Source organism: Leuresthes tenuis, unplaced genomic scaffold (genome assembly GCF_036924035.1).
Source record: "Leuresthes tenuis unplaced genomic scaffold, fLeuTen1.0.hap1 SCAF_2, whole genome shotgun sequence".
NCBI lineage: Eukaryota > Metazoa > Chordata > Actinopteri > Atheriniformes > Atherinopsidae > Leuresthes > Leuresthes tenuis.
This window is the reverse complement of record NW_027325356.1, coordinates 38,245,344-38,305,821: the sequence shown is the minus strand read 5'-3', so window position 1 is coordinate 38,305,821 and position 60,478 is coordinate 38,245,344. Positions and strand designations below refer to the sequence as shown.

Below are 60,478 nucleotides of genomic sequence, written 5' to 3'. Positions count from 1 at the left end.
TTTGAAGAGCAAGTTTCTAAATATTTGTCTGAATTTTAGAAATAAAGTATAGTTTGATTACTTGAAACAAGCTAAGCCATCTTGGATGACCAATGACCGAGGTCCCAAATGTGAGCCCAGCCACTCTTCAGAACTTCAAGTCATCCCCTGTAATGGGCAATCCACCCTGTTTCCGATTAAAGGGGAACTCTGGTATTTTTAAACCTAGACCTTATTTCTGATATGAAATAAGTTTATCTACTCACCAAGAGCAGTTTGGCGATATAGTCATCCCAGTAGAGGTGTGTGTAGAATTCCCTCCGTTAACTCTCCTATAGCTGCAAGTAGCCACATAACAGTAGCTATGTGCTAACAGAACAATAGTACGCGTTCGTTCAGTCATTTGTCTTAAAGTATTGGTGAAATAAAGACAGATAATGCCTTATTTAGAGGCTGCATCGTCTAAGCCCCGTTCAATCATTATACAGATATACGCCGATCTCGAGGAATCTAAATATCTTCCTAAGGACGCTGACTTTCGCCAAACTGTTCTCGGTGAGTAGATAAACGTATTTCATGCTAGAAATTAGGTCTAGGTTTAAAAATATCAGAGTTCCCCTTTAAGGACCATGGTTTCAGGCTTGTGGGTTCTAATTCTCATCTAGGCTCCTTCATGCTCAGCCTGCAAAAGTATTCACCCCCCTTGGCATTTTTCATGTTTGTTGCCTCACAACATTGAATTAAAATGGATTGTTTGAGAGTTTGCACCATTTCATATACAGAACATGCCTACAACTTTGATGTTGTACTATTTTTGTATTGTGAAGCAAACAACAAATAGGACAAAAATAACAAAAAACTATAACTGTTCACCCCCCCTAAAGTCAGTACTTTGTAGAGCCACCTTTTACTGCAATTACGGCTGCATGTTGCTTTGGATAAATGTCTCTATGAGCTTGCCACATCTGCAAAACTGCTTCAGCTCCTTCATGTTGGATGGTTTTCACTTGTGAACAGCAATCTTCAAGTCTAACCATAGATTCTCAATTGGATTAAAGTCTGGACTTTGACTAGGCCATTCCAACACATTTAAATGTTTCCCCATAAACCACTCAAGTGCTGCTTTAGCAGTATGCTTCGCCATAGTTCTGCTGGAAGGTGAACCTCTGTCCCACTCTCAAGTTACAGGCAGACTGACACAGGTTTTGCTTAAGAATATACCTGTATTTGGCACCATCCATCTTTCCTTTGACACAGACCAGGATGGTGTTCTTGGGGTAATGGGATGTGTTGGGTTTGCACCAGACATAGTGTTTTCCTTGGTGGCCGGAAATTTCAATTTTAGTCTCATCTGACAAGAGCACCTTTCTCGATATATTTGGAGAGTCGCCCATATGCCTTTTGGCAAACTCAAAACGTGCCCTCTTATTTTTAACATTAAGTAATGTTTTTTTTCTGGCCACTCCTCCATAAAGACCAGCTCTGTGGGTGTACAGCTTATTGTGGTCCTATGGACAGATACTCCAGTCTCTGTTGTGGAACTCTGCAACTCCTTCAGAGTTACCTTTGGTCTCTGTGCTGCCTCTGATTAACGCCTGTGAGTTTTGGTGGGTGGCCCTCTCTTAGCAGGTTTGTTATGGTACCATGTTCTTTCCATTTGGAGATGATGGATTTGATGGTGCTGGTTGGGAAAACTCCCATCAAGCCCTCAATATCCTTGCAGGCATAAAGAACTGCTCCAATGTTGTGCAACCAGGAAGAAAAGTGGTCTGCTAGTCCAGAGGTAGTGTCCCCAACCTCTACACAATGTTGCACCGGCAAGTCAATCTAGACAGCCCAATGATATTCTCAGCCTTACTGAACAGATCCTTGAACTTTTGCTTCTCATCCACACCTGGGGCCACTGCAGAGCTGTTTAACTAGCTTAGCAAGTTTAGCCCTGGTGATTGGCTTGTTACCCCCTTCAAGGTAAACCAAAAGTAATCTTTCATATCTTCATCAAACTCCTCCCACACCTGAGTTTTCGTATCCGCAACTTCCCGAGGGCCCTCTCCAGGAGACCAGAGAAAGATGTAGACAGTGAACATAGTGAAATATGGAGCCATGATCTATGAACACAGCAGACAGGCTGCACATATATGTAAAACAACAAAAAGAGAGCTATAAAACTGTGGAGGAGGCTCTCACACCAAGCTGAATGAAAGGAGTGCACCCAGATACTGTTTAATGAGCCTTAATCTAGACCATGTCAGCGACACATTAATAGGTAATAACATTATTAACATTATTAGGTAATACTGTGTTGCTAAATGCCAACTTTATGTAAACTTTTGTTATCTATTGCCAGACCTGACACGTGAGTAGTTCCTTGGATTTGTTATGTATGAAACCAGTCCATGATTCTATCATTGTCAATGGTAAAATGCAGTTTCAAAACTGAGTTGCTTAGCCATAGTGTAGACTGCTTGTTTCCTTTATTCACATATCTATTAGCTTATTAAATACATGTTAAAGGACTATTTAATTTGTTTTTTTAAGCGGGGGTTGTGTGTAGTAGTTATGAGTTTATCAGTGTCTTACCTGCAGTAGACAAAAGTTACTGCACTCTCAGTCATAGGAATCACATAGTTTAAAGAGAGGCATACTAAAAGCTACTCAGAATGGGGACACCTGAGGATCAAATCTTTCGCCATCTAAAACAGCTCAAGTCTTAAATGTTTTATGGCAGTTCGATCAAATGCTGTATTGTGGACCCGGATACTTCTGCATCAGACAGTTACACTTAATGGGGCCATGTAAGATAATCCATGTTGTTACACATTGTTGCAGCCTGGACTGTTTGAACATGCACGGTGGAACATGTTGCTATACTGATGTTCTGTGGTTATGACAGAGTAGTGACAAAGCCAACAACTCTCTGAAGAAGTGATGTGGTGTTAAGATCCAAGGAGATCTTCTGCTTCTCTGACTGTTGTCTAATGCAGGTAAGCCACTTACGTAAAAAAATCAACCTGTTCCTACTTCACACAACCCAACTGAGATTTCCTTTTAAGAAGATTAAAAACCCGGAGGAAGCCCCTGAACAAATACTTTGCTTCTATGTCTACTACGAAATGTTTCCAGGCCATAGCTGCCATTTTTAATCATTCTAATTGATTTGAAAATTTCTCCTGATATGGAGCTTGTGTGCTCTTATAACTCCGATATAAGAGTGAACTACTGGCCTTGGTGGAGGTCCTTGTGCCACTCTAATTTTCTGTTTTATGTCTTCCACAGTATTTTCTTCTTCTTTCATTCTAGCATGCAGAATATCATTTTGAAAAGTCAAGAGCAAAGCCAAGACAAATAGATGTCGACTGATGTTTCAATATTTAAGAGATCTATGAGGCCCGCGAAAGCTATTAAACAGAAATCACAGTCAAATGTGAGGAATTAAGCAGAAGAACATTCATGGGCAATGATATGAAGTAACATCAAATACGTCTCCATGCAAATGAAGTGATAATAATCATAATTACTGAGTAGATTATTTGCACGTGCCTTTGCTTATAGCGTGGAGCTGCTCTAACAAAGATGGAGAGACTTTGATTTCCTTCTCAGTACTTCTTAATCATATCTGATCATTCATGGGTCACAGGAATATTGTCCGTGTGCTGTGACCTTTCCCCTCTTGATATCCTGACTACTGGCTGTGTGTAATCTTGTCGATCTGGGAAATTGGATGACAGCAAATAAGTACCTGAAATCCTGAGTGAAATTCCGAATTCACTTCTAAATTCAGGTGAACTAGTTTGTCTTAACCAAAAGGTCATCCAACACAACGTATAGCTTCGAATGTTGGCAGTCAGATCCTGCCCAGTCTGCAATGTGAATAAAATGAAAGACTAAAAGCAGTAATTCTCCTCATCTGTATGCTTTGTATCATGTATGCTTTGAGTCTCGGAATCTTGAAGCCTTAGATGAGCTGACTGCTTCTGTTGTAGTTTGTAATTTTTTGGACAACATCACTCACACACTGCAGCTCTTAAAGTAAATGTCTCTATTTTAATCTAAAAAGGTGTGTATAATGAGTTGTATGTGTTGTGAGCGTGTATCCAAAGCATAAGGAAGAATAAAGGTGCCATTTCCCTTTAAATTTAGAGGCCACGCCTGGTTGGACCTCGATAAGTTATTAACTTTAACATATCTATCTAAGAATTAGCATTGGTTTCTTGTTCTCTTCTGGGAAAGGACAAGTGAGTGATGGAGACAGATCAGCTCGAAATTCAAACTTCTTCCCAGTATTTTTTAAAACATAAGCTAAACATTAATTATATTACATGGTTGAAACACATTACATTTGTTTTGCTGGGCCTAATTACAGTGCTGTAATGATCAGAATTATTGTATGATGTTTTTCGATGGTTCCAGTGCATATGTGTGCATATAGTGGTAAATGAGTTCATTCGTAATATCTTTACAATAGATAAAGCAAAGATGTTCATAATATTGTCAGAGCAATGATATATAGTATACAACTTAATTAGGTTTTAGGTTTTTTTGGTTCTCCAACACAAAGTTGTATGTTCTACTATAAGAAGTCAAACAATTTAGAAAAGTTCAACTTATGCAGTTTAAAACTATAACAGAAGATGTAGAGGGACATCTGAGACGGTGTGGCTGTGCTTTATTTTGACAAAAGTCTGGTAATGTGATTGAAATAAAAAAAAAAGATTACTAGTTTTATTCTGAGCCAGAAATATCATTTTTCATTCCATCAGCGCTCCACACACATGTCCAGAGCTTCACAAGCATGTGTTTAAGAGAAAACAATAGACTATAAAAACAGTATATAACACGGCCGGTCCAGTACATTCAATGCAGTTTAGGAAAAGGGTTCGGATATGAGAATGTAAATGTGATGCTTTTAAAAAGACTGAAAAACCTGTAAAAACAAATGCAGCATTTCCAGTAGACCAGAAATGTTCCATTGCAGTTCTGTGTGTGTACACTAAAAAAATGAAATTACATTTATTTTACTCAAATACAGGGCTAAAACAGTTTTAATTACCTGCCAGTTTATTCTGTTAAAGGTGACGTGCCTGCAAAAGGTGACATCTCCAAATTGGTTGTTTCGCCAACCAGAAGTCAAAAGTTCCCAAAATTCTTTTCATACATGAGAAAACTCACAGCAGAGGTTTTTTTAATTAAAAGATTATTCAGTTTTCTGTTCAATGTTTGTAAAAAACTAAAAACCTTTCAGGTACAAGCTGTAACTTCAGTCAAATTTTAAAAAGCACAGAAGGTCAGCAAACTTTCATATTAAAGAAAGAGAAGCATATCCAAAAAACCACCCATTCACCAACTGAAAGACAGCCATGATTTCACACAGGAACGTAAACTGGGTGAGAAGACATTCAGAAGATCTCAGACTGCAGATGGTCTGTCAGCGCTATTCAAACTGCGCATTGCAAACCAGCATTCCTCCATCACCTGCATTCTGCCCTCATGGTGATATCTTGACTTCATCATAAAGAGAAACTTCATAGATAAATATTTCTGTTCACACACACTGACTGAGCAAGGAAAAAAATCATTTCATCTTCGTGGAATTGAGTCACTCTCTGTCAGAAATGGTTTGAACTGTTTGCCGTCTGTGTGGAGGATATTTTTGGCTCCAAACACACAGATGCACACAGAGAGTGGGGAAAAAGAGAGAGGCTCACAGAACTCCCCCGGCAGGCAGCGTGTGAGATCTGGGGCCCCGGGACCTTTTGGATAGCTCACGCTGAATGAGTGCCCCGTAGAGGTGGCCGTGCTCATTGAGAACAGGTTACGAGGGGAAGGGAATGCTTTTGCTCTGCGTTTGGCCCCCTGACCCACTGTCCAACGTCTGTCTTGGCAGCTTTGAAACCCAACATATTTATTTGCAACGCTCTGAAGAGAGAGGGCGGAGCGGCTGTCAGAATAAAGTCATCGTCCTGCTGACAGCTTCATCTGCTGTTGAAGGGCAGCTATGACAGGCACACAATGTCGCTGCATCAGCCAGCGCTGAGCAAAAGACTGTCATATGCGAACATGCTGGGAACCTCCCTACTTTCCCGTCTCCAAAGCTCGCTTGATATGCCAGAATTATTTCTTTGGCTCAGTTTGGAACGTTTTTCATCTTGGTGCAGAATACAAAGATGTCAGCTGGGTAACATGTGGGAACCCTCCATTGCTTAACTTTAGTGCTCTTTTGTTCTTCCAATAATATGAGACATGTATTTCTAAGCAATGGCTACATATATTAGTGTAATTGAATCTATCAGTGTTCCCTTTCAGCTGGTATGGTCTTTATTGGTCTTATCTATAGCCTTCTTTCTGTAGTTGAGTTGCTTCTTAATCTGGCTGCAAATAGAAGTTACAATATATTTTAAAGTAATTAGTATCTCTAAAGACAATTTAAGAAAATTAACTATTAATCTGACCGACACATTACACAGCCTGACTAGTTGCACTGCAAAAATACGTACAAAATTACCCTTGTATGTAGGTAAATGCTATCTCAACACCCTGGGTGGTGAAAGTTGCAGCACCGAGACCAGCTTGTGTGGCGCTAACATTCCCAAGGCACCTGGCATCCTTCCCTTTCAATAAGTCCTTATCTGAGCCATTCTGCTTATTGGCATCCAGCAACCTTCCCTGCAGCTCATACAAAGAGGGTGCAGGGGGCATGAGCAGGTTTCGGCGCTGGATTGTTGCCCATGTACGAGGCACGACTCGTGCCAAAAACAGCAACACCACTGCTTCCTTAAGGAAAAAGTTTGTAGTATGGAGAAGAAGATTCTTCTTATTTCATCCTTACACAAGATTCAGTTTAATTCACTCAGTAAGGTCCCTCAAAACATTGTCACTACAGTCAGGAAGGGTCCTAATTTATCGAAAGGTTGAAAAACCCGAAAAACAAAACTTAATAATTGTCAATGAGGCTTTAAAAGTAGAAGCAAGTTTTTCCCCCCCTTTTTAACTGAATATGAGCTCCCAAGTAACATACACACTTATCTAAAGGTACAGGTAGTTGTGTATCAGCAGAGGTGGAGCCTGAATTTGGATCTCATTTTTAACAAATGTATTCACACCATGCTTTAAGGGTCCTAATTCAAAGTGATTCATTTATTTAAGTCTGTATTCCAGTTGTATTCCACTCTTCTGAAGTCATCTCAAGTCACCTGGATCCAACAACCTGCGCAGATTGCTTGCGCAAAGACAAACTCACACATCTGTGGGGGACCTCAGATGACTTCAGATTGAGTGATGCATCAGATAATTTTAGCAATACATTTGATCAGTTAAGCAGCCACAATTGGAAAGACCTGCAAAACTATAATAATGTCCTGTGAATTAATAGTGTAGCTAATTAATTTAAAATGAATTAATATAATATACCTAAAAAAGGAAAACTTAATTTTCATATCTTGCATCAACAAAAAAAAAGGTTTAGCTTTGTTTGTTTAGTTTTTTTTTTTCAAGAAACAACAAGTCCAGTCGCCCTTATTCAAACTTTTAGAATTACCATGAGCTGGGTGATTGAGAATCTACACCAACAATCTGTCTAGTTCTTGCTTGAACCACTGTGAAGTTTTGGGAGTTGAGCCGCTTTAGATGTGCTCTTCTTATGCCCCCCCTCTGAGTAGTCTCTAGCCAATCAGAATTCCTTTCAAGTTTCCAAACTGAGAGTGCCCTGAACACACAGATTACTTAAAAAAAGGTTTTAAACTTCAAATTCCTGGTAATTGGGCAAATATTTCTCACCAAGCCATGTATCCCTGACTCTAAACATGTGTTTAATGTCCTTATGTTAAAAATGCTTTTAATTTTTAATTCTTTAATTTTTTTTATTTGGTTAAGTTTAGGAAAAACCAAATAGCTTTGACTTGAAAAAAAGAAAAGAGGTTAAGAAAAAAAGCTTAACCTCTTCCACAAGCTGATACATGAGAAGTGTCATATTATTGACTGAATGTAAGCTGTAGGTTGTCATTTTTGGGTGTCAAACTTTAGTCCTATGATTGAAAGTGCTTCTCCGAATCAAACCACATATCCCTTACCTTTCTTTATGACATTGTGGTTTGTTAACGAAAACACTTGATGAAGGCAGTTCAAATAAGTCGTATTTTTCTCCTCATCTTTACAGGGAGGTTGCCTGTAAACTACCACAGTTCTATGGGTTGAATTAAAGTGGAGGATTAATCAGCATATTTGGTCATTTTGTTTAGAGTAATGATTGTGCTTTAGACCAATACACCACCTCTGTTTGCCACATGATAAGCGCCCGTTTGTTGGATTACACATAGACCCAAAGCTGTTTGACCCAGAAAATGTAAAAATAAAGGAAAAATAACATTGGTTCATTAGGCCCATAGATACATAGAAAGGAAACATTAAAAAAAAATCTTTGGCGTGTCAACATTGAATACATTTGTAAATTAAAAATGGCGACAAATGTTCCTAATAATTTCATGACAATTTACAAAATTCATGAGAATATATTTCAAGATTATTTTTATGACTACATGCATGGAAAAAAAGAGAAATTTATATCCCAGGATGCAAATCCAAGTTCTCCAGTCAAAATTGATATTGATAACGTGTGTTGAAGACCAACATATGACAACTGTTTTTCACTTCTGAGTTACATTCAGTTCAAAACTACAGTCCGTGGTTGGTTTTCAACAGGATCATTATTTGGTTAGAGTCAGAAAGCAAATTTTGTTGGGGCTAAAATACACTCTTTTTACAACGCAACTATTCACATGCGGCTCCTTCCATGACCACTAGAGGCAGCAAATTCTTCAAACGTAGTCTGGGTCATTCTGGACTGAAAGAAATGATGCCCCGTTGGGATAGTTTTTTTGTTTGTTTGTTTGTTTTTTGCGAGAACAGTCTCTGTAAATCATTACATTACATTTGGTGACAGTTTCACACACTTCTGAGAAATTATGGAGCACGTTAAAACAGTGCCTTCGAAGTTCTCGTTTGAGTGGACAAGTGCAGCACATCAAAAGCATAGAAGCACTGAGATAGTGCAGTAACTCTGATTGCAACCTAGACAGGGACAATATATAGAGCAATGTTGCTGCACTCCACATGCCACCACTAAATAGTTGAACAAAAGCTGGATTTACAGCATTAATTCCCCCCTACGCCCACAACGTCAGCTCTAAATCTCTCAGCACCGTCTCCTCCATCAACTCAAATTACCATCCACCCCTAATTGAGCTGAACAATAACAGAAGAAAGCTTGTTAATGGTGAACATAATTGTCCCAGACAAAAGGCCAAACACCGCAAATCACACTTCACTGCAGGAGCGAGCAGAAGGCGACGTCTGGGCTGCAGCCAGTGAGCACGGAGAGATATTTCACTACAGATATCCATCTAGCACCTGAATCACATTTCATTACTAGGTCACCCACTGAGCAGAAGGCCGAACTCCAGAAGCTCCACTTACAGCTAAAAAACACGAAACAGCGTGGTTTCTACCGGTAGATCTAATGTTTGAGCTCAACAAACGTAGCAAAAGCGACTGAACAGGTAAAAGTAAGACGAGTTGGGTGGGTAGCAAATGGAAGCATAAAGGTTTCTGTTTGGTTATTTTTAAAATCGTCAGAAAACCTATACACATTTCTTTTCCCATCCTCCAGCTGCTTGTCTTCTTATGTATTTAACTGAGTTGGGCAACTGCAGCCTGTTAGAGATGTTAAATGAAGAAGCTGAAATCCTTCAGTGTGCTAATAATTACCTCACTACCCCAACACGTAGCTGTGAGAAGGACAGTTAACTATCAGCTATAATGTGTAACTCAGGATTCAACCCCCCCAGCTTTACTCCGCACAGCCTCCCCCCACCCACCCAGCATCCCCCGCTGCTGTGGTTGGGGTGGTCTCTGCCTCTGCTGTCATCGCGCTGCTGGTCTTTCAGCTGTCCTGCGTTTTCTCCTTACCGCTCTCTTAAGGCGTCACAAGATTACTGAAGCAGTGCTGACATCTCTATCATCCTGACCTAACACTCTGCCCTTTTCCTCCTCCTCCTCCTCCTCCTCCTCCTCCTCCTCCTCCTCCTCCTCCTCCTCCTCCTCCTCCTCCTCCTCCTCCTCCTCCTCCTCCTCCTCCATCATCACACTCCATCGCGAGGTACTCACCACGCAAAAAAGAAACTGAAACAGAAAATTGATTTAAAAAAAAAAAAAAAGAAACTGCACAGAACGAGACACAAAATGAACAGTTTTCTTCCTGCTGCTCTTAAAAACAATTTAGATAAGACCCTTTCCCATCTCGAAATACATTTCCAAGAAGTGCTGCCTGGAGTGGGATTAGGTCTGCATGGTCTTCAGACGCCATTTGTTCAAATATCATATCATTCTCTGCAACGCTGCCATCTATTGATTCTGAGCTGTGCGAGAGAAGAGTGTGTTTTTAAAGGATAATTCTAAAGAAATCAAAATGTTTGAAACCAGTTTTGTACAGATTTATGAAATGCGCATTCATCAAAATATATGTGAATATGAAATAGGCAAACTTGAAATACGGTTTGTCATTATTGGTCAAAAAGCGCAGTACACTTTACCAAGTTAATATTAAATTAATGGCTGGATTAATGAGATACACCATGCTTTCCTTTTATTTCCCCATTAACAACAATAACAGTTAACTGTTAATCATTACCAAGTACTAAGACAAAGATAATTGTTGACTTGTAAAGTACCTTGAAAGGCCTTGTTGTTGTTTCAAATAGCGCTTCATAAATAAAATTTAATTCAACTGATGTATTTCTGTTTATTATGCTAACATATGTATCCAACCACCAGTTTAACAAAAGAAAGTTGGAAATCCAAATAATAATTGATCACTAATCTCTTTAGATGAGAGGTAATTATCTGTTAACTTTGTTTAACTGATGTAGGCTACATCTATTGAGTATAAAGTAATGTCAAGGTCAAAGTGACTTTTGCTAAAGATGAGAGGATGTGAAACCCAGGATACATCCTGAGTTAAGTTATACATTGAATCCAAGTGTTTTACGCTTTAGTGAGGCATTCCATATGCACAACACCAATTTCAAAAGAAGTTGGGATGCTGTGTAAAATGTTTAGAAAAATAGAATCCAATGATCTGCAGATCTCATAAAATGTATATTTTATTTAAAAGGTGAAAGGTTCTCTTTCATGAAAAGCTCATCTGGAATTCGATGGCAGCAAAACTCCTCAAAAGTTGGAACAGGACCATGTTGAAGAACGGTCTATGAACATCTCAGAGACCAGTTGCTGGACTCTTGGGAGAGGAATGTTGTCCCATTCTTGTTCAATATAGAATTCCAAAGAGTCTTCTTTGCTTTATTTTGTAATCGAGCTCCTGGACTCTTCTACTAGGAAGTCATGCTGTTGTAATAGATGCAACATGCGGTTTAGCGTTGTCCTGCTGAACTATGCAAGGCCTTCCCTGAAAAAAGACGTCAGCTGGATGGGAGCATAATGTTGCTCTTAAACCTGTATACCTTTCAGCATTGATGGTGCAAACCCATTCCATCAGAGACGCAGGCAATGGCAGCATTTTCTCTTTGCAAGACAGAGCTTTAACCTGCATTTTGTAGAGGCCACAGTGAACTGTGTTCACAGACAATGATTTCTGAAGGTGTTCCTGAGTCCGTGCAATGACAGAATCAGGTCTGTTTTTAATGCAGGGCTGCTTGAGAGCTCAAAGGATCATAGGCATCCAGTGTCTTTTTTTTAGATCGCTGAACCTCTGCCCATCTTTACCTCTGAGGGACTCTCCCTCTCTGAGGTGCTCATTTTTACCCAGTCATGTGTCTGACCTGTTGCCAATTACAAAAACTAGTTGCAAAATGTTCCACCAGTTGTTACTTTATAGTAACACCTTTCCTGCCTTTCGTTTAACCTTATTAACCTTTTTAAAGATGTGTTGCTGCCTGTTTTGTCGTGAATAAAAAAATAGTTTTCTCAGATTTGGAAATTATTACATTTTGTTGTAATTCACATTTTGCACAGCATGCATGATTTGTACTGATATCATGAAAAAATACTGTTAATGGAACAACAAAGTTTCAAAATAATCGTGTCGATGCAGAAGCAACTTTCAGACAATCAATGTAGCAACGAATAACATCCATAGAACACATGACTTTGTTTTTGATCACGCATTTGCCATTTAAATTGTTATGAGTCCTTTTGGAACAAAGGGCTTGTGTACTCATGATAAGCAGTCATGTTGTTGTCCTTGGATCAAACAATCCAGGGAAAACTACAGTGTCCGCACCTCTGTTTGCACCCCTCCCAGTGGCTTCAATAGTATTAAAAAAGTTGACAGTATTCTAGCTTGTGAAAAAACGGCTATTTGAAACAAATATGTGTACTGTATTTAGCAAAAGTACATTTACTTTGTTGGGTTTACATGTAATTATATTAATTCAGCCATGAGATGACTGATCTAACAAGAGTTTGATTCCTACCAAACACAAGATGGATATTTAAACAGTTAAATGTGCTACATTTAGCTGTGGAAGGATTTGTGTTGTATTTTATTCCTGATGTTGGGTATTGTCTGGCTGCTTAACTGAAAAATTTTGAAAATGTTAATTTTTTTCAAAAAGCCAACATTAAATCAGAGTAGTTTTATTGTTTCTACTGAATAAGGTGATCTCTCATTCTCTTTATGCCGTCTTTGCTCACTGTCTGCACCCTCCCTCCTACACACACACACACACCCACCCACACCCACACACACACACACACAATGTGTTATGTGTTAGCTTTTGAGATTTGTGAGGGGAATGATTCTCATCTGCAAACAAACTGCTGTTCTTGATAGAATTCCTCCATCGGTTGAGAGTCGAGACTGAGTAGCGTTATTAAGAAACTTCAAATGTCACAGTCTGCAGGGGGCCTGCCAGTGGAAAGCTGCTGTCCATTAGCTGTCAACAATGACCACTGGGTCTACCCTCCCATGGGACTGGCAAGCAAGGCATCGTCTCATCCTGAGCCTGGCTAAGAGATCACACAGGCCCCATTGTCTCAAGCAGCCTGGAGTCTTATTGTAGCAGTGCCTCTGGGAAAAGACGAGCCATCACGTCCGTGGTCTGTCAAAGAATGGGCTTTCTGCTGGCCAAGGCCACGAAAACTGTAAGGGCTGAATTTAGAGGAACATAGAGAGGCTACCGAGTAGATTTGGAATGGGGGCACCCCTCCTCAGACTTGTTTGGACTCCCCTTCCAGAGCTCCCTCTCCCTCTTGCAGTGCTGACCTCCCTTCTCCACCTCTGTTTAATAATGCCTGGGCCTTGGTCATTATTTTGGGCAGATGGAGACGGGGGCAGGCAGTGAAAAGAGTTGGTGTCACTCCTGAGGAGAGGATGGTAGGGATGACAGAGAAGAAAAAGCAAATCAGAGAAAAGATCAAAAGCAGAAGCTCGCCTTTCACTCGCCTGAAAGCGCTAAAGAGGATAAGGAACGATCAGGCCTGGGGTCTCCTGTCCTCTCTGGCAATTAGACTCAGCTGATGGAGAGAAAGGCATGAATGGCAGGGTTCAAGGCCCTCTCTAGGACTCACACAACGGGAAGGAGTTTTTTCCCCGACGCCTCCTTTATCTTCCTCTCCTTTCAGAGTGTCAGAAATGCAGCTGAAATATCTCTCCGAAAAGACAGCACAATCCCCAATGCCAAACCTTAATCATGGTGGCTGACGAGATTGAGAAGGGGGAGGCATTTCAGAAAAAAACATTCTTTTCACAATTCATCTTTACACTTTATATGAGCCCAAGATTCAAGGGCGGCATGGTAGATTTATACGTGCTAATTAAATAGAACAAATTAGGATCCATATTTTCGTGACACAATAGTACACATTATATCCTGGATATGTTAAATGCCAGGAAATAACTATATCTCATTGTGCTTAAAGAAACATTCAGGGCCGACGACGTGAAGTAACACTAAAACCTATTTGACATTCCTCACTTCTTAAAGGCACCAAAGTTTAAACACAGATGCATCAGACTGACAGATGATTAAATCTTTAAGAACATGCATTAAATTAGCATACACACATCACTAAACAAATATAACTGGAGTTCCTGATGGAGGGGCAGACATTATAGGTTTTGTAAAATGATATGGACTTATTCAAAGAATTTAGTATTCCTTTTTTAGGGCCAGAGCCACAGCAACATATCCCATAGGAACCTATTACCATCTTCTACATATGCAAGAGTTTCAATAGGACGTCGATCATCCTCACTGAGGGACACACAGCTTTTGCTACAACTTTAACAGCTTGTCATAAAAGGCTCACAGGGGATATCAATTACACAGGTCATCAGAGAGGAAAAAGCACTATTTAGGTCACACAAATTGTATTTGAGGAAGCCAGTTTTATATCAAAGTAAGATTAAAAAAACTAAAGTAAGAACAGCAATGGAATACCAAAACAAGACAAAATGGACAAAAAAAACCTTTCACGGATTAGATGGTATGTTTAAAAAGTAGGTTTGTCTGTGGAATCCTCCCATCAGAGGTTTATTCTAGGCCTTGCAGAGTGGACCCCAACCCATAATCCTCCTGCTGACACACCTGCACAGGAGAGTATAAAGACCCTGGACTCACTGAGACAGGCATCAAACTTCAAGGATTCTCTCCAAAGAAGTTCCGCACTGAGCCTGAAGATGATTCCCTCTGCCAGCCTGCTGCTGCTGCTCCTGCTCGGCCTCTCTAAGGCTCAACCTCTCGAGGAAGAAATTGGCCAATATGAAGACCAAGACGAAGACCAATACGAAGACCAAGAAGAAGACCAATATGAAGACCAAGACCAAGAAGAAGACCAAGAAGAAGACCAAGACGATGTCGACATCACTGACGGGATTCTGACAACCAATAACGGCACTGACGGGTTCCTGTGGGAAGGCGACATGGTGGCTCCCACCACACGAAATGCCATGACTTGCTTTTCCAACAGCTGCCTGTGGAAAAAAGCCTCCAACCGCAAGGTGATGATCGCCTACGTGGTGAGCCGTCAGTTCCCCAAACACGAGAAGAAGAAGATCCAGAAAGCCATGAAGGCCTTCGAAGGTCGTACCTGCATCCGCTTCACCCCTCGTAGGAAAGAGAACGACTTCATCAGCATTGTGAACAAACAAGGATGTTACTCTGCTTTGGGCAGACAGGGAGGCAGACAGGAGCTATCTTTGAACAGGGGAGGCTGCATGTACAGCGGAATCATCCAGCACGAGCTCATCCACGCTCTGGGCTTCCAGCACGAGCAGACCAGGAGCGACCGCGACAAACACGTCAGGATCAACTGGGGGAACATCATCCAGCAAAGTGCCTACAACTTCAAAAAGCATAAAACCAACAATCTGAACACCCCCTACGACTATTCCTCCATCATGCACTATGGAAAAACGGCCTTCTCCACTGGGTACGGAAAGGACACCATCACCCCCATCCCCAACCGCAATGTCCCCATCGGCCAAAGGCGAGGTATGTCCAGTTGGGACATCAAAAGGATCAACCTGCTCTACAAATGCTAACAACACCACTTCTCATGAGCTGTCCCTGAGGAGATCACCAACCAATGAGCTCAACGCCATGTGCAGTTTCTGTGATTGTTAAGTATTCTGAAGAACCTAAAATTAACTTAGAGAATCTCTAACATGAAATGCTAAACAATAACAGTCCTAATAAAATGATAGCAAGAGCTGAAGTTTGCTGGGTTTTCTTTTATTCCTTACTGCTTATTGAGAATGATACCGATACTGTTATTACAAACCACTGACACATTCAAGTGAACACGTGGTGCTGATGATTGGGAAATGAGTGTTTTTACCCAGCTGACCAATGTCCCCAAAAAGTGTATATTATATTAAAATATATAAAATAATATTTACATAGGGGCAGTTTTCTTTTTTTAAAAAAAGAACAAAAAAATGTCCTCAAATGAAACATAGTTGACAGACAATCCTCTGGCTCCAAAATATTCAGGAAGAATCAACATCTCTCATGAAATACAAAGAAAGTGAACAATAACTTGGACTTTTTGATCGATCTGCTGGTGGTCATTTTAAAAATAATTTCACAGCTATGTAGATAATAGGCCTCAAAGAGAGGAATGTTTAGGGGTATGACTAATTTGACTGACAGACAGTCTATGTGTCTGACAGCCATTGTGTGAGACAGACCAGAAGGTTCATTAACAGGTGAACTTGAGCAGTGGGCACATTGCTTGGATTCATTACTCATTTTATCATGGATTATTGGTGCAACACTTTTTCAAGATAATTCTGCTGTTTATTAGTTTTGTTTAATAACTGTTAGGTTCACTGTGATTCAGGCTACCCTAGTTCATTAGACTACAAAAAGACTTAAGGGATTCTGATGTCCTGTTTTTTTGCTAAATTGATCTTTTAGATTTAAATGCACTTAAGTGAGTATTTTAGCGTTTTGCAGAATGTCTACAATGCACTACAAAAACAAAAATAATTAGCTTTTACCTTACTTAACAGTTTTGGCTACCAGAGTGACGTCCCACCACCTCCTCTTGTGAAAACAATGAAGATTTTACATACAATGCACTTCACATAACCCAAAAACACTAAGCAATATTTTTGTTTTTCAGGTGAGCTTTGTCAACTAAAAGCCAGACAGAAACAGAAGTAATAACCGATGCAAAACATATGGGTATAAACCAGTTTCTTGATAATTCGATTGCACACCCACCATCCCTTCCTGTGTCCAACTGGACGTTTAGCTGGTTCCTAGTTACCCATAAAGTTGAAAACCAGGGCTGAGAATGACGTCAAACACGAGTTTAATGTGTTCCACTCGGAAGTGCCAATCGACCAGGCTTCTTCATGTCAGCAAGTTCCACTAATAACAACACATTATACTGTATTTTGTGCATGAAGACATTACAGAAATATGTTTACAGACTGAAATCAGACTAAAATATATGAGTAACTGATTTACTGACAAAAGAAATGCAAAAGAAGCAACCATTAGCACTTTTTATGCACAGGGCAGCCGTGGGGTTTTGACATCAGGGTTGGTGAGGTTTTTCCAACCTTCACTATGAGAATCTAACCAGTGAGGGGTATTCGATGTAAACATGCTGACTGCAGACCCAGAAATTCCAACTTGAATGTTCAACTGGAATGCACCATTTTAGCTCCCATGACTGAAAACGGGGAATTCATGTCCACAAAAAAAAAAAAAAAGAAGCATGCAAACTTACTTTCTGTTAGCAGTGTTTCTATGGGGATTGCACATAATTTAAACACATTACTGCTACAATGAAATGCAGAGTTAACAGGGTCATTGAGTCAATAGAAAAAATTCTGAAACCAGGTAGTAAAAGTATCAGAAAATATGACTTACAGATGCAACTTGCTAAGCAAGCAAACTAGCAAAGTATTAGCTAATAATTTAGCACTTTTTTCTTGTCTAAATACAATGACTCTGCATTCATAAGCTCAAAAACAAAAGCCCAAAAATATTCTAATTTCTAATTTTCAGCAGGAGCAAAAACATTTAGGGTTGAATTAGGTAGAATGGGAAGACCACAATGATGGAGAGACTGCTTTTGTGGGACTTGCTGACAATAACCATGATGCTTAAAGATAAACCAAGATCTCAATGTCATTTCTTAGGAGTTTGGGTTGCTGAAAATCTATTTTTGAGACTAAAATATACAGATGCTGATGTATTGATGTGATTAAACTACTTTAATTAACTACTTCGCAGAATGGGGGCAGCACACACATCCTGAACATCAAGGGATTTTGCCCGTTAACGATGGCAAAAGCTATAGACAAAAATGCCTCTGGTTGTATCAGATCTGCTGCCTCGTACAGAGGTTCCCTATGTAGGTCAGTATGCCCAGTATATCTTTTTTATCATATTCACAACGGAATCAAGCAGAATTTTCAAAGGATCTCTAATATTTGTGTCTGATGCAAAACAAAAGCAAAAACAGACAGAAGGCCGATCAGAGAATGTTAGGTTGGTCTCATGAAATCACTTTACATCTGTCAATCAGAGTTGTCGACTGTTCATTGCCTCGGGCTCCTCTGGATAAAGAACTTTGATGTTGGCATGCTCCGGGACAGCAGTCCCTCTACAGGCTCTGAGCAGCTGCCCAGCTAGTACACACTTTGGCTCTGATTTACTTGGATCCAGATTCCTTGTGGGATTTTTGACACTAAAGGTGGGAGGTAAGGGACACATGGGGTTTCCACATGATCAAAAAATAAAGCTCATTATCAAATACAAGTAATGACTGTTGAGTTTATAAAAGACCTCTGAGAAATAAAAGGTTTTTGAAGAATCGGAAGCTACTGTAAAATTTTAGATTTTTACCTCTGCCAAACAGTCAAATTTCAGTGAACATCCATGTGTGCCTAGATTCACATGTGTAGTGAAGACTTGGAATAAATTGAATAAAAGTGCATTTATTTGTGAAACTGATGTTGATAAAAGCTTTTGTCATAAAAGGTAAACAGTGTTGAAAAAGTAGATATGGCTACAGTAAAGATTAAAAAAGTCTAAAGATGCTCTACACACATCTTCAACCTGGCACACAGAAGATCAATTGAGAAATCACATGCACAGAAATGGGACAGAACACCTAAAGACATGAAGCCTGTAGCCGTGTTTGTCATCAGGCACAGAGGCATAAAACTGACACCTTATAGTTTTTTAAAGACGTTAGTGAGAGGAAGCTGTCTGCAAACAAGATTGTGAACAGTGTGGGAACCATTCAAGCAGACACCACTGGAGTTGACATTAAATCTGTTATTGTTCAAGCTCAAGCTGATCTTTTTTCTGTCGTTTTTGAATTTGAACATGTTAAGTGGTTCTAGTTGCTGAAAGACATGGGAGCATTTTATAAATGCCTTAGAAACTTAAATGAAACATGATCTTAAATAGGTTACGGTTGAGTTAAACCGTTTTATTCACATTACATTAGCTTGCGAACACATAGCAGGAGCTGCTTGGATGCCCTGGCTCTCTAATGTCTGAACGTTGTAGAGCAGGAATTTGTATAAGCTAAATTGAATCAGTCGTGTGCCTGCTGGCTTAATAATTGTGGGGTAACCAGCTCACTGCATAGGCTATGAGTTTCTACAAACCACTCACTAAAAGGTTTTTAGATTGGAATGGCAAAGAGCAAATTTCACCCGAGCCAGAGGGAATGAGTTACTGAGGCGCAATTTTCTCTATAAGTTGTGGTAATTTATCCAAGATCTCTCATTTTCACTTATTGCCAGCCAACCTCAAGCATGATTGTAACTTGATTTTATATTACTTCACTTGAACAGACTTTTGATAAAACAGCTGTTTTACATCATTTTCAGGATCAAGAACTTCTATTCTTAGTCTTATGTTAAGCAGCTGCATGTGTCTTCGTATCAGAAGCACTGCAACCAATCTGACTGTAGTTAGCAAAATGTCACTTCACTGTTGTGTAGAGTTTCTGTTAGACTCATAACTAACTTTACAAGGCTTCAGATTAAAAGAAGAAGTTAAAAATGTTTTATCAAATAAATTCAATTTCGTATGTCTCCTCGTGTCTTTGATTCTCAACTATGCATGTGAAAAGTGCAGGTAACATGATCAGTGCCACAACTACCACATTAATCAGAAATACACAATTAAACCAGAAATATTTTTAAGGGACAAACAGTAACTTCAGCATTCCTGTGTCAAGCGGCGAAGCATATTTCCCAAAATGTTTGAAAAAGATTAAAAACTATTAAATCTTAATGTAGTATTTTCTTGAAAAAAACGTTTGAACTTGTTTGCCTAATAAAAACCCGGGAGTTTTGATGCTCTGAACTGCTCAGGGTCATATTAAGTGGCTGATTCCAACCCAGCCCAGTCTGAAAAGCCCCTCTTTAACAAAACACATTAGCAGTTCCATGGCGGCCGCCAAGAGGTCAACAGCTGTGATGATGATAATGATTTTTATTATCAGGGCTATTTTTGGAATAATTATACATCTCTTGTGATGAGTGCCAATATTAGGAAACAGGAAGGCACTGCACAAGTGGACAGATGTGATCCTATTATTCACAACCTGAGCTGTGTTTTGGTTGGAACCATTTTCCATGTGAAAGTTAATATGTATGATATCCCTTTTTTGTAAAAAAAAAAAATTACTATCTAATCATAGCTATGTCCCCACAGTTTAAACAAGCAAATCAGAGGCTGAAGGTGAAGTGTATTTTGAGAGACAAATCAAGTCAGAAGCCAACCAGCCAGACGTGCCATCAGCGTGGACACAGCTTCCTGCTGCTCAGCACTTCGCTCCACGGCAGTATCTTGATGTTGGGGACTATTTAAACACCACAAGTCTCCACCTCTCATCACCACACTGCATGTAGTTATTAATGAGTTAATAAAGACTGTTAATGGATAGTAATAGACATTCACAGGCTCTACAGGGCTTTGTTTGCAGCACCGCTCTCTGCCCCCAGACACAGCTGACTGTTCTCTTGTCTGATCTGGAGTTATAACAAGTCTTTTGAGACCAATCAGCCGCTGTATTTGTGGCTCATCATAATGCATGTGCCACATCACATTAGTCCCCACGTGTGAACCATGATTTCACTTGGTAATTTTGAAGCATCTCACTGCCTATACATATTCATGCTGAACCTATAAGTGGCAGATTGAGATGTCCTTCCAGTGTCCGTGACAGCAGGTTATTAATATTGAATACCTAAGTCAACACTATAACTAGATGAAGAGACATGCAGGTCATTACCTGCCACATTCTTCACACCCTCTGTCCTCCAGACAATTGGACAAATCATCAAATTTTTGCATGGACTGCTTAGCACTGTGTTGCATGTCGTTTGTATATTACACTGTACAGTATCCACTGTTAATAGGAATTTAGTAGATAAAAATCCTGATGTCTTAATCATCTGAGCCAGTCATGGAATACATGCATATATAATTTGATACTAAAACTGGAGATTCTTTTTAATGAGAGCCGTTTGCCTCTGATTTTATTCACTTCTCATTCAAGAGGCTGTTCACTAAGAGCCCACGCACTCAGACTTAAAAGCCAGAAATCCCAGGGTATAACTCAGAACAACAACATCTTTACTATTCTAAGTCTCCAATCCATAAATTAGTGTAGCTTTTGTTCCTTGTGGCTGGTTTTAAGGTCCCCCTCCTGAGCGCTCGGCAGCCCGTTACCGGAGGTTCATCAGGCCAAGGTGTTTGATAGGATGCTGGCTGCAGGCATCTCGTCACAGCAGCTGAGAGGAGGTCGCAGAGGTCCTCCTGCTCCTGGCGCTGCCCAAGGGCCATCAACACAGCGGGGAGCCCGGGTGCCGGGGAGGTCTCGCACAGCCTCGCTTGGCTTCATGAAAGCCTAATGAAGAGTGGGGGCTCGGAAACTGTGCTGTTAGACGCCCACAATCCTGCAGCAGGGAGAGAATAAAGACTGCGCGCAGGAGGATTCACAGAGATGCAGCACAGACAGCGGCAGATGAGACATACTACACAGCCATGGTGGGTGCATTTATTGCTGTTAGACATGAACGACACAGAGCCTTCGTTAGCAATTGTCATTAATAAATAAGTGTTTACAGGTTTGACCCCAACCAATACATAAACAAAGAGAAAAATCCTCTGTAAAACAAAAACTAAATGCAGGCACTTATTTTTTTGCATATAAAAATAAGTTTACATTTACATGATGAAATAAAACTTCTGCTTTAACTGTTAGAAATAAAATAATGTGAGGCATATTCTCATATTAATGGACATATAAAGGGAAAAATTTATCAGTCAGCTCCCTAAAATCATCATTTACAACCAGAACTACATACATGACAGCAACTCTTTAAGCGGTGCATAATGGATATATAAATTCATCCTCCCACTAATTCAGCATTATTCAAATGGAAGGAAATCCATTTTGGAATAAAAGTCTTACTCTGGAGTGTCATTATGTGCCAAAAAATATAAAATACAGCAGCTTCTGATTGATCATTTTAAAGAGTTAACTGTACATTCGATAATAAACTGACATTCTTTTTCAGTAATTTTACAAACAACTCCAGAAATACACACAGACAGTTTGGATAAAGTGATGAAATAATCTTGGCCGATTCCTCAGACAGGATTTCTTTGGTTGAGCGGTGCTGGCTGATATGAGAACGGAGCTGAGGATCAGCACAGGAAATGAAGGTTCATGCCTACTTGATACTCTAAAATCAAGAGCTCAGCCAGTTGCCATCCTCCACAAGGTGTTCTTAGGTGACCGCATGCAGCAGCATCAGGCCGGGCATGCAAGAGAATGTCCCTTCTGTATTTTCTACAAGGCTTTCTTCTTCTTGGTGCCTCTCAGCTCGCTGTACTGAACCTGGAGGAAATCGGAACATACATTCATTTTCAGACAAGCAGGAGGCGGACAAAACGAAAGCACCACAAACATCATTAGGCAGATTCAAAGCTTAGCAATCCTCTGTAATGAATTCAGTGTACAGTATTAGGTGAAAGGCAGTCCTCCCATGTTCACTAACAACTCGAGGCTACATATACTGTGCTGAATATATTTTCTTCTGTATTAAAGCATTACTTTGTTGACACATAACAAATGAGGACAACTATCACCACCGAGTGGGATGCCTGTCATCGTCATACACACACAGCGACATTGGAGCATCTCTCCGCTCCAGAATGTGTCTTTCTCTCAACCTCGGGGCATCGAGGAAGGAGACAAACGGGGTCAAACAGCTCAGGACGGAGTGAGTGAGAAGGGGAAACGATTGAGGACAAAAGGAGAGGTGACAGAAGAGAGAGAGAGAGAAGGAGAGGTCAGCATGAAGACGAGAAGGAAAAGGAGAAATAAAACAGAAGCCAATCGATTTCTTGCGTTTACGTTGTTTTTGGGCACACAGTGACCAATCTTAATCAAACTAAATGTTTTTATGGATTTCATGGCCCTTGTAACAAGCCCTGTAGCTAAAGTAGATGGCACAGGTGACAGCAGCAGCAGCAGCAGCAGCAGCAGCAGCAGCAGCTTCTCCTCCCTCAGCCTGGGAACAGCCTGCGCTGCAAAGCTGCCGAGCAGCAGACCTCCACCAGGGATGTACCATGACCAAAACACACCAGAAATTATACAGGGCTGCATAATTATACAGACAAAGCTAATTATACAGACAAGAGTAAAGAATGCCTGGGAGTTGTTGTGGTAAGATGTAAAGCTGGCAGGCTCTGGGATTTTGGGCTTCCTGGTCGGCTGATCCAGTGGAGCTTACCTTCTGCACATCTGAAGGCACCCTCGAGAGGAAATCAAGCACTTCATTGTTGTCGATGCAGTACGGGTTCCGCAGTTTCTTGGTGAATTTATTGATACCTAAAACAAAAAATCACACCAACATATCATTAAGGCTAGTCTCCTGTGGCTGTGCTTGTTGTTTCCACACAAACAAATACTTGCAGGGGAGACTCATGTTGTCCAAGAAATATTTCTTCTAGCCCATTACTTTCACTGTTTTATTTGGTTGGTAGATTCACAACATTCATACAGTCACTGTAGTCTTTCAGCCAGCAATTTGATCCCGCTACTTTTAATAGTTAGAAGCTGATCGTGTTACGAAGCAGCGAGAAAACTGAAAATCTTAACAGATAAGAAAAAGATTCTTATTAAAGAAGTATAAATAAAAAGGGTGAAGTGGGCAGTATTTTCCAGAGGTGCTGCGCTGCTCCGCTGAAATGTAGGCAGAGAGACGTATACAATAAGACTAAAGAGATGAATCCGTCAACACGTGTGAAACTCACCCCACAACAGAACTATGTAGCGAACAGGGATGAAGTACGTGAGGGCCGCAGCTATGACAAAGACCAGCAAAGCCAGACCAGACAGGAACGGCACCGACCAGTTGAATGTGCTGAAGATTCAAATCAGAAAGTGTCAAGAAAATAGTTTTGTTTCAATTCAGTTTACTGATTACTGATTGTTCTTAAAATACATCATTTTCCGGAGTAATGATCAATTCTAACTGAGCTTTTCTTCTGTCACAGTTAATAATTACAGGAGAGGACAATTTACATCATTTTCAGGATAAAGAACAATTGAAGAAAATGACATAATTACAAACCATTTCATGGTGTGATCACAAACGTGCAATTTCTCCAGTTAAAAACAAATAGCCGACCGAAGTGCGTTGTAAATCATGATGGATTTGAACTTCTTACTTTTTAATCCTCTCCCCGAAGGAGGCGATCTCATCCAGCAGGTTTTGAAGGGTGATGATTGTGTCTTGGACCATGTGGAATTTCTCTATAAGCCCTCTTCTCTCTGACTCCTGTGGCACAAAACAATACAAACAAGCTGCTTGGAAAATGCCAAAAGCCAACATAGTAATCATGAATAGACTGTAAAAAGGTGTCATGGCTTTTCATATTTGAGATTTTGGTGCATTTTTATACAGATTTAATACATTTTTCAGCATGTAGACAAAGGAAGAGCACACTCAGAGATGTGAATAAAAGATGAATGGTGAGAATATAAACTGTGTTATATTTGTATTTTAATACAAGTACTGATGAAAAATTTAAAAATGAATCTTAATGCTTAACAGTAATGCAACTCATGAATTTCCAACCTCTCTTTTTCGCTCTCTATAATGTGTAACCCTGATAAAGGTTGAAAAATAAAAACAGTATAAATAAAATGAACTTTTATTTTATTTATTACACATGTGAAGTAAAATCAGGCCACTTGACAAATTAAATGATCACAATGTTATCAACTCTGTTTATAAACCAACGGAGCCAGTTCAGCTTCGTTAGATGGCTGCGACATTCCCATGACCACAAGTTTGATCTGTTCCAGAAAGTTTAAAGGGGAGGGCTCTTCAGAGAGGGGCTGGACATCACATCATGAAAGAGACTAAGTATTGTTCAGAGGCCGGCCCAGACCTCTGGTGAGAAGATCAACTTTAAAACAAACAGAGAAGAGGAGACTTTCTGGAGGGAGACAAACTTCCAACAGAAACGTGTCCACATCAAACACACGGAGACTAACGGAGGGTTATAGGTCTGAGGAGAGGAGCTGGGCTCTGTGAGGATGGAGGCGAGGCAGGAAGGATATTCCAGATGCACAGTGACTCATAAACCACATGTAAGACAAATCTCACTTCTCCTCACAGCATTATTAATCACCACACTAAAGCTTCTCAGCCATTTCAGGGTCAAGTTCCCACTGGAACCGGAATGAGAAGCACTCCAAATCAGACCTATGCAGGCCTTCCAAAACGCCTACAAAAAACTGCTGTCATTTGGAAGAAGTATTTCATCGCCTAAAAGCATTCAAACACAGTCATCACTAACTTAAAAAGAGCTCAGAAAAAGCATCTCTAAGTGCTGTCATTAGTTCCGTATTGATGGTATTATATGGTATGTTAAGCTCAGGGACTTTCCCAAATGCAGCAGAACCTTTTTCTCCACCCCTCTATTTACATATGAATATGTTATGACAAGTGGAAACAGGTTGGAGAGGTCTTCATTAAGCTTAAATGTCTTTTTCGTAAGCACAAGTTAAAAGTTGTCAGGAATCAAAATGCATCAGAAGATTTAGTGCTGAATAAAGAGCTAAGCAACACACAGCCAGCGATCAGGGAGAAATACTTCTGTCAACATGGGAAATAAAGATAGTTCTCTTCAATTCATCAGCCTACAAAAGTCAGCTGGGAGCAACTAAAAATAAACCTCCCTCAGAGGTACGTACCTTCTCATCATCCTCGTCCTCATCTGCCAAATCCATGCTGTCCTGAAAGAAAAACAGTTGCAATGGAGAGGTGAGATTCAAGGGAATCAAAGATCAGGCTTGGTCTCTGTAACAATGGGACCCTGTATTAACTGCAGTGGCTCAGCAGTGACCCTAAGATTAGCCTCCTGAAACAGACAGCTGACCAACAGGCTGCTGTGTTTGTTTGAAATACACTTACACAGAATATAGTTTAGCAGCTATAATCATCACTATAATATCCGCAGTGATCACTTGCTCAAAGAGACAAACCCATCTAGATATATCCCCTCAGCTCTGGTGAGTGTTTTAGTATCTTTCAGCTCTTTGTTTTGGTTTTCCCTTCAGGAGCTTCACTGGTTTCAAGAGCATCTTACTGCTCTTGACACTTTTTTTTTTTGCATTGCATCCCTGTGGACATAAAAACAATAATAGAAAAAACTTTCAAAGGGTTTGTACAATAATTGCTACAACCACCAAGCAGTAGATAACCAGAGTTAGCGACTAATTAGTGGAGCATTGAGCAGTTGAAGAGCCAGATATATCCCCGAGGAGATCGTTAATGCCAAAAACTGAACTAAAACACTGGCCACTACATGGGCGAGGTGAGAGGAAAAGAAACAACGCTATCTGTACGCTGTTTGCTAAAACAACTTGAATATATTAGCACAGTCTTCAAAGCTTACCTCTGCTGTCCACAGGGGAGCAAAACATAAGTTGCTGTGGACTTAAATCTTTGTGAGCTGGCAAAAATGTATAGAATTACAAAATTTAAGGCATGAGCGCCAAATTTTGCTTTTCATTTTCAAAACATTTAGATTTTTTCACGTAAGCAATTTGCCATAATTATGTGTTTCTTTTTATGTTGGTTAGCAGGACTACTCGACAAAATAATGGATTCACATTAAAATTCAACCAAAGGCGAAGCATGGCTCAAGGCAAAAGTGTTCCACTCCAATCCAGATCCTGATCTGGACCCAGGTTTGTTTTATGTACAACAGACATATGCAGTCTAAAGTAACTTTACACTGGTCAAAATAAAACCAACACCCACTAGAATCTGGCGTTTGAGTACAATGTGAAAGTGTTTAACTGGAGTTTAATCCCACATCAAATGTCTTTTCGATTGGCTGAATTTTTCTTGGCACTGATGCAAACACAACACCCCTGAGAAGTAGTTTCTTGAATTGATCTTTGTCCGTAGCTCATAGAGCACTGCGGATAAATACGATCCTACTGCCAGCGGGAAAGAGTTTAACTGGTTTGTTTTACCAGGTGTACCCGAGATTAAAAACCCATTTCAAAATGCTACTTTTGCTGTAAAAACAGCATCACTCTGTTCTTGTTTTGACTGATTTGAAGTTAATCACTTGTTTTTGTTTTGTTTATTTTTTTAAGACACAATCAGAATTGAGAAATATCGCAGTCAGACTTTACAGTTTGTGACTTTTGGGTAATCTATTTGAGGAACACGCTACAAAGATATACTCCTTTAAAGATACACGATTGTTTCTTATAATGCATTCAGGTGAAGCTTATCATTTGCATCTTTGAATACTTCTGCCCCCAAAACCTAGTGATTACTTTGTTACAGACTTTTGAACCAGTGTTTTGTCCAGAGTTGATGACACTTTAAACACATTGATGATGATTAAATATACTTTAAATACACTAATACAGAACATCACGTTACATAGTAGTAACACTGTTACAGAATTAAATAAAAAAATATTTTCATAACGACTGATAATTTAACATATTCCCTCATTTCTGGATTGTTGGTCTCGATATAATATTAATAGAAAGAAAACCTGATGTTTTGTTTTTATTCTCTTATTAGGACTGCACAGTTGATTTTGAAACATCTTTCGTGGAATTTAAAACATGATAAATTCTCGTTTGAACAATGCTTTGGTTTATATAATCTGACCATCACAGCATTCACCAAATAGAGCTGTTTTTCTACATTGGGCAGAGAATCCTTTTTTGATCAGTGAAACTGAGAGTGGTCACGGTGGGGGGAAAAAGCACCGTGGATAGTGACCTTTTCAGAGCAGAGCGCTAAAGCTTTTTTTTTTCTAACTGTCAAAACAAGAACCGAGCAACAGACCAATTACAGTGCAGAGACTAGACAAAAACTAAAGAGTAGACTATTCAGTGAGCTCTCTGTACTTATGTATTATGTGTTATTTCATTATTATGAGGCCATGTTCGACTTGTTGCTATGGGAACATACCAACTTCTAATTATGTGCTTTCGGCGGCCGTTTGTCTACTAAATAAAGAAAAAGGAGTGTGAATGGCAGGTCAAGGCTGATGAAGGTGCTCTGGACTTACCAGGTCCTGACTGACACGTCCAGAGCGGATCTGGAGGTAGTTCCATGAGATGAGCAGGACCAAGAAGAAGGGCAGCATGTAAAACTCCCAGTACCACACTGTCACGAGAAAAATCTGCAGGCAGAGGGTGAAGAGGTCAGTGAGGAGATGAAGGAGGAGGAACCTTTAGATCACATCCTAAATTCTTGATAGCTACCGGCTGATGACATCTGCAACCAAACGCCTAAGTTTTGGTCTGAAGATGAAGACTAAAGCCCTGATCGGCATGTGCTGTGCGGTACGGCCAATCAGCTCAGTTGCACTAACCCAGTCTCCACTTCATCCTCAGCATATCTGTTGACTTAAGCTACATACGTTTAATTGCAACTCATTCTTACTACATCAAAGTTAACTGCTTCCCTGCAACTATGGGGAGACCGTCTGTGAATATCATCAACATCCAGAGAATAGAATGGAACAGAATAGAATAGAATAGAAAAATACTTTATCAAAATGAGTCAAGTAGCTCAAAATTTGTACTTTTTAAAACAATATATATATATATATTTACAATGATTTTATATTAGAACAATAACGACAATAATAATATTGATAAATGAATATATAAATAAATCAATTTGAGCAAAAACAGCAAAGTCAGCAGTCGCTGTTAAAAAGCCTTATGGCTGTGGGGACAAAGGACCTCCTGAACCTCTCAGTCCTGCAGCGCAGTGAGATGAGCCTCGACCTGCCAGGATGCTGTGGAAAGGATGTTTACTGTTCTCCAAAACAAAATAGAATTTCCTCCTCATCCATTGCTCCACCACAGCCCTGAGAGGGTCTCATCTTCTGCCCACTACAGAACTGGCGTTTTTTGTCCAGGCGCCTCCAGTTTTATAATGTCACATGCGACAAAAATCCAACTAATGTGTGAGACTCGGGTAAAACAGATGAAAAAGTAATACAGCCTGTAATGTTTCAATTTAATCTGGAAAATCTGAAATAAATAAGAAATATATACACGCACACACATACACACAAAGATCATCCTGTCAGACAGGCAGCACAGGCCACAGCAGCAGTGAACCAAAAGATGTCGGAAGTTTGGTTTTTTTCTAAATACATTAATAAAAAGTTAACATCTGGTAAAGACATAATTCTTCTGAGGCACCAACTGACATAAAATATATCTGATCAGACCCCTCACCTCCACAGCCACCACCACCATCAGCTTTAACGTGCAAAGGCCAAGCACACTCTTGTCTGTGTTATCACAAGCCAAAACGGAGCCTGGGAGAGGAGATGAAACCAGTTCCTTCACCGGGAGGGTTATGTTTTATTAGTCAGGACTGTAATGACTGAGGAACTCAGGAGTGTGGGGAAAACCAAGTCACGCTTTAGTGGAAATGTATACTCAGCCCATAAAGATCGTGATAATTGCAGCTCCTTTCAGCTTGAGAGGCATTACACAGCCTTCAACAGCAAAAAGGGGCTCTGGGAATACAATCCAGATCACAGAAAACTTAACAACAAAAAAAAGCTGGGAGAGCTACTGAACTGGAGGGATGGAGAGATTAGACGAATAGCAGCAGGATTTCCACATGAATTTCTTTTTTGGTGGTGGTGGGCGAGTGGGGGAGGGGTGCGGATTTTGTTTGTCACAAATCAGTTCAAGTCATTCATTGTTTTCAAGTGTGCAATGTGAGTTAACTTTCCTGGACTAAAGTTAAATGTAATGTAACAATCACAGTGAAGACTAATGCACATCAACAGACTCAAGCCTGACAGCCAGCAGCTTCTGATGTTAAAAAAATGACATTTCCTGGTGGACAATGAAGGACAGATTTGTACATTCAGCACTGGATGACATATCACCGTTTATGCTTATGTCACAGGTGAGTACGTTGCCTAAGGGCCAAAGCTTTACTTTTTAGGTAGTGATTTGTCTTTTTCTGGAATTCAAGGACCAGACCGAGGCAGTGTGGTGTACATGGTAAATCATTCTTAGATACTGGAAGGTGCCAGTAGATCACCCCTGTCGGGCGTCAGTTACAGAGACTGGAAATGTGGAAACATACACATGTTTTACTAATAGATCGTCTGTGAGCTCATGAGGCGGAAGCACACTGAGAAGACAGATTTTCGTGTTGGATGGAAATTCTTAGTGATCCCACCTACCGTTTGGGTGAGGCGAGGGATGAGAAAGGAAAAGTGGGGAAGTGCTATTTGGATACAGGGTGCATCTTTGTTTTAATTTACAGTAGATAACAGAAAGAAATAATATAAAAAATGAGTTTTTTTCAACAAAGTGGCGGTATGTGACTGAGTTCAGTTCAGTGGTAACGCTGGCAGGACTGAGGCTTCTCACAGATATAACCGGCGCCTACGGATGCATGCTGTATCAGCTCTGTCTGTCTGACAGCCGGCAGATGGTTCGTCACCGTATCCTGTCACGGAGAGTGAAGCTTTGATTCATTATGCTTGTGTGGTGGTATTAAGAAGCCATTTATTTCTTCTCACTGAGGCTTGAAAAGGCATCGGGCATTAGTGTGAAAACATGAGTACAGATGGTACTGTCTTTCAAATGCCGACATGCAGTGGGTAGACGCGTGTGTACGTCGCGCGCTTGTTCTTGCTTGTATGATTTCTATTTCAGTATACTGAGCTGTCAGGTAAAAAAAAAAAATTAAAAATATATATATATATATATATATATATATATATATATTACGTCCAATAATCAGCAGCACATGTACAGTACATGATGGGGAAGGAAGATTATTCTTACGATTTTAATTAATTGTATTTTGCTATGGATGTAAAGAACACACTAGCCTCTGATCCCATTAAGGTCGATGTAGTTTATGTCAATTTAATCCAAACGTATAACTAAATGCACGGCTCACAGTAAAAAACAATTTTCGCAGCAAACTGAACAAACTGTGCTACTGGCTGCCATACAGTGTCTTATCAGTCTTCCAGGAGAATCATTCAACGGAGAACAAAATGTTAGTGCCACCTACAGGACTGGAGCCGTAAAAACAAAAGGAACTCTCCATGACCTTGATTGCCTGAATAGTTAATGAACGACTTGCTGTGTGCCATTTTTATCGGCCGGATCTGTGAGAGAGTAAAGATGAAAAGATCCACACACACTTCACTTTGCAGTTTATGGACAGGTTAAAAGGCTACCTTCATGCTTCCGTCTTCACACACTTGTATTCAACAATAACAGGAAGGACAATCAGCCTTATCAGAAGAGTCAGTTAATTGAACCTCTGTTGTTATAATGGGGTCCAGATCAAACCAGTACAGACTGGACAGAGGGTTAATGAGTTGTCAGGGAAGCAGAACAAAAATAGACTATCTGGTTTCCACTGGGACTTTACTCTCTCCAGCTGAGGCTTAACTCCGCATCCAGGAGACAAGCAACACTGAAAGCGTCCACTCCAACAAAGAGCCAGGGCGAAGCCTGTGTTTCTGCTGAGTCCAATACTGCAATGATTAAGATTCTCTCTGGGAGAGTTCAAGTAGGGGTTGGCCAGACTGCAGTTGTGTTCCACAGCCTTGAAGGGAAAACAAGAGGGAAACGCAGATAGTATGTTGAAAAGCAGTTAAAGCACTTTACCAGGAAGGCTAGCAGGCTCCTCTGAACGCTCTCCCACTGGAAGCAGCTTTTGATGTACTGCAGAGTCGACATGATAGCCCTGTAAAGGGTCTTAACGCGCAGCACGTTCCTGGCCAGAGCCTGAAAGAGAAAGGTAATAAACAAAAAAAGCAAATAAATACTGAAACAGATTCAGATTCAGTTCAGGATGTTTTAAATGAGTATGGAGTTTGTAAGACGCTCCAGTCATGCTGAGCTCCAGTCAGTCGGCTAGCGAAGCAGCAAGAGTGTGGTGTGTTTCGGCATGTGTCCTTGTGGTCAGGGGGGCAAGTCAAAAATGTCAGTAATCTGACCTGATTTTGTGAAATAAGACTTACAATATTAAAACAGGCCGAAAACATTCACGTTACAAGCCGAGTCTTCCGTTTGTGAGCCAAATTTGGCGTTAGCGAGCAATGTATTGTCTGACAACAATGAGTCTTTGTGGGAAGCACAGACAGTCAGGCACCCTGTCTCGCACCCTGTCTTGCACACTGTATATCAAACTAATGTAGCAGAACAGTGAGCAAGAATTCAGTCACAGTTGGGCTCAATTAAAGCTCAGTTCAGCCAAATCAGGCAAATTTTTACTGTATGTTTACTACTACGAGTTCATTTGAGAAAATGTGTTTGCATTAAAACACAAATACAATTTGTCCTCCGACTCTGTTGTTATTAGTTCCTTTTTTTGTTTGAAGTTTGAGTTGTTCAAACACATTATTTTCAGTTCCAATTAGTCTGCTAATTATTTTCCTGATTAAACAGCTACCTGTTTGATTAATAAAATGTCAGTTCTTTTAGAACGGGTGACATTTTTCTTTAAAGCTTTGGGTAAATCAAACATTTATTTAATAAATCACTTATGGTTAAAAAAGTTTCAGTAAATTCCACCAGGTAGTAAATCAAATAACCTAAAATCAAAAATCCAATATGCCATGTGCGTTGGCATGCAAGAACGGGGATTTCTCAACTTTATCAAGACGGTGTCAAACCTTTTTTGAGAATTTGGGATTATCCTCAACGAAGCTCCTCTCGATTGGCTGGAAGGTTCTTATACTTGCTCTAACCTGACAAAAAACAGTTAATAAGTGTGAGATGCAGAAAGAATGTCCCTGTTTCTTCACAGCAAGGTGAACTTTTACTTACAGGGTTAAAAATAAGCTGCAGCTCCAGAGTGATGCTCCCCTTCGACAGCCCACCTAAGTCCTCCTTCTTCAGAGGGAAGGCAGTCTGTTGTCCCCTGCGGATCTGCAGGACAGAAAGGGCATCAGGTGCTGAACTCAGCCATGAACCTGACTATCAGTCACGCTAGATTACATCTTAGCAAGTCCTCAGCCCACTGAAGTGTTATTGCCCTCTTCACTTTAATTTAGTGTAAATAGATTAGTCTATTGTCTGCATCAGTGAGGTAGTGTGTACCGAGAGGAGGGGAATGGCAACTCTTCCTAGAAAGTCTGGCGCCTTGTCTCCATCGTCATCAAAAAGAGTCACAACCAGAACATCATGAATGTCTTTGACGGGGCTACAGAGGCAAACAAGGAGGTCAGATACAAACATACCGGCACACAACAATACATCCCGTTTGGTCAGTTTGAAGAGAAAAAGTCAAATGATGTGGTTGCTCAAACTAACAATGTGAAGACTTGCTTCCACTCTGGGTTGAGGCTTTTATAGACCGTGTGAGTCTGCAGTCTGTCGTTCCCAAGTTCCAACACACAGAAAGGGTCACTCTTCCCTGCCGAACATAACACAAAACACGTTAAACAACAAACACCCCTGTGGGCTTTTAATTCTTAAGACAGTAAAAAAAATCCAAATGAGTGAAATACCATTTAAATCAGCGGCCATCAGATCTGCAGCCTTCAGAACTTTGACTTGAAGGAAACCAATATCATTTAGGTTCTTCAGGGTCCTTTTTAAACGCTGAGGAGACAAAAAGCAGATGAGGGTTAGGTGAGGTTTGGAAGCTCATAAAAATAATTAAAGAGAGCAAATCTCAACACATACAACATAATGTTCTTTATCTGTTGTTATTAATGGGAAAATATAACAAGTATCTGGAGGATTTCTCACATGGAGTAACATATAAATAATAAAAAGTCCCTGCAAGTCTATTTTCCACAAAACGTTCAATACAGAGCAGTCTATAATTGTAACTGCACAGCAACTGACAGTAAATCCATATAAATGCTCACCGTGACAAATTAAACATCACCAGCACGATTCAAGTCACTGCATGTAAAATCAGACTCCTCTGGGCACATCTTTGCAAATTTTGCATGTACAAACTGCCACAGTACTTAACACGGAAGCTTTTCATAACAACATTTAAGGTAGATTGTAATGGGGTGGTTTCTCCAAAGCAGTATTTACTCGCTCTTCGTTTCTGTGCATCAAGTGTAGTTCACCCACTGGGTGCATGTGACCCCTGCCTACTATTCCGTGTATATCCTCTCAGAGAAACCTTATTTCTGTGAAGAGATCTCTCAGCATTAAGAAGAATGACACCCAGTTCACGAAACCACGTCTTAGTCTTAAAACAGATGAAGCAGAAATGACTGTTTCAGACTCTCAGCACATTACCGGGCAGATGCTGCCATCTCTTGGCCCTTCAACACAGCACAAAAGAGCTAAAAAAAAAACAAAGAAACCTCACAGTGTAATTTTACACTCTGATTACCAGTTTAATTAGGGGGTTGTTTTAATCTTATCACAAAATATAAACATGTTTGATCCATAACTGACTTGCCTTCTTTCTTGCTATGATCGGACAGACTCTCTAAGACAGGCTTATTAAGGGTTCTTAAAAGAAACTGAGCTCCTTCAGAGCCAAGGTCCTCTTTCAACATTCACAGTCTGTACTGTGAGGAGGACAGCAAAAAATATTAACAATGTAAACAGACACACACTCCTACGGTTATCAGGAACTCCTGAACTGTTTTTATCTTCTTTTATCCAATCAGCCATGGTAGAAGATCCTTGTACATGGTCACAGTGCAATGGATAAAAGCCAGCAGATTAGGGTCAGGAAGTTCAGTTAATGCTCTCATCAAGCTGAGTCTCACTGTGAGTGTGGTATAATTGTTGGAGGCAGACAGACTGGTTTAAGAGGTTGTGAAAATGCTGATCTCCTGGGAGTTCCATGTACAGCAGTGTCTAGAGTCCAGCTGAAGACTGGAAATGTGTAGCCTGGTCTGATAAATCTCAATTTCCATAAAGGCTGCAGATGGCAGGCTCAGAGTTTGGCATCAGAAGCATGAATTCGTGGAGCCAACCTGCCTTGCATCAATAGTCCACGCTGCTGCTGACGATCTAGTGGTGTGGGCAATGCTTTTCTGGCACTCTTTGTGACCTTTATTACCATTCAAACATGGATTGAATGCCACGGCCCATCTTAATATTGCTGCTGACCATTTGCATCCTTTCATAGCCACACTTTGCCATCTTCTGATGGTTGCTTCTAGCAGCGCAGTCAATCTACAGCCAGTTGAACATCTTTCTAATGTCATAGAATTGGAGAAATCTGCATAAACTATGAGATGCCATCATTTCAGAATCCATGACAACAAAAACTGAAACTGTTCTGACAGCATTCGATGTTAGTATGGTGCTTCAAACAATAATGGCTCGTGAAGTGCTGCAACTATGCAATACAGACAGAAGTGAAGATACTGACATAGTTGTCCAGCTGTGTCTGTTGTTCGGCGGGTTCATCAAGAGGTGCTGCGCAGAGGTCGGAGATGGAAACACCGCTGCACGTGTTCAGCTTGAGCAGGAAGATCAGGCGTCCTCTGCCCTGTTCCAGTGTGTGTGTGAACACCTGCCTCTGATTTAAGGGAACCTTGAACAGGTCCACTTCACACCTGCACAAACACACAAACAGTTTCAGACGTGGACACAAAGATTGAGAGCTCATCCTGCGTTCAGTAGGTTGGTCTGCAAAGACGAACCCTTTTTCAGAATATGAACAGAAATACTAACTAAAATCAATGCTCTATTTTCAATTATTCTGACTTTGTCCAACCTAACTTGGTTCAAATTTCTAGACTCTAAACACGAAAATTAAACAGGCCAGCCGACAAAAGTCAAAATCACAAAACAAATAGGCCCCAAGGTTTAGTGTTTACGTCTTTACTCTGAACAATCCAATGCATTAAGCATATTAAAATGGTTTCCTGACAGCTACTCAGAAAACATCGGGTTAGAAATAAAATGAACAGTCTGTGGAGACATTTTGATTTTAGGTTTACTACATTAAATCACTTTGATGTTTCAAATCAAAACAACAGCAAACGATCCGGACATTCTGTCAGAGGTCACAAAAAAGGGGCAAACCCCACCCTTCTTCTTCCACATATGCTCCCGTCGGAATTAAGCCTGGTTTTGCACCAAACAACAAGGAAGTTTCACATCTGAATTGTACAAGCAATTATATGTTTGACATATGATTCATGTTAAACCCCAGGCTTGTTCTAATCTGGGTCCAGAGATAGCCCTTTATGGATGAAAAAAAAAAAAAGTCAAGCACTGGCCCTCCTCCTTCAGATTCATAACTACTTAACATCTATTCATCAAAAATAAAACTCATCTTTAAAATATGCTCAATTTATATCTCAATCTTACAAAACATGTTTTTCGCCCCCCCCGCAAGGGTTTCTTCTGTCTTGTAGAACAATACATGTAATTTAGTTCTGCAATTCTGAAAAGAACAGACAAACAATAAACAGATTCAAAGAGCTGAGAGACTCACGTCCCCAAGCATTCCTCAGTCCGTCGTCCCTCCTTGGACCAGAGCTCCACCTCCAGGATTTGAGAACCGTCCAAGAATTGTTTGAGGGTGAATTTTTCTCTCCACTGAGGATTGGGCACATGTGACTGATTCTGAACCAGACAGAGCATGAAACAACAAAACTGAGTCAGATCCATGCAAAGATAGTGTGGATACTACCCAATATGGCAGCACAGTAAAAATGTGTGGAAGGACAAAGGGAGGAGCTGGGACTGAGCTTTTCAGTCAGTCATCAAAGGTGAACTTTTGATGTGCAATGGATGATGTTATTTGACAAAAGTACAATGATCACTGACAGAGACCGCGCAGCCAGCAGTGCAACAAAGTGAACATCAGCATTCGACTTCATCCACCTGCCACCATAAGCAGAACGCAGACACTGAATTACATCAAGTTAATGTTGCGTCTCTCCTTGAGCTTGAAATTCTTTTTCTAGGAATGCTCTTTTATATAATCTTACATACATGATGGTTTTCTTGATCAGAGACTATAAAGGCATTAATTCCATAGCTTTTTCACAATTGAAGAGATTACTAACTCTTGTACTGACTGCAGGCCTCGTTGAGCATCATCATCATCAAAAGCACAGCTAACTATTTATTCACTAACTGCATTCAAATGGTGGTGAATGGGAAAATTAGGCTTACTTAGTTACTTTCATGTAAACTCAGACTGATGCAGAGATTACGGCTCTGTGGGGCCACACCATCTGTTACACGACACCTGTCTCTTCACGTGGCCTCAGGAGAGTTCTTTCTGGCTGCATGTATAGGTAGTTGTCATGCTGCAGAATGAATCTGACTTCAGCACTGGTTGCATGCCTCCTTGATTTTGTAGCCTGACAGATTAAGACGTCAGCATTTAGGAGACCGAACTCACAACTCAGTTTGCAGAAGCAGCCCCAGAGCTGCAAAGACCCACTGTCCTGCTTTACTGAGATCAGCAGAACTCACAGAACTCTGCAGGAGCTCAGCATTCAAACTACTCTCTGTCAGCACAAAATATTTGAGTTCAGGTTGATTAAAATTGTGTAGAAAACCAGGACACACCTGTTTGCTCTCAGACTTCTACCCGAGAACCCGCTGAAGATGTAAGATGATAACACAGTTGCTGTGCTCACTCTAGCTGAGGAGTAACTTTATCATTTAGTCATCTATTTTCTTTCAGTTAACTGTCCTCCACACAATCTTATCCTCATGCTCGTCTCAGTTAGAGATCTCATCTCTCCCCAAATATTTCAAATAATTTTTGTAGAGGGAATAAAAAGATGCCAAAAAACCTTTGCACAATACCCCAGATGAATAAATGTACTATGTAACCTGCATGATGTGTAAATCTGTCCGGCATTTTTTCAGAGCTAGTTCGACTGCATGGACCGAAATCTTATTTCAGCAATGTAATGGCTTTAAAGTGAGATACAACCTTTCTCCCCGAGTGCATTTTTAAAAATGTTTCATGCCTTCTTTTCTTCTAATGTCTCTGTGAGATTAATTTATCCAGAGCAACTAGGAACATTCGCACAAACCGTGGGGTTACTCCTCCATAACAAAGTTATTCAACCAAGTTGTGTAAAAATTGGGAACACGGTAAAGTCAGGCCAATAAAGACTTAAGTGATGGAAGGATGAAAATAAGGGACGGAGAAAAGGACTTTAGAAGAAGAAAGATGGGGTTAAACGGTAGAGGAAATACAGTAAGTTTAGGGAAAACCAGGGCACATGGAGAGAAAGAGGGAGCTGGAAGAGATGTGGGTACCTTGCTTTTATACTGCTGCTCTCCAAGTCTGAAGCGAACGAAGAGCTGACCTGTCTGCGAGTCCACTGGCAGCTCCTGACCCCCGACCAGCGTCACTGTTACCACAGACGTCCACAGCTGACTCTTCTTTAGCGTGTCTGACAAACGAACACTCTGAGGTGTCCCTCCAGACTGCAGGATACAGTTAGGGAACAAACAGGAAGAGGGGTAAAAAGGGTAAAAGAAGGAAGCAAGGGATACAAAAGCAAAAAATAACTGAATCAAACTAAACAGCATTTCTTTTTAGCAAAGCAGAAAAAAAAACTAAAGTAGTGCGTTGAATGAACTGGGTACTGCACTTATAAAGCAAAAAAATCAGCAACATGCTTTAAATCGCTGCTCTGAAAACTATGACATGAACCATTAGAACACAGCTGAATGAAACGGTATCATCTCTCCTTTCCTGTGAACGATAATGACTCTGATCCTTCATTTCTCTGAGAGATTAGAAAAAGTCTGATGTAGCGACAAAAAAAGTCTCTCTATTGCATTTTTAATGCAGAACCCGAGGACACGATGCTGCACTGAGATTCATTTAATCCACATTTAACTCGCAGATTCCACACTGCAGGCAGAAAGTCAGGTTTCAGTTTCCATGTCACACTGCACGTTGACATTTAACCGAACTCCTGCTCAGTAGGCAACACCTCCACACACAGTGGATGAATGTGGTCAATAAGCATGTAGAAGCAGTTTCTGACTAGTCCTCAGAATGAGCAAAGATAGCAGGTGTGATTTTTGTTGTGATGCACTGCACAGGACAGGGTGCAGGAAGTGCTAAGCAAGCACACATTCAGCAGCTGCTCTGTGGGTGGAAACCCCTCATCAGTGAGAAATCACAACACAGCAGTCACGCTTTTAATGCCATTTTAGATTTTTGTCATTAGCATGTTTGTAATTGTCTGTTGTGCCATTCTGCCTGCGCTGATCTTCACAATGTTGTTTAATTTTTAAAAGCAATGCTGTAAAATTTTGGTATGAATGTTCCATTTAAAAACTTTACAAACAATTATGAAATTTCATTAAAGCCAAGTTCAATCAAGGAGATTTTAGGCCTTCAGGATTTTAAGATTTTGCCAAACTGCAGAAATGAACAAATTAAGTCTGCAGTTATCAATCACTGTGAGTTAATATTTCAAAGACGTGATTTATGAGAATCATGGACATGTCCCAGTCCCCCACCGAATATTGGACATTTATATATTGAGGGCAAGTGACGGGGTCTGGGACATGACAAGGGGAAACCCAGAAAAAGGGAGTAACACACATATAACAAACATGACAGAGAACATGGAGAACGAACTGAGCAAGATTTGGTTAAACGCTGGCAAGAGCAGCCATGCTTCTGATGTTTGCAGTGTGTGATATTCAGACAGACTCCCAAAAAACAGGCCATGACAAGAAACTGCTCGTTCTCTTTAACAAACAGGTGAGCAAAACAGATTGAAACACCATGAGCTAATTGTATCATGGTGTCATAAAAAGGAGAAAAAAAGTGAGAGAAACTGGTCTGCATGACAGCTGCAACTGCTTGATAAAGACCAAGCAGACAAGTCTGGGGAAAAACACGTCTGCATTCTAAAATGTGGTGATTTGCTGCCCTCTTGTGACAAGAAATATGCAGATATATCAGTACAGGTAACTGCCAAAAGAGAGGGAATCCAAACGGGAACTAATTCTACTCCTTATGGAGGCAGCATCTGAGCACGATGGAATGTTAAATCAATACTGGAGGGACTGTGTTTAATCATATTTTTCCAATGAACTCTCTCTTTTCTATTTGACAGATATCTGTATAATGCAGACCAAAGTAAATATCACTTAATGTCTGTCTGGTGTGTTCCCTCCACCATGCATGCCTTACCCTACTACTTCGTTTTCGTGGCCACTTCTGCTGCCAGGAGCATGCATATTAGGTGCAAAACAAAATGACACTGTGGTTAGTATGCCATAGACAGAAACAGTACAACAAATGCAGTGCAAACGAACACATGCAGTTAATACACCTGGGGGCTTGCCATACATTGCCTTTCTTGCTGTCTCCATTTCTCAGTGAGAGACTCATGTCGACCAGCACGACGCCCATGTCCTCCTCCAGGCTGTTTGGGTCATCCAGCGCCAGAGACAGCTCATTGACCCTGAGATAAGGTGAATTTCAGCCTCACTTAAGTTAAACACATCAACACCAGAGATGGGCGGTCATGTACCATGAAGGATTCAGTACATGAGCAGAGCTTAAGACCAAGCACATCATGTTTCACTTAGATAGAAAAAACTAACCAGCGGTGTTCTCCTATTAAACATGGAGCCACTCAGCTGGAGAGGATGTGGGTTATGAGGGTTCTGTAGGTTGTGGAGGCTGGCGCGATATTGGTAACAACACAGTTCTAATGCAATAGAACACAGAAGGGTTCTCTTACCGTATTTTTTTAGTGACACATTTTAAAGAGTTAGCTACTCAGTTAGCTGTATTAGCTTGTAATAGAGGGGTGTCCAGATTTATCATGCAGCCCTTCCTCAGCTTAAAGTGTCATTGAGCAAGTGGAAACCCTGCAAACCCCAACTGTTGGTGCATTATGTACTTTTATTCCACACTTTGCACGCTAAATGCCAGGGCTTCTCAAATAAAAACCTCTCTTTCTTAAATGATATTCTTACAGTTTCTTTTCTCAGTGAAGCCACCACCGCATTGCTAATATTATTTAATTAGCACTTTCTTCTAAACTGAATTTCAGCACTTTTAAGCTAGGTGCAACACTTAATAAGTGATACTAATAAGTGGACTGGGTTAAGACAGTGACTGACCTTAGCTTAGTGCACACAACTAATGGTTGTTCGAAAGTATACCAGCTGATAAGTAACAATCCTAGAGTTAAAGCTTGAGTGAATTAGATTCAGCATCTCCATTAAATGTCCACTAGAGAGCGCTTTCAAAACAAAACAGAACAAAAAAATGGAAAAAACAAAGTATAAACAAGATAAGAAGTTTTTTTTTTTTTTTTAAGTTTGAAACGCTGTTAATTTCAATACTTAGGCCTTAAAAACCCAATTCCAGTCCTCTAAGCTACACAACAACCGTCCTCACTCCATCAAGCACAGTTTAGCACCAGACTTACTTGTCAGTCTCGAGATTACTCAGGAGGACACAGGCAGAGCCCATGAAGTCATCAGTTGTGAGGTCACGGTCATATACCTGCGTTAGTCAGACAACAGCAGACTGTTACAACAATGAACCCTACAGAGGCAGTTAATACCACAACAAGTGTCTGATTTTACTACTACAGTGTGATCTCGAGCACTGCGAATTTGTTTTGTCAATACGCTCATTATGCACAGATTTTGTTAAGGATACCACGTATTTTGCAGCAAATTTGCACATCAGACTTCCCCTCTGAATGGCTGTGGGGCTTCACCACAATCAGGGAAAGTCCCCTGACCACTGCACTTTGCAGAAATATTTTGCAAACAGGTGAAAAAATGAAGCCTCCAACAGACGCTAACATAAACCTGTGACAGGAAAGTTACCTTGATGTAAAGTTTCTGATTCAGATCCTTCACAGGCAAGGAGAAGGACTCATTCCATGTAGGGTTGAGGTTTTTATAAACCACTTTACTTTTGTAGATTGTTTTACCGTCCAGCTTGAATTTCACATAAGGATCGCTGGTACCTGAAAATGAAGAGGACGGACAAAAGCATACGTAAATATAAGAAAAGAAAAGTGAATCATTTACACTTGCACAACTCTGAACTCGTAGCAGTATCACAACTTTTCTTTTCACTCAATCTTTCAAGATCAAAGTTGTGAACCAAGAACTGAAATTACCCTGCTGTCCATTTTTCAAACCTCTAACCCTCTACCCTACTGTCTGAACTTCTAGGGAATTAAACTGTTTTCCAGTCAAAGGGAGGCCTGACTTGCTTACATTTTTATGCTCTCATCTAAGTGTGTGCGCATATTCAGGGGATGTGTGGGTTTTTTTTCCCCAACTGACCACAACTTCCTGATTCAACAGCCAATCAAATTTTAGCTTCTACTGTGAAAACTGACAGCAACTGAACACTTGTGTAATTCTTTTGAAGAGTTTCACATAAAGTTGAGGCCACGTGTAAAGGTGCTTGCACCAGAACTAAAAGGACATTTCCCAACCTTGTGTTTTTTTTTTTACACTTCTTCATCGCATATTTGTTGCAGTTCTGTCAAATTATTTTCACATCAAAGTAAAGTGTGTGCAAGTTTAGCGACTCTTCCAACAAACCGAGTGAATGCTGCAGTCAATAAACTGCTAATCCCAGAGGTTGACATTATGTTGCAAAATCAGATTAATGTGTTTCTTGAAATAAAAGCCCAGGGTTTAATTTCAAAGAGTTAAACATGCTGTTGTACTGGATTAAGCATTTCTGAAAGTCTGCATTTGATTCCTTAATTTGAAAACACTTTTGGATCGTTCCTGTGGGTTGTTGCGTGCACTATGGATGCATGTATTTCACAGAGGAGGTTTCTATCCAATCAAATTCAGAGGGGACTTTAATGTGACACAGTGCATGAATCATTAAGTGTGCACTCACAGCTTGTCAAGCTAATAGTTCGTAAACCAGTTAGTTACTTCATTTATTCAATATTCTGACACATGGCGCATTCTCTCTCCACAATCCAATGTGAAACGTAAAAATACATGTATACAAATAAATGCATGTTCTGCACAAACGTTCGAGCACATCTGCATGTGATCATGCCTACTCCTGCTCAAATCATGTTCCAGACCATCAGCAAACATCTGTTACAACATGCTTTGGCTGCCGTCGGTACAGCATGATTGAACTGAGAAAAATAAATAAATAAAAGGCTGTTCATTTGCTGCTTTTAGACAACCATATGGTTTGAACAATAAAATCCTTCTTTCCTCTAATCCTTCCCCTCATTTTCTGTATTATCTTTGCCCTGAGTCTGCATGTGTAAACACACAGTTACACAATAGAGACGGACGTAATCCAAATACATACCAGGAGAGAAAGGGCTTGTGCTGAATGCTGGGTGTGTCTAAGACAGGTTCTAATATGCTGTGTGGAATCCTGCTCTGGCTGTTACAGGAGCTGCCCAGCAGTAGCAGTTAACCTGACACTCGGGCGTATTTGTTGTACCCGTATTGTCCTTGGAGTCAGTCCCATAATGTCTAGTCAAACAGACATTTCTGGCCGTCATTTATGAGGCCAAGCAAACAAACTGAGGCTGCTGCAAGTAGAACACATCACACCATCTGTGAGAAAACTGACGTTTTCAGCTGGGTTCTAATATTAAGCCACACTATTCAGGGCACATTTGGTAGATTTGAAGAAAGCAGCACCAACACATGGTGAAACATGAGATGCAGACTTGCAGAATGAATGAACAAAAGTTGCACAAACTCAGTAAGTAATGCATGATGATGTATGTGACAAACTGTAAAGCTACAAGTCAAATCTATACAATGACATAAGAATGTGTAGAATAAGAGAAGTATACATATATACACCACTAAGGAAATGTACTTTATATTCCCCTAACCACCACCACCACACAGTTCAGTTTCAGTTGACAGTGACAACATGCTAAAATATTCTTTGCTTCTTGCTCAACCCATTTTCCTCGTTCTGATCAGAAAGGCATCACATTGCCACAGGGTTAGAGTTTGCATGATATCACTCAGAATGTATGTCTGTCTAACACCAACCCAACCACAGTTTGACTCTGCTATGATGCAGCTGTAACCTGCTTTCTACACTACACAAATATGGACCTGCTGTTTGGCTTTTATTATTCATGTGTGCAAACTGATCTTCCCCATTGTCTTGTATCATGTGTGTGACATCATTATAATACAGATGAGTAGTAAAGCAAATAAAGAGGAAGTGAGTCGTAGTACATCCTGGCATGTTTAAGCAGCAGCGGTGCTAGAATGAGGATCTTACCACAGCGGTCACGGATGACCAGGTTGCGTCCTTCCTTCAGGTTGATGGTGACCAGGAAGGACCTGGGAGACTCTTGGAAGCCCTCTGACACGCTTGCAGTCTCGCTGCCCATCTCACACTAGATGCACAAACCAATTCATTAAGAATTCATTTATTTTAGGCACCCACTATATCCTGACCTCAAAGCACCCAGAGGAACCCATGAGCTACAGAGGCCAGAAGATTCAAAGACCAGAACTTTGTCCTTTGAGGCATGAAAAACTCAAAACTCATGCAGTTTTCCCTCCTTTTTTGCCAGATTTCACTTTGTCTGAATTCATTCTGCTTTTATCTCTAAACACAGAATATGCTGTCACAAACAGTTTAAGCACCGAGTGTCTGGATCTTTTTATGCTCAGCATGTTTATTTGTTATGTGCCTCAGTCACAAGATTACATGTCTTTTCTTGTTTCCCTTTTCATTTTTTCATTTCAAAGTCACTTTCTAAATGCTGGAATTTACTTGCTGCAGAACACCTCCGACCCTTGAATTATCCGTGCCATGTTTCTACTCCTCTTTCTGTTAAACACACACAACCGAATGCCTAAAACAGTTGAATTCTGCATTGTGCACTGCGACTTCTCCAAGAAACGGATCTTTCAATCTCTCCACCACACCAAGCATCCCTCGGTGAATACCCCCCCAGTTGGCTGGAATCCGCCTGCTCTTACACAACTCTGACAGACACTGAATGTTGAAACACAGCCCAGTGTCTCATCTAGTCCTGAACCTGACACAATAATCTGGAATTAAACTTTGACATGAATGTATTTCCGCTAAAGCACAATGCATTGCAATATCACAGCCGCTAGAAAAGCAGTCCATAACAGGCGAGTTCTTCTAATCTTAGAGTTGTAGCTTTGGATAAAGGCACAAATTTAAAAAAAGAGAAGAAAAAAAGAAAGAAGATCACACTTTTTCAGCACAATCTTTCTGAGATAGAACTGTCATGGTATTCATAAAGTCTATCAGTCAAACAAAGTCCTCAAACAAGTCAACATCTGTCCAAACTGGGTAGTGTCACTTCCATTTTGGTTGTACTTGTCCTTTACCACCAGACAGCTGAAATCACGATTACCATATTGCAGACACAAAGCACATAATGTGAAACCATATCAAAAGGCACATAAAGCACCAGTTAATGAAAGATTCAGTCTGCTAATCAACCAAAGGGCCTCAAACTGAGTCCTGTTGGGCATTTCTAACATAGGCACAAATCCTCTGAGCACTTATTAAAAATTCCTGCGTCCTGGGGACGGAGTAGAGCTTCCTAATGAAAAAAGGGGAATTTGCTTTTCTGCTCTTTTTTCTTTTTTTTAACTGCGATTAAGGCCTTCATCTAAGGTTAGGACTATAATGGTCTGAACATTTCAGAAGTGTATTTTTCAAGAAGAAGCTTTCAGGATTTTTTTATGGATCTCATATCAACTAGCGACATAACTGGAGTTATGAGTATGTTTGTTGACTGGGTTTAAAATAGAAATGCATTGACATTATGTTATTCTGTGCTGCAGTTGAGATAAAGATGGTCATCGAATGTTCGTTCTTGCAGCCTGCACATGCTGTTCTGACTGATGCGTCAGTCACCTGTCCAGCAGCACTCTGACCACACCTCGTCTAATCCAAACTAGAGCCGTGCAAAGTCAGAGAGAATAATGCAAAAATAGCAGTGTGATGAAAGAACAACAAAAAAAGAACTTCTACTGCCCTGTGCTTACACCAAAAAAAGCACCACGAAACAGTGAAGGCAAATGGTGACTCAGCCAGATCCTTCACAGAAAGTCAACTTAGAAACTCTGCTTGAATGGAATGTGAAGAATGCAGGGATGAAACGGAAGAATTGCATTCTTCTGTTCGGATCTATTTTTTATTCTTTTACGGTCAGGCTACCATGTCTGCCACACCTCTGTCACTACAGCAACGAAACACTTCCGAGCTGCGTGCTTGGATTTGTCAACCCTTTCCTGCAAATAACAGCTTTTTATAGGTTTTATAGGTTATGAAGGGAATTCTTAAAAAGTGCTCTGTGTCCTGTGCAGTTTCTTTAATGAAAGCAAACACACTGAGGGTAACAAATGATTAAATAAATCTAATGATATATTTTAAAAAGCCGATCTGCAGCCATCTTTTGAAGTGATGTTATCTCGACTGGAATGTGATGTTCTTCTGGATAAGGAAGGTTTTTGCCAGACAGCCGGGGCACAGCTGCAGGTCTAAAAAGCCAACAATGGCTGCAAATGAATCTCCTTGAACAAGACTCTGATGGGTAGATCAAAGCCATCGCTGCGATCTGAATGCTGCCTCAACGGAAGGATACATCTAATCTTAGGATGGTCGGTGCCACCTAACTGTGTGCCTAATCTATCACTTTCCCTGCATTTTTCAATAGTCTTTTCTTATTTTTCTCCTCAAACTCAGGCAGTTTGAGGAGAAAAATTTGTTGAAAAATTAATTGAATTAATTGAATTAATTGAATTAGTTGAAGGTTTAACCGACACCTGACACACTTTATGGCCTCTTTTGGTCACAACTTGACTGATGTCTCAGAATGGATTTTGTGACATAACTGATGGTATATCTGTTATTATTAAATTTACTCCAGTCAACTGACAAATTCTCCATTTGTAATACAGTTCAAGGCTGAATTGCACAATTAACCATTTAATTCATTTTCAAAAAAATGGAAAAACATTTCTGAAGAGGTAATTGTTGATTCATCATAAGATGCTACCACAAAGTAAGATGAGAGAAACAAATGTGTCTAAGTGTTTATGTCCTTCTAGAAAATGCCTGATCGTGTCTAATTCACATTTTCTTTTATGCTTTATGATACAGACAAATTCTCCCTGACTAAGATGAACCAAGTGCTGGTGTGACAATAGTTTTCCACTCAGGCTCAAACTCACATTGTTGTCATAATGCTGAATGTTTAGAAAAGCTGTAAACACACCAGCCTTTGCATCCTATAGCTTGGCAGCCTTGAAAACACACACAGGAATAGTTTGCACAGTGTTGTAGCAAACTATTGATTTTGGAAGGACATCCAGTTGCAGCTGAACTCAGGTCGTCCAAGTTAAACTTTTCAAATCTTGTGCAAATAGACCTGACACCTCCCTCACAGCAGCGTGCATCAAAAAGTCCACTTCATTCAGAGTGCCAGAGAGCTACCAGGAAGCAGAAGACGAGTGTTACTCTACTGTCAGCGACACTGATGGAAACATCAAAAGTGAATACCTGCAAAACAAGTTAGTCTCTGAATTCATCTGTTCTAGAAAATATAAATATAAAAACAACATTCAGACGCTTATTTATTCTAGGAGGACTTATCTATATATTTTTAATATTCTTTGTAAAAATGCACTCTGTACCTGTGAGTTATCCTGGGAAACCTCCTCAGGGGCAGTCTCTGGGCTGTAAACCGTCATCATCTCTGGGAGGGCCAGCTCCTCGGGCTCCATGCCTTGAACAGGTCTATAATGTGTCCGTGGAGAGTCCTCCTCTGCACAGAGACTACTGAAAGACTCCTGAGAGGATGCCCAGTCTGTGGTGTCTGAGGGCACACTTAGTCTGTTTTCACTCTTCCTAGATCCTCCACCTACACTTAGGCCACTCCCACCTCCTTCTGGGTGTCTCGAAGGCTTGACAAGCGGCGTGGAGGGGCTGCTGTAGCTGGGAGGGTTGCACTGCTGGAACTGTGTGCTGGAGGATACACGAGAGTACTCCTGCCTCATGTTCCTCATATCTGGAACGGAGGAGCTCATCCGGTGGTCCATGGTGTGGTCGAGTTGGACGTCTGGCTTGCTTCGGCTCGTCTTGCCTCGCCGGATGTGTGGAAGCATCCTCTGGCGGAGATGGTGCAGCATGCCTGACTTCTTGGAGTCCATGATTGGAAGAATCAGTCTGCGTCTATGATCTGGACATCACTGAGAGCTATCTTGCAAAACACACAGAGACAAACACACACACACACACACACACACAGGGAACAATTATGAACTCCAGCTGTAGCAGTAAATTATCAAGCTGCTATTATCAGTCTCCACACACAGTCATTTTGTGTGACAACCTGACTTATCATTCACATTATTACCAATGATGTTAACGCTGAAATAATCCCAGCTGTTTTAAGAACAAGCTAAGTTTGCACAACTTGCACAAGTCGTCCTCTGCACAAAACGCTGCAACTCTGCAATAATGTGTCAAAAACAGATTCAATTTAACTTTCGATTCATCGGCTTGTTCATATTGTGTTCATTTGGCCGCAAATACTTGACAGGAGGGGAAAAAAATAAAATAAAAAATTGTATTCGCAGACCTTCATGTAACAGACGCACAATATTTACCTCAGTCCTTGCATTTTACTACTCCGATCACAATTTTGTACTTTTTACTGCACTCCCCTCATTCTAATAGTTCTGGTTAGAATGAACATTGTTAGGTCGGGATCATACAAAATACATGGCTAGACTCACTTTGCCTCCAATACATTTATCTGTGTGTTTGATAGAGAAACACATATCAAACACATGTCAAACACATATGTTTAAAGTAGAAATCGCTAACAATCTTTAGCTTGATGAGTAAAAGTGCCCCAATTGTTCAAGAAGAAGAAGACCAGACCAGATACGGACGCACTGCTGTGGATTATGAGTCATTATAAGTGCTTTACAGAGGAAATATCACATAGTTCGAACAACATGAGACATACTTTAATGCTAGAATTTACTTTTACTTTGTTTTCTGTAAACGTAGTTTTATAACAGGAACTAAAAAACAAAGAGGAAGGAAGGAAGGGAAGAGAAAATGTTGCACTAACAGGAAAATACTAACCTCATTCCATTCGAGACAAAGAAAATTAATTATTCATTAACACTTTAACAGAACCCCCCCCCCCATTATAAACATATGCAGCTGAAAACTTACAGCGTTGAATGCGCACTGTGCTGTCAGTGGCCTTAATCCACTGAAAATCACACAAACCCCTACAAACGATAAAAGAAATATCCACGAATAATAGCCGTTGTAGTTTTTCCTATTTAGATTTTTGCTTTTTCAAAGCATGAAAGTCACGTATCACAAATATCAGACAAATATCCTGAATCTTGCCAGACGGCATTTTAAGGTGGTCGCTAAAGTCTGCCAGTGAGATTCATGTGGTGTTAGCGGGTTTTTTCGCCCGCTTCTGGCAGCATAACTACTATGCAACTTCTTTTTTAGAGGTGTAGAATTATAGCGCTGTTGACACTTTCCTGGCCTGATGCACAATCTGCATGCAATACACTGCATGCAAATCAATAACAAGCGATGTGAAGACAGCAGAATAAATAAACAACCAGATTAGCTTTTATGCATTCATGCAGAACGTTAAGTTCTAAAAGAAAAGATACAAATAGAAGATGTACTAAAATAAGATACTGCAGGTACTAGAAAATAAACCTGTTACATATGTATATATACATATACACACATAGTCCACATGCTCTAAAGATTGGTGTTAGAACAGGTAGAACAAGAACAAAAAAAACATCAGAATGCAGTGCAAACCACAAAGTCCCCCAGAAACTCATTCCACAAAATAACCTAATTGTTCCTTTTTCTGTGCCAGGTAGCAACTGCACCAGCTTCCTCCAGTGAAGACGCGCTATCCAACATGAAAGAAAAGGGTAGATTCTGGCTTCTATGTGCTCACTAACTTAACTTAACTTAAGTCGCTTTGCTCATGTTCAGCAGAATTCTGGATTTCTAAATGTCTTATCAAATTTGGGTTTTTTGGTGGCTGCTCGTTTGGACACAAATTAACCTTTAAAACACAGGGACTTCTCTATTTTTATGTCAACACAGAACATGAATCTGCAATTCTGGGCAGCATCACAGTACGCAGGGCACACAGAGAGCTAAAATATCTTCATGCCGTTAGTCTTGCCACATAAATTTCAGGGTATTTAAATGTTGCTGGCAAAGGAATTTAATTACAGTAATTTCAGCTTGAATTTTAATCCAAACCTATGGCCTAATAATTACATTTATCAAATCTGATTTAGGGACAAGGGAGGTATTTGATGAAGCGCTTTGGATTATTCTGACAACCTTTTGGATGTTTGCCTGAAGATTAAAACAAAATGGTGTCACTAAGGTTTAGTCTCATTTTTAGACCGCAGGCTTGGTCCTGAAGCTTTTGTGAATGTGTGTATCTGGCTGACTCATCTGGCAGTCATTTACAAGTCAGCCACCACAAAGTTCCTTCATTAAAAGAAAAATGAACAAAGAACTGGGGAACAAAGCAGTTAAAGCAGATGGTGGTGTCATGAAAGCTTTTAGCTGTCCAACACAAACAGCAGCAGCACCTGCCTCAGTGACTGGGACAAACCTTGAAACTGGAAAGCAACCAGCCGCTATAAGCCTTTTGTCAGGCTCATACTTTAGTGGCACCCTATGACATGCCTTGTTATGGTCTGTGGCAGGGTGTGCTAGAAGAGAGTGCATATTGATCAGATCAGATATCATCTGCTGCTGAAAATTAAAGTACTTTCAAATGTGACACCCAATCTCTGACAATAAGAAAAGAGCACGACACATACAAATGGTAACAAACTGATGCTGAAACCAGCAGATGATTTCTGAAATCTTTCAGTTACTTAAAACATCTGTAATGTAGATTCAAAATTCTGTAGCCCGACCTAAATATGAGGATTAGATGGTGGATCACTGAAGAGTACACGGACTGCGTTTGTCTCTATTACTCAAGTGATGACTTGCTGTCTCTCAAGTTGTGTTGAAATCATCGCAAAATGTTCAGATTTGAGATAACTAAATCTTTAAAGCCACAGTGAAATGAAAAACACATTTTACCTGCTAAACGTGTGTCAATATAACAAAGTTGTTCCCTCTCCTTTTCTTGTTGAACAAACTGTCTTTGATCGCTCATCATAAACTCTGAAGCTCTCGTGCCATGAAACGTGGGCATCGTGCAACTTGTACCCTCCCCTTCCTGATCCGACAGCACGGGAGAGAAATAAAGCAACTACTTTCATATGATTCATATCAGATTTTGCAGCAACTCTGTCACAGAGTTTACTGCAACACAAATCTAATCCTGCCCTCTGGGTCAGTGTCAGATGATGCAAATCCTATGCTGCCCCCACTGATGTTGTTTAGCTCCTGTAACAAGTAGAAACCACTTGTGTAGAGACTGTTTTAAGCCTGACGAGAGTGAGATTAAAGGGTTAACAAGAGCGGATACACAAAACGTATGAATATGCTTTTATATTTGGTCTTCACTTGTTCGTTATGTGACATCATCAGACCTGAATGTAGTTCACAGAGTATTTGGTTTAAAGTCTAACATCTCATATGTGCAGTTGTCATGTTGAAAATAGAAAACAGACCTTGAGAAAGTTAAAGTTGAGTTAAACTACTCTTTTTTTTTTTTTTTTAGACATTTGCATGAATTTTACATTTTGGAAGGATGTCATGAAAGCTGAAGCTCTCCTCGTAGCAACGGAGAGGTTAGTGTCTGGAAGGATGCCAGAAATTGGATTGGGTGGGAGGCCGTGACCGTAGGTCTTCATTATTGTATCAGAAACACTGATTACCTGCAGCGTAATCCTCCACAGTGGAGTCTGTGGAGGACCTTGGATTGGACCAGGCCACGGTGGTAACATGGAAGATGAATGAACCAAATTTAAGGCCGTTACCCATTGCTGATCTGTTTTTTTTGTTTGGTTTTTTTCACGTTCACGTCACACTTCAAAGCTGCTTTTATTAGAGTGAGATGTGTCAGAGTAGCTGACCATAAACGGCTGCATAAATCAGAAATTCATTTCATTTATATGGCTAAAAGGGTGTAAGTCAGGGTTCATGAAGTGACACAACTGCTTTTTCACAAAGTCTCTCCTTAACTCGGGTAAAACCATAAAGGTTCTGAATGACACGACCGTATTTGAAGGTTTGAAATATATCATTTTTAAGTAATGTTGTCATTTGGGACTTTCATATACACCAGAGGCCTTCCTGAATTGGCTCCATGTTTTCAGGAAGGAAAACAACAGGGTTTGTTCCACAGACTGCAAAGGGAGGCATAGTAGGGAAGTGAGGATGAGGGAGGATAACATAGCTTGCAACGTGTAAAGTGAAGCTGTGATTTCCAGGCACGCCAGGAGTCGCATACGTCATACATCCAGTACCGTAAATAATACAGCCCAGTGGCATCACCTAAGGTCTGCTGGGACACCGACTTAGGAGACTGAAGGATTGCTTTTTGGATTCTTGGTGGTTTGGCACCTCCTAAAAATCTGCACAGACTTATCATTTAGTGATGAATACAGGGGCTGTGATGGGAGAAAAGAAAACCATCCTAATCAACTTTATCCGAACTACAAGAGATCGTGGTAAAAAAAATGTTTAAATCTGCACACCACAGGCTGAATGGGACATTGTTTGGGTTTGGAGCATCCAACCAGTAAAAGGAGTTTTCTGACCACTCCAGTTATGCTGGAAAACATGGAAGGAGCCAGTGAGTTGACTGGTAATATTTCAGTTAAATATATGGTTTAAAGGATCTAATTCATCAGTCTTTTTTTTTAGGAAAACTGATGGAATGATAGTGATGGAAACAAAATCCTTTTTTTGCAAGGAAGTAGTTTCTTAGTTCCAATCCAATTTTCTGCACCTGAACAGTCAGGCACAGCAGTGCTGACACTCTGCATGTGGCTGGAGGATCTCATGATAAACTGAAGCCCCTTTCAGGCTGGACTTTCCAACTGACTCTCACAGTGTGAATGAGCATTTTCTGAACAACTCAGACGAAGTGAAAGATGATGTGCAATAAAAACCCTGCAAGAAAGAAGCCACAGTTTGTTGTGTTTTTTTTTTTTTTTAATAACACCAACATTTTCAGAAATTATTCTATTTTAGTTGCTAAGTGTATTTCATACAGCCACAGCTTGCTTGTTATGTTTATGTGAATCATTATGTCAATATGACATGACTGCTAGAAAACTCTGAGGCTGTGATATCGTGACCATCTATCTAATAAGCCATTAAAAAGAGCCCTGAGCATTAGGGACATGGGCAAAATAAATCATATCACTCAGTTTACCAGTCAGTGCTTTGAATGTTGTGCCTGACTGGTGTAAAATGGGATTTATATTATACATCAGTTGGCAAATATCGCACACACTGCAGCTCCCCATCACGATGGTGGGTATGACTGAGCGATGCCTTCAGAAGAAACTGAATATTTTCTCTTTAACAGAGTGATGAAACCACTTTTGTTCCTTATCCGATGTCTGTAAAGGGCTGTAGAAGAGTCTCTCCAAACCCAACATCCCAGTGCACTGCATACTCAACAACGATCTCAGACAGAAACTGGCTGACTGAGCATCAAACCTCCAAATGCACGCCGAGTATCACCGCGGCGATGAGAGCACAGGCTCTTATATGTGGCGGCTCAACACAGAGAGGGCAGCTCCGCAGGTCTGGACTCACCCGTCCACCTGCCTCTAAACGATAAAGAAACTCCTTTGTGATGTAAACAACCGAGACAGAGCAGCCAGATGGTTCGAGGAGTGAGGGAAACCATCAACCCACCCATTCAACTGGAAAAACCAAAAGAACAGCAGTGGGTGCGTCACACCTTAATTCATATGACCCGAACATCTCACCTACTCACTGTGTGGTTAAACCCACAACAGATACCAATCCTACCAGATACCAGGCCTCCACACACTGAGCTCCCAGGCAAATGGGCCCCCTGGCACACCTTCACTGCTCGGATCTGGTTTAGCTGCAGTTGAACTGAACCTGTTAAAGTCTGCAGCCATACATCAGGTCACATTTGCAGCATAGCGGTATTTGAACCTCCTGCAACTTTCAGTTCAGTTGGACATATTCTGAAGTTCAACCATGATGGTCAGATTCTAGGTGACAGAGTAACGAGCCAAAATCCTTTTCTGCAGCGGCAGCTTTTTCTGTTAAAAAAGAGCTACGAAAACCTAAAGGCACAAGCTGAACAGGGACTTCGGTGTGTAGATAACAGGAGATTTAGCAGCCGAAGAGCGACTTCACTCCTTCGGGAGCTGGTGAAGCCTATAAGCAAAACCAAAAGTTGCATCACTGCTGCTGAATTAAGCCATTCCATGCAACTTTACAATGAGGCAATGCTGCTGAATTGGCCAGAGCAGCCAAACACCTGATGTGTAGAACTGCCTGCAGAGCAGAGCAAGCATCACCTTCTCATAACTCAAAACTACAGAAGTCACAACAGAAATCAAAGGCAAGATAATTCAAAGCTATGAGCATATAACCTTAGAAAGAGCACAATAAAGAAATTAAGCTACTCACACAGTATATTGTGTTCAACAGTGGTTGAAGCCAAATCTTTCAGTATTCAGTGTCACACAGCGTCCTACCTGTTATTCCAGTCCATTTCACTGTTCTCCGCGGTCTTCAAACAAAGCCTATAAACATGTACATCAATAATTAACCCTAAACAGTCCCAATAATCCCAACAGTGAACCATTAAATGAGGCAGAGAGAATTGTGGGAGTGTGTGACCACAACAACCACTGAAGTTTGACTGAACTGAACACTGAACCAGAGATTTGACTCTTAAATGACTTTGGTGTCAATGACGTGCGTATTTAGCGGGGCCTGAAAAACATTTAGTAACAGTCCACCGCTCATAAACAAGGCTCTGCTCCAACCATGAACCAGAGATAAACAACCAGGTGGCCTCGCAGCTGAGTGGGCAGTGAAGATGGTAACTGCACATGCGACGAATGATACGGCAGCAATCACACCACACTCACATCCACTTTCTCAATGGGGAAAACTACACTTTCATATAAGCCAGATTATACTTTAATTGCTAGCTGTGTTAAATGCAATGACTGTGCCGATCTCTTTACAGTAAATCTCCATTTTGCAAGCCAGATCAGAGTCTGTGTGACGGTTGTAGTGCAAAGCCTGCCCGGTTCAAGGAGCTCCTTTCCATCAATCCTGCAGACAGCCTTGTCCAAAAGCCCACTGCACGGAACATCTTCAACCAGACTAACAGGATCAACTTCCAGGATCATGGTAAAGCTGAAAGTTGAAATCATAGACGTCTGTAGACATCTCTGTAAATAAAAACACACAGTCCACATTGGATGCCCGTGGTGGCACTGCAATAAAGGCAGACGTAATTCCATCTTTGGAAATCACTGCATGGGCTCAGGGGCACTGCCAGAAGACACCGCAGATCAGATGTTTGTTGTTAAAAGAAGAGGGGGTGCAACAGTGATATACATGTCCTGTCACTACTTTGCTGAGGAGCTCAATTTTTTTTCATAAAAGCACAAAATGTCTCACGTTTAACATTTGATGTGGTTTCTATTTTCTGTTGTTAATAAAACGTAACTTTAGCAGATTTACACATTCTGTAGTTTTTTTTTTTAAACAAAATTTGTAAAAGCAACCTTTGGACAACTTGAGACAATCTTTTTAACTGGTACATGCAGACTTGAGATGCTCACATAGGCTAAGTTAAGACATTTTCTACAACATACCAACATTTTACTCAGGCCCCTTGCCTTTTTAAAAAAATAAATAAATAAAAAAATAAATCGATCAACCTCTAATAAAAATGTCTACAGCGGTCCAACACGACTGTTTCCATTTCCACGCGTGCAATTTCTACCTTCATGAAGTCTGTGTGTAAAGAGATTTTACAATATGAACAATACCAAGGTGTGCCCGTGATAAGAATGAGGAGGTCAAGGATTCAGCATGTGTTACTCCGGTTATGCTACTAGGAAATTCTTATGAGGCAGTCAGACAGATCAGATTCAATACACTGCCTCCCTCAGTTAATGCTGCTGCAAGTGCTGGAGCAGACAGACGCTGCATCTATGCACATCTATGCAGGCTGCATTTCTACTCCCTTTCCAAAATGAGGTCATTGCAACTGATAAACTAAGGTAGTGATTTTGCAAAAAGCCCCAAAGCCCACAAATAACGGATGATAGCTTTTTAGAATAATACCGGGTTAATCTGTTGTTAAAACATCAAAGCACCAGTGCTGACTGCATCCACCTAAATGTACAGAGCTCTAATTCCCTCCCCAGCTGAAATCATATTTCAAAATAACCTTTGTTTGATTCTTTGGTCTGAACTCAGACAAGATAAAGCACTTAGAAGCTCTCAGTATTAACTCACCTGCCAAAGACAAGGTCATCCTCTACATTTTCGAGGAAAGCTACACTGTTGTAGGCTGCAATGATGAAGTTGCTTAAAGCTCTGCTTTGGTTTGTTTTGTTTCTCCTCTCAGCCGGTGGGTTGTCTTGAGTAAGTGCATCGCTGCCCTGTCTTGTCAGAACAAGACCAGAAGTTACTTCCTGGAACTACTTCACAGTTTGTGGTTCTCACACTTTTGGGGGAAGACCAACTTCAGCTACAGATGCCACGCAAGAAAGAGTAAAGATACAATCTTTATTTACAGACACTGGTGTTGAAACAAGCAGGAGTCCAATCCATCCAGGAGTGTATGTCAGTGTGATAAACACTCAAAGTTCTAAATTCTAAATATTTCAACTTGTTTTTGCTTATGCATTTAGCAGACGCTTTTATCCAAAGCGACTTACACTGGTAGGCAGGTAGGGTAAGGGGGTCTTGCCTAAGGACCCCTACTGGAGGGGTGCAGGGGATTTGAATCCAGGTCACCCTCATGAAAGGTGGCAATCTTACCACTACACTATCCAGTACTTATGGACATAAGTAATACTGCTGCCTTTAACATCCTTAACTGGGCTCTTCCTTTAGTCCACCCACCGTGTCATACATATATAAAAACATATAAGCAGCTTTTTCCTCTTTCCAGCAGAGTCCTTAAAGTGTTTTGCTTCATGATGACAATACCGAAGTGGTAACTTACATTATCAACCATTCAAACATATAATTGAAGATACTGAAGAGACTTTGACAAAGAAATAAAAAAAAGGGTGATTGAAGCCGTTGGTTGTGTGAACAGGGTTCTATGAGAGCCTCCTTCGATAAAGTCTACGTGGAAGTTTTCCCCGAGCAACAGTTCAAAGTGGACTTCTCACACATCCGCCGGCTGACACGTTACCGGACAGGAACAATGCTCACCTGGTCAGCCCCACCTCCTCTGCCCTCACAGGTATTTTCTGCTTCCCCGCTTTGAAAAGACCAAACGAAGAAAATAAACTTATATTTACCTTTTTGCGATGCTTTAAACCTCCGACGCTACTTCCTTATTCGCCCCGTCCCCACAAGGCATAGCAACCAGCGGCTCTGCATAGAAACCGGTCTGAACATCGCTCGAAATGTGTGACTCGGGCAGGCAGACTTCCTCCTCTCCCCTTCAGCACCAAAAAATTAATTGCGACACAGTGAAGCCGCTCACGAGATTTTACAAAAATAAAAGCTCTTCCGGGAAGTGCGCGCCCCGAGGGACAAAATCGAAAGTCAAGCTGGTAATATCCCCCCCCCCCCTTTCAATTGACGATTTGTCAAGTTTTTTTTTACAGATAATATTGTTTTTACGACGTATTTCAACAAATACATCTATACGAATAACAGGCTTGTAATTATTAGTCTGTTGAATAAAACTGTTTTAATCAATCTTCCACATCCTCTACTATATTCACTAAATAAAATCAACATCTACCTTGTTTTGGCTGCTTAAATGACGTTACACTTCTGAAAGCAAATCGATCCCCTGTATTATATGTTAATTAAGTCAACTTAAAAGTTTAAACATTAAATCAAGGACTGTTTAGGACTGTACTGTTTGCATCCAAGAAGTTTTGTGGTTATTAGAATAAGTATATTAACAACTGCTGCAGATCAGGGGCAAAATTGGGGTACAGGTTTGCCAAGAGTATTTCAAACTACAAAAAAATGTATCTTATTTGCACTACAACACCTCAATGTTGGGTTGAATGCTAAGTCAGTTAGCCCCACTGATAATGCCCACCATAGAGCTCAACAAAGTTTATTTTATATGTTAGTTTAACTTTTGGGGCAGACCTTTCTTCAAGCAAATATCAGCTCTCGTCTTTCTCAATAATCTTACATTTAATCCATCTACACACATATTTCCCCATCCTCTTGTCTTCTGAGTGACTTGAGGCCTTGCAGTCAGGGCCGGCTCTGGGTAATATGGTAATAGGTTACATTGCAGCCAACACCCAAGCTTACAATAAACACAGAGTTTATCTGAGGGTTCCTCTCATACATTCCTGGTGTTTAGACTTTATTCTGAAGCTTTTACCTTCTATTGACTGCACAAGTTCAGCCAATGTCAGCTTGGCAAACGTTTGCAAGACATTTACAGTAGTATATTGTGAATAAAATATAAAAACGGCTTCAGCTCAAAAGTTCTCATATAAAACGGCTTCAGCTCAAAAGTTCTCATATAAAAACGGCTTCAGCTCGAAAGTTCTCATTTAAATCGGCTTCAGCCCCCAGACCCTGCTTGCAGTAACTATAAACTCTATCTCATTTAGGATTAACTGAGTGAGTCAGGCATAATCTGAGGCCACTGAACAAGGAAAACCTGTCCTATTGCCTCATCCATGTCGCTATGGCCTCACCCCTTGCTATAAAATGTTGTCACAGTAGGTGGCCTCCAGGCCTCATGATTTGGCTCATTAGGTCCCACTCGTCATTGTTTACGGGGACATTTAGCCTAACCGTGGGCTCACGCTAAAAGCGTCGCCGCTCACGACACTCACAACCCGCCGCTTCTACTTCCAGAAGCGACCAAAGGGACGGGGCTTATATGTATAGTAACTAGCATATATATATAATAATCCATCCATACATCGGTTCCCTCTTTCACCATAGATCGTACTCTGGGCAGCCTTCTTTGTGTTTCTTTGTGTTTGGGCTCTGTCGTTTTCCGCCCTTTTCCGCCTTTTTTCCGCCTTCGGAATCCGCTCACAACGCCGGCCTTTCTTTGACGCCAGCTTACATTGAAAATTAATGGCAGCTGGCCGCTCACGCCGCTTTTGGTATGAGCCCCCGGTAACGCAACTGTGGGGTTGCTGACGCAAAGCCGTGAGTGCCTGACGCTATTCAACACTGGAGTGACTATAGCGACTCAATAGACTTGCTATTTTGGTTTTGATGGGTGAACGATAATTTCCTCAAAATACGATAATTTTATGTCTCTGGTACATAATACTACATTTCCCACCTGGCAACACTGATCTGCGGTAAACAAAGCAGATTTCATTATGGCTTATGCCAACCACCTGTCTGTTGACATCCTGGCTCTCACTGAGACCTGGATTAAGCCTGAAAACAAAACTACCCCAGCTGCACATTCTCCCACACCTCTCGTACATCTGGGAGAGGTGGTGGAACGGGCATGCTCATTTCCAACAAATGGAAATACAGCCAACAACTGCTACCTAATACAAAATACAATACCTTTGAATACCACGCCATCTTGGTAACTGCACCGGTCAAAATATGGTTGTCGTATATCCCCCATCAGGACAACTCGGTGACTTTCTAGATGAACTAGACACCTTGCTCTCTTCTATCCCGGAGCATGAGTGTCCCATAATGGTCCTTGGTGACATGAATACCCACCTTGACAGTCCTAACTCAGATTTTCTGACAATAATGCACTCGTGCTCAGCAGTCCTCCGACTCATAAAGCTGGCAAAGTGCTAGAACTCATTTTCACAAGAAACTGTCTGTCACACCTCTGCACTTTTCTGACCACTATTTCATTCAGTTCAGAGTGAGTCTCCCGAGAAGACCCACTGCTTCTACCCCTATGGTTTCCTTCCGTCGCAACCTGTCGCCCACCCGCTTCTCCTCCGTTGTTGCCTCCACTCTTGACCTCCCAACACATTCTCCTCCCTTGAGGTTAATGATGCCACGGAGTCCTTTTGCTCTACACTGAGCTCGTCTCTGGATAGTCTGTGTCCTCTATCCACCAAACCCGCTCGATCCTCCCAGTCTTACCCCTGGCTTAATGACACTCTCCAAGAGTTGCGCACCAATCTCAGAGCTGCCGAAAGGAAATGGCACAAATCAAAAGATCCTGCAAATCTAGCTAAAGTCCAGGCGCCACTGTCATCATTCTCATCCAGTGTTACTGATACAAAATTCTTTCTACATTAAGAAGATTCATAGTATTACTGACACTCGGAAACTTTTTTT

General features: G+C 40.7%; 2 protein-coding genes across 6 annotated transcripts; one reads left to right on the top strand and one right to left on the bottom strand.

The window, feature by feature from the left end:
• Nucleotides 1–14,668: 14,668 nt before the first annotated feature.
• On the top strand, nt 14,669–15,532 carry LOC140302465 (high choriolytic enzyme 2-like). Of its 2 annotated transcripts, XM_072381288.1 has the most exons (2): nt 14,669–14,744; nt 14,832–15,532. In XM_072381288.1, the coding sequence occupies exons 1-2, from the start codon at nt 14,669–14,671 to the stop codon at nt 15,530–15,532; spliced, it is 777 nt and encodes a 258-aa protein (XP_072237389.1). The 2 variants fall into 2 exon arrangements, with proteins under 2 accessions (XP_072237389.1, XP_072237388.1); XM_072381287.1 differs by having other exon boundaries at nt 14,669–15,532.
• A 5,988-nt stretch (nt 15,533–21,520) lies between these two features.
• LOC140302207 (multiple C2 and transmembrane domain-containing protein 2-like) lies at nt 21,521–57,625 on the bottom strand. Of its 4 annotated transcripts, none has more exons than XM_072381020.1 (22): nt 57,514–57,625; nt 47,668–48,233; nt 44,261–44,378; nt 41,839–41,981; nt 41,430–41,506; nt 40,337–40,451; nt 40,178–40,207; nt 38,275–38,445; nt 36,482–36,612; nt 35,408–35,594; nt 33,561–33,654; nt 33,364–33,466; nt 33,151–33,253; nt 32,878–32,979; nt 32,724–32,798; nt 31,714–31,833; nt 28,107–28,220; nt 25,753–25,794; nt 24,219–24,328; nt 23,802–23,911; nt 23,279–23,376; nt 21,521–22,380 (listed from the first exon to the last, which is right to left on the bottom strand). In XM_072381020.1, exons 2-22 carry the CDS (start codon nt 48,181–48,183, stop codon nt 22,333–22,335), a joined length of 2,607 nt encoding a protein of 868 aa, XP_072237121.1. In that variant the 5' UTR covers nt 48,184–48,233; nt 57,514–57,625; the 3' UTR covers nt 21,521–22,332. The 4 variants fall into 4 exon arrangements, with proteins under 4 accessions (XP_072237121.1, XP_072237120.1, XP_072237122.1 ...); XM_072381019.1 differs by having other exon boundaries at nt 47,668–48,229; XM_072381021.1 differs by having other exon boundaries at nt 40,178–40,204; nt 47,668–48,229.
• Between the last annotated feature and the right edge of the window lie 2,853 nt (nt 57,626–60,478).

Coding starts and splice junctions, on each gene's coding strand:
- LOC140302465 (XM_072381287.1), top strand. CDS start 14,669: ATGATTCCCTCTGCCAGCCTGCTGCTGCTGCTCCTGCTCGGCCTCTCT.
- LOC140302207 (XM_072381020.1), bottom strand. CDS start 48,183: ATGGACTCCAAGAAGTCAGGCATGCTGCACCATCTCCGCCAGAGGATG. Junction 40,208..40,336: donor GAGACAGCAAGAAAGGCAAT/GTATGGCAAGCC, acceptor TGCTCCTGGCAG/CAGAAGTGGCCACGAAAACG. Junction 23,377..23,801: donor CTACATAGTTCTGTTGTGGG/GTGAGTTTCACA, acceptor TTTTTGTTTTAG/GTATCAATAAATTCACCAAG.